Here is a 72,089-nt window from a genome sequence, read left to right as displayed (position 1 = left end):
TATGCAAAAGAATGTTGTGGTCAATTGTGTCAAACGCAGCACTAAGATCCAATAAAACTAATAGAGAGATACACCCACAATCAGATGATAGGAGCAGATCATTTGTAACTCTAAGGAGAGCAGTCTCAGTACTATGATACGGTCTAAATCCTGACTGGAAATCCTCACATATACCATTTTTCTCTAAGAAGGAATATAATTGAGAGGATACCACCTTTTCTAGTATCTTGGACAGAAAAGGGAGATTCGAGATTGGTCTATAATTAACTAGTTCTTTGGGGTTGATGATGATATTAGATGATCATAGCTCAATTGGCGACAATGGCTCTATGGTCAATTTAGGTTTACAACACTTTTGGGAAATGCAGCCCTGATCATTTTGGCCCTGTTTACACTTGGTATGAAGATGCATTTTGGTTGATCAGATCACAAGTGGACAACACTAAATACAAGTGTAAATGAGGTTTGAAATTATTTGAGCTCATCCACTGTCTAACACTTTTCAGGTGGTAAAAACCCATTCAACCAGATTGTGCTGGTAGTGTAGATGCTGATGTGGTCGAATGCATTCAAAAAGCCTCAAAAGACCGCCTACTGACCTAATACATAATTGCACAATGTACAAGGGCATGCTTATCAGACAAGATTTAAACTTTGACGGGATGAATCAGAAGTATTATTTTCTGATAACACGAAAAACAACAACAGTAAGTACAAGCAGATGTAATATTAGTGTGCAATAACTTTAGCCCTTCTGCATTGTGTTTTGATGCCCACAGAGGTATCAGCCTATTTATTCTCCTCTTGAAATAATCAACACCACATAACCTCAGTACGACCACACTTCTGACCAGATTATGACATGGTCTTCACTGCAGAACACAAGATCCAGGGGGTGCGGGTGGATCTTGTATTCTGCAGTGAAGACCATGTCAGAATCTGGTCAGAAGTGGCCAGAAGTGGGCAGAAGAGACGGATTAACCCTATGAGGTCCCCCTTTGCGGGCCTGGAGAAGTTTTGATATGCCCTGACTTTTTGCTTTTTTCAGTAGCTTATAAACATATACTTGGCTAAAGTCTGAAAACACTGTATTCAGTACAAACTGGGCTATAATAATATGTAAATAGCATGTATGTACATGATTGTGTTTTTGAGAAAACAACGTCTATGCGCGGTTAGTGAAAAAGTACAAGTTTTTCACTGAAATAAGTCACTGAAATAAGGTCATAAAACACATTTTTTCACAAGACTGTCAAACCTGAATCTAGCAGCCTAGAATTTTTGCTTCAGAATGACGTGAAAATCATGTAGATCAATAGATCGACAATAGATCGATTAAAATTTTAGAAGACACATTTTGTTTGGAAAGGGCATATGCGAATTGACATGATTGACCATGAATATTAATGTGATTTACACCTGAGAAGACAAAGACCCGCATAATGAGCTACATAAGGAGTCAGGTGTCTGACGGAGAGCGAAGAGTTACAAGAAAGAATGCGAGGATAAAATAAATGTATATATTTTTATGTTTGAGGTTTATTTAGAATATATTTATATTCCCACAAAATAACTTGAGATTCACTTGCCAGTGCAGTTAAACAGTTTATTAGGAACAATCAAAGCTGACTTTCAAAGCTGAATTTTTAGCATATTTACTCCAGTCACACGATTCTTCAGAAATCATTCTAATATTCTGATTTGCTACCGAAAAAAACATTTATTATTATTATTATTATTATTAATGTTGAAAAGAGCTGAGGATAATTTATTCAGCTTTTTTAGATGAATTGAAAGAACAGCATCGTTTGTAACATGATTATTGTATTTATCATCACGTGTGTGCTAAACAAAAGTTTTAATTTTAGACATACTGACTTTTTGAATGGTATAGTGCATATTGTTACACATGGAGTAAGACTGGAGTAATGATGCAGAAAAATTTGCTTTGATCACAGCAATAAATAAAATGTTAAAATATATTAAAAAAGAAAGCAGTTATTTTAAACAGTAAAAATTGTTCACAATATTACTGCTTTAGCAAACACAACTATGTATTTTGGATCAAATAAATGCAGGTTTGATAAGCAGAAGTTCAATTTTTTTTCAAAAATGAAAAATCTTACTGTTCAAAAGCTTTTGACTGGTATTGTGTCATGTTGAAATACATACATGAACAACACATACCTAGAATTTCCAAAGTGTATATTGTTTATGTGCTCTGAAGGACATAAATAAAAAGAGACTCATGGGAGTGTGTGCCTTGCTTGGTCTTAGCTGTGTTTCAGGTTCCTTAGTGGGCTTCTCATTTGTACTGGCTCGCTTTGCATAAGGTTCTTTTGCAATGTTATCGTCATATCTGAAATAAAAAAGCATGCTGTTTACACAAATAAACTACATTATTAACATTATTGTGATGGTCACTGATACTAGTAGTAATTTATAGGAAAAAAAAAGAACACAATTACCACATAGCACATTTATTATCAGTGATATTTGTACCTAAGACAATTGCAAACACCAAAGAATACATCAGAGCAGATATTCATGAACAGAAGCTTAGTTACATTCATAATCACAAGCATGCTTTGTATGTAGGCCTATACAATATATATAGTTATAAGCATTTATGACTATATTCATGAACAGAGAATTGCCTATAACAGTAAAGTTTTGTCTAATCATTCTTATTATATTATTATATTATTCTAAGACATTAAGCTAGCAACATTATAACTCATATTCATTTTATATCATATTGCTGTCTATGTTATAGAACATAAAAAAATAATAATAACAATAAAAATTCCTTGCATCGTGAAACATGAGATGATGTGAATGAAACTTCATAATGTTTCTACGGTGGCCAAGATAGCTCAACGCGCTGCAATTTAAGTAAACACATGCAAATTGAAAAAACACCAGCAAATAAAAAACCCCATCTTCATCAGTTTGACAACACAAGTGCTGCAAATCCTCACAACACATGCATATAACGAAACGTGCTGCAAATTCTTCACAACACATGCATATAACGAAACGTGTTGCAAATCATCACAACACATGCACATAACATAACGCGCTGCAAATCCTTCAAAACACATGCATATTAGAAACGCGGCAAATCCTCACACATCTTCTTTAATTAAAAATGGCAGAACTGATCACAGAAAAAGGAGCCAGGTTAATTCGATAAAATCTTGTAATTGTGCAAGGTGATGCCCATGTAACTGCCGCACATATTTATGAAAAAGGTAAACGATGTAATGCTGAATATGAAGTGGCCACTGCCCGAGTGGAATGACATTTAACAGTTGCAGGCAATACATGACCTATCACATAATATGCTTCAACAATAGAATCCCCACTTAGTGAGTGAGCCTCTGTTTTGACAAAGATGCACCTTTCTTGCTGGGTTAGCTTGTGCCCCGTTTTCACCGCAGGAACTTTACCCAGGAACTAGGGACTTTGGCCTTGTACTCGGTGTGTTTTTCTGCGCAAAGTCTGAACTACCGAGGATGCACGACCAAAATCAGCATACTATAGTATTGAGAAACGCGCACAGACCTACGTCACTACTCTATTTGCCTAATCTTCCCGGTACTTTACACTGCGGTGGAAACGCAGAAAGCAACAGGTCTGGGGGGAAAAAAGTTCCTGGTACAAATGTTCCGGGTAATTTCGGTGGAAAAGTGGCATTAGACAAAAAGCTGGTCTGTGACACTCCATGAGGCAGTCCTCAATACAGCAGGAGACTGAACCAAGGCATTGCTGGGCAACAAGGAGCTACTAGAAGAAGTGTGACGACTGGGTGAAGAAGGAGCTGGAAACAAGTGCGAGTTAAACAGTTTAATGAATATGAAACAGACAAACAAGGGTACAACACGATGCTGGGAAGACGACAATCCAAGACGGTGGTGAGGCGGTGAGGAATCCGGATGGTGACGGTGAAAAGGCAGCAGGAGAGGATGGCACAGGAACTGCGGGGAATCGAGCCGAAGGTAAGACGTGATTCTTTGTGGAAGTGCGGAGAGTGGATGAGGTTCCGGGGGAAGACACGGACATCCAACGCAAACAACACAGAAGCAAGAGACAGAGATCAGACATGAAACAACGTTCTCACAAACACAAGACGTGAGACAAGCCAATATATAGGGAGTGTGTAATGATTGACAGCTGCTGCTGATGACAATTAACGGAGACGCCCACAAACTAATCAGTGCAGACGCGAAACACACAGACTTCACCACAAAGTGCAAAACCCAGAGATCACGGTTTACCAACCATGACAGTACCCCCCCCTCTAAGAACTACTCTTGGAGTTCCCAGAAGGCCCTACCTGCTGATTGCAATCATCAATAAGGGAGTGATCCAATATGTCCCTAGCAGGTACCCAACTCCTCTCCTCCGGACCGTAACCTTCCCAGTCCACCAGGTACTGGAATCCTCCTCCCCTCCGTCTCGAGTCCAGAATATGATTAACCGAATAAGTCGGTTCCCCATCTACGAGACGCGGCGGCGGGGGAACCGGAGTAGGCGGATTAATACGTGCATAAAACACGGGTTTAATTTTGGACACATGAAAGGCGGGGTGTATCCTCCTGTACGCTGGAGGTAGTTTGAGGCGGACTGTCACTGGACTAATGATCTTGGTGATAGTAAACGGGCCAATAAATTTGGGAGCTAATTTATTAGATACGGAACGCAGAGGAATGTTACTGGATGAAAGCCACACCTTTTGACCCACGACGTATATGGGAGGCTTTGACCGGTGGCGATCGGCCTTGGCCTTAGTGCGCTCCCTCATCCGGAGCAGAGTCTCACGGGCTCTGGTCCAGGTGCTGTGGCACCTCTGGACAAACGCGTGAGCGGAGGGGACTGCGACTTCAGATTCCAGACTGGGAAAAACTGGTGGCTGGTAACCTAAACTGCACTGGAACGGAGAAAGGCCCGTAGCTGACACTGGTAACGAATTGTGAGCGTACTCCAGCATAGAGAGTTGTTGACTCCAGGAAGAAGGATTCTTGGAGACCAAACATCGCAACATCCTCTCTAAATCTTGGTTGGCTCGCTCAGACTGTCCGTTACTTTGGGGATGATAACCCGAAGACAAGCTAACAAGCTAGATATAAATTGAGATCCCCTGTCAGAAACCACGTCTACCGGGAGGCCATGAAGCCGAAAGACGTGATCTAGGACAGTGACTGCTGTTTCCTTGGCTAGGTAAAATACACCCGGGAGTCACTGGGCGGGCGGAGGGATCAAAAAGACGTGATAAAGAATCGGGTTTGACATTTTTGGAATCCGGGAGGTACGATAAAGTAAAATCAAAGTGATCGAAAAAAAGTGCCCACCGAGCCTGCCTGGAATTGAGTCTTTTGGCAGTTCTAATGTATTCTAAATTGTTATGATCGGTCCAAACAATGAAAGGTACCCCTGAGCCTTCCAGCCAGTGACGCCACTCCTCTAAAGCTAATTTGACTGCCAACAACTCTCTGTTACCAATGTCATAATTGCGTTCAGCAGGAGATAATCGATGGGAAAAAACGCACAAGGATGTACCTTATCATCCGAGACAGCACGTTGGGACAACACTGCTCCTACCCCCACCTCTGACGCGTCGACCTCCAGCACGAACTGCCATGTGGGATCAGGGGGCCACAAGGATGGGAGCCAAAATGAAGCATTTTTTGAGGTTAGTGAACGCAGTCTCAGATGCGTCCGACCACCTGAACGGAGTACTGGGAGAGGTCAAGGCTGTCAGAGGTGAGGCTAGTTGGCTGAAATTGCGAATGAAACGCCGATAGAAATTGGCGAACCCCAGAAACCGCTGTAGGGCCTTACGGGAATCTGGAGATGGCCAATCTATCACAGCCTTAACTTTGTCAGGGTCCACACGTATTCCCTCGGACGAGACGATATACCCTAGGAAGGGAACAGACTGTGCATGGAATACGCATTGCTCTGCCTTGACAAAAAGCCCATTCTCAAGTAACCTCTGGAGCACTCGTCTGACATGTTGAACGTGTTCCTGGAGAGATGAAGAAAAAATCAGTATGTCATCCAGGTAAACATATATAAACTGATCTACCATATCTCTCAACACGTCATTACCGAGTGCTTGGAAAACCCCTGGCAAGTTGGAGAGCCCGAACGGCATCACCAAGTATTCAAAGTGCCCTCTGGGGGTATTAAAGGCGGTTTTCCATTCATCCCCCTTCCTGATGCGGACCAAATGATAAGCATCCAGAATACGGATGCTCCCTGTAACCTCTCGAAAGCTGAAGACATGAGTGGTAACGGATAAGTGTTCTTTATCGTAATGTTGTTCAGCTCTCGGTAATCAATACAAGGTCGCAGAGAATCATCCTTCTTACCCACAAAAAAGAATCCCGCCCCCCTGGAGAAGAGGAAGGATGGATGAACCCAGATGCTAAGGAATCAGAAATGTATTTCTCCATGGCCTTCCTCTCAGGAATAGAAAGAGAGTATAACTTGCCTTTAGGCGGAGACTTACCTGGCACTAAATCTAAGGCACAGTCGTAGGGACGATGCGGAGGAAGAGAAGCAGCACAGGACTTACTGAACACCTCCTTCAGTTCCAGATACTCAACTTTCACTCCACAATGTGGCTGTGTTGGAACCCCACTCCACTCGTGGATTATGTTTTATTAACCAGGGGTGACCTTACACAATGGGAGCTACAGGGGAGTCCATGAGGAAAAAGGGTATGGTTTCACAATAATTGCCAGAGGTGACCAGAGTGATGGGTTCTGTGTAGTGGGTGACGTGAGGCAGTTCCTGGCTGTTGAGTGCGGTGACATTGATGGGAAGAGACACAGGCAGGACAGGAATGTTCAGGTGATGTGCAAGGAGTGAGTCGATGAAATTACCTTCGGCTCCGGAGTCCAGAAGGGCGTAAGTGTGATTCTCCCAGCACAGTTTCACCGGAAGGAGAGTCGATGATGTTGTTGAGGACTTCCCAGCGGATATCCCACCCGATAGTAGCCTCAAGTTTACTACCGGGCTGGCTCTTTTACCGGGCAGGTGAAGATGGTATGTCCTGAGCCTTCACAGTACAGGCATAGTCCTTGGGACATCCGCTGTTCTCTCTCCCTCCAGGACAGCCGAGCTCTACCCACCTGCATGGGTTCGTGGTCGTCGACGGGACCGACCGCGTTCTCTCGACTCCTGTCCGGAGAGATGGTATGGCGCTTAGGACTGGTCTGACGACCCAGGCGATTAATCCGGGCATCAACTTGTAAGGCTAAGTCAATAAGACCGTTGAGAGTGGGGGGCAGCTTGAGGAGGTAGATCTCCTTTTGAACACGGTAGGCCAGCCCATGCAGGAATCGATCCCACTGCGCCGCCTCGTTCCACTGGCACGCGGCTGCCAGGGTGCGGAACTGAATGGAGTAATCCGTGACCGAAGAGGTTCCCTGATGTAAGTCTGAGAGCTGGTGAGCGGCTTCCCTGCCGGCCGCGGCTCGATCAAATACCCTCCTCATTTCCTCAGAGAGGGAGTGGAACGAGGCGCAACACGGATGTTGATTTTTCCCACACCCAGCAGATCCATCAGCTCACTTCTCCCCGCACCTTCTCCCCACAGAAAACTACTCCGGTGAGCCAGCTTTCTGCAGAACTTTTCTAAATAAATGTTCCATGCAATTTGCCTTGCAGCCCCGCAGCTTCGCCACCGAGGAATCTAAAGTGGAGTTCACACTCACTCTACTGTCGGGCAAGGCCGCCCTAAGTAGCTAAAAAGTGCAAAAGTGCAAAACCCAGATATCACGGTTTACCAACCGTGACAAGAAGTCTGTGATGCCTCTCCTGTGCCCACCTCAGGAGGGACCAAAGAAGAGGAATTGGAGGAAAGGCATAGAGGAACATCCTGTCCCAATGAGCCCTCTTCCTCCTGCACTGAAAACCATAGCAGACAATGTGTCGTTGACCTCCTGGCAAAAAGGTCTATGGCTGCTGTCTTGTAATTCTTCCAAACTGTCTGAACAACCTTCATGTATAGGCACCATTCCCCCGGTCTCGGTCCCGAATGGGAAAGTGAGTCTGCCACACCGTTTGCAGCAACCAGAGATGTGATTTGCTCTGACTGAAGGGAAGTGTTTGTACGCCCAACACAGGAGCCTTCTCGTTAACTGAAGAGAGGGTTGGGACCGGGTGGCCCATGTGGTTGATTAGAAATACCACTGTGTTATTGTCCATCCTTAATAGAATGTGTCTCCCTGACAGTTCTTGCTTGAAATGTCTCAAAGTCAGAAAACACTGCCCATAGTTCCAGAAGATTGATGTGAGAGACACTTAGTTGTGGGTTCCAATTGCCCCGTACACTTCTGTGTTGCCACCCATCCCAGTCCTCCCCACCCATTGAGGGAGGCATCCATGGTTACCATCTCCCTGCGTGCTGGGGGTGGCCCAATTGGGACTCCCTTCCGAAGAAACCTGTCCCTTCTCCAAGGTCTCAGGGAGGCAACACAACTGGCTTGGGGTTAGACAACTCTTCTGAAAGTTCACCCTTAGACCCAAGGTGGCTACATGGGTTAGTCAAACCCCTGTTGGTATGATCTGGCGCACAACAGCCAATCATCCAGGTATGGAAGAATCAGCATGCCTTCTCAATGAAGTGGCTCCAATGCCACCTGAATGATGCGTGTGTACACCCGGGGAGAAAGTGACATGGAAGGACCCTGAACTGTTAAGTTCTGCCTTGAAAAATGAACCGAAGGAAACTTCTGTTATGTGGGTTGACCACATTCCAGGTTCAACTGCATGTTGAACATCTATAATCCACAACATGCCGAAGGGAAGATGCTTGATGCTCTTGTTTAAGCGCCTGAGATCCAGGATGGGCCTGAAACTTCCATCCTTCTTCCTAACAAGAAAATATTTGGAGTGGAACCACTGGTCCATTGGTTCTATTGCACTATTTTGCAACAAGATCTGGATCTCTTTTGAAAGGGCCAGTACCTGATACAGATCCTTGACAACTGTTGGATGAACCTGGGTGCTCACTGGGGGTGTGTGATGGAACTGAAGACAATATCCTCTCTTGAGTGTATCGAGTAGCCACTTGTTGTCTGTAATGCCTCTCCAATGACGCTGGGGAGCATTTCCATTATCCATGGGGGTGGGGGGGCTCTTCACCGTGAAGATAATCCAAGTTGAGAATCCTGGTACGGTGGCCTGCCATTGTCTATGCTGCTGCAAGTTTGAATGACGAGCATCTAGCCATTGTGCAGCTAGTGCAGGGTAGTTCACACTACATCCAATATGCTGGGAACGAGACTCAGCTGCTCTTACCCTGTGCTCAAAGGCCTCCTGAGCAGCTGGGCCGAAGATCTGACCAGGCACCAATGGCAATTGGGGGAGGTTATTGAGACATACATCAGGGAGCCTGGACTGAGCCAGCCAATAACTAATTCAACTACCTGGGTAGTGCTGCAGTCGGAGTTCACTTCTTCTTTGGAGGCCGCTCAGTTTTGCTAACAGAGTGTTTGCTACCTGTCTGAGTCTTAGTCTTGACTGGTGGTAAGAACACCTCACTTTCCAGTTCACACTTTGCCAGTCTGTGTTGCCTAATTCCCAATGGCATTAGACTACATTCTGGGCAGTTGTCAGTTAAAGCCTCCTTAAAATGGTCGATGCCCAAACAGTCAGGGCAGTGAATGTGTGCATTTATAAGGTCCATAGGACCTGAACATGTAGCACAGGAAGCAGCCATAGTGCCTATGCCTCTAGAAAAATAACCCTGGATAACCAATGTGTTAATAATAATACATATTATTATATGTAATAATAATGTGTTACGTGGTTGCCACAGTAATCTCACAGAATAACCGATGCCCTTGTTTACCAGTGAGCACAAAAATAGTCTTAATAGAGAGATATGTGTTGAACACAGAACCTTGTTAAACCAATACGTTTCAACAGTACTCACCACAGCAGCTGGGACACTGCTTGTTTAAGGACCTTGGATAACCAGCGGGTCCAATAAATCCAAAAATCCAACAATGAATCCAATATAATGCAATGCAATTGAGCTGTCTTTGCTCTTTTGAGTCACAGCTGTCGTGGGGAGCGAACGGCAACACAAAAGCTGTGCACACTCAAAGGAGATCTCTCAGCGAGAATGACAAAGAGACTGACCGTGACATAGTCGTGAGCTGATATAGCTTTCGACAGGTCAGCGGTCATATTCACGTGTGACTGAATTAATACGACATTCTCGATGTGATGCGCGAGACGCGACTCCTTCCACCATGTGTTGACTGTCACAGGCAGTCTTATAAAGTGAAATAGAATTGCCTGTACATGATTATTTTTGTGTTACACTGTAAGAAAAAATCTGTAGGCACTTGAAATTTTAAGTCAGGATATTATCCATTAAGTTTACAGAAATGTAATTGAAGTCTAAAACACAATACAGTGCAATACATAATTTTAAATATGGGTAACCAGTAAAAAATATAAAATAATACCAGTATAATATTAATATTTGCACAGCAGACTTTTCTTATCTGATCCAAGTCATTAAATTAAATCTTGTGATCTCATACTGTATGTAAATGTAAACCCCCTCCTCTCATGATGTGATCGATATCTTTGTTCATATTGAGAAAGTTGTTTTACAAATAAATCAGAATATGCATTCTTCTAACGGTTGAATATCTCCCTTATAAGGCAAGAAAGATTCAGAGCTATTTAGTAGCAGACCTCTTATTTGTTTGGTTAAACCATTATATGCCTTTTGGGAGGCCTGCAACATTTATGTGAGAAACTTGTAGTTCATTGGTCAACTGCAAACATGGAAAGTACTTCTCATGAAAGATGTAATTCTTTCTTAGTAGCTAATATTGTTTTCAAACACAATGTTCAATAATGTAAAAAAAAATAATCCCAGACATTTTCCCATATGCCATAAATGTGGTAAATATGACTTTAATTGGTCTGTCTATACAAGACTCATTGTCTAATTTTACAAGACCACTGCCATCATGGTTATAGTCTTTTATAGTTTTATAGGTTATAGTTTTTTTTTTATAGTTATAGTCCGGTGAAGATTTTCCTCATTCCAATAAAAATTGGATGGAGTACCAACAAATATAGTTGTTAGCTATACATCACTTCTAGTCCTTATATTTCTCTATAGTTATTAAAAATGATATACTTAAGTTTATTCCTGGGCCCATATGTTATCTAGTAGGCTATGATAATCTGTTTGTGAACTGATAAATCTGCATCATAACAGCATTACCCATAACAGCTTCCCTAATCTGTGTGCCAAATGGAAAATGTTACAGTGTGGTTCTGCAATCTGAACCATGCCGCTTGACGTTAGGAGGTCAGCACAGACTTTTCCCTGGACAGTTTTTGGCCTTCTGTAACTTGCATACTGCATGATCTCAGTTTTTGGAGCCCCCTTATATAGCTGCTCCCAAGAAGTACAATTTACTGAATGACAATCTCAGTGGAAGTGTGTTTTATTCCCTTGGCATAATCCAAATTAGGGCATTTATTTCATTTTAACAATATGTAATGAGTATAATGGTTTGGTTTATGAAATTGCTTATACTCCATGGCAGTGGTTTCATTTGCACATTGTTCTCCAATAGTGATGATGGATCTGTTAATGGGCCAAAGTTGGAGCTTCAACATAATAAAGGCATTGACAATTTACTTCCTATGAAAGTGTGCCCAAAGCAGTGCTGATTTTTTATTTTATCCTTATGAATTATGGGAGCATGGACATAATTTACATCATGTCTTGTAGCAGATGACACAAATGGATTTTCATGCCTTTAACATGTTGCCATCAGCCAATCAGTGCTGTCAGCAGCCAAGGAAATAATCTGTCACATGTCATTTTTAGCTTATTTGATTGGCTCAAATCAACCTGGCTGCACAACTGAGCACCAAATTAGCTGCAGTTTTCAGTAAATAACAACATATGACCAACATAAGCTTTGGAAGGCATGGACACTATTAACTGTTTAAATAAGGCTTTAATAGGTAAGGTTTAATAGATATTTCATAAGGTTTCATTCAATAAACAAAAATCACCACACTGCCAATGGTGCTCTCAAAATTGCATAAAATCACAACGTTTCAACCCTAAGGTCTTTGTCAGGCGAAAAAGGTTTTATTAACACATTTGAATTAGTAAGTTGTAAGTATGCAGAAATGGCTTGTAGCATACAGTAAGCCAACAGGTCGTGACCTCAAACACAAATACTTTCATTGTTTCACGCAGTATAATCAAATCAGCTGGGATTCCTCCATCTGAACATTAGCCATCTTGGCCCCCAATCATGTTGTTTGATCCACTGGGCCAAGTTTACAACTCAACCAATTTAGTTCTGCACCCTGAGAGCTGTATTGATCTCTGTGTGTTGGCTGCAATACTCAGCTGAGTGTTGACCGATTTCAAAGGTCTTTGAACAGTGGAACAACCTTTCTGAAGCCTTTTCAAAACCCACTCCAAAGGAATAGAAACCAGAGGTGTCAAGTAACAAAGTACAAATACTTCGTTACATTACTTTAGTAGAAATTTGGGGTATCTACGTAGCTTTACTTGAGTTTAATTAAGACTTAAAAAAGACTTTAATTATTTTTCAGCTGACTTTTTACTTATACTCCTTACATTTTCACGCAAATATCTGTACTTTCTACTCCTTACATTTTAAAAATAGCTTCGTTACTGCTAGTTCATTCCGGCTTGTCATCATTCAAAAAAAAAACAAAAAAAAAACACCTATCCAGATAAATCGCACCATCCGGATGGAGTGAATTTGATTGTGGTTGGATGAGAAGTATAAACATATACCATTCCGACACCCAATTGATTTGTACGCGATACATCGCACCTGCACATGACACAAATCACATCACAGTCCAGCAAGGACATAGACAGTTTTGGGTTCGTTTATCAAAAAATATACTTCTTAAAAGTAGAGTTGGGTATGGAACCGGTTTGCCCGAACCGAATAAGAGGAAGCAGATTTCGGTGCCTTTTAAATGCCTGAGCGATCGATTGATATTTGTCCTGGTTCTCCAAAATGTACACAAGAAGCACGGGCGTCGCTAGGCTTTTTTAGCGGGGCTGTAGAATTTAGCTCCATAAATTGTACACAAATTTGCGATCGCCTGAGAGTCAGTCCCCTTAAATTTCATATGAAACTGGCGTCAGACCGGTCTCCTCTCCGTCTTTCAGCGTGCTCTTCAATCCGCAGACCGCGAGCGGAGCAGCGCATGCGCACTCAAACACAAACAGAGGACACAAGGTATGTGTTTATCGACAGATTGTTAGAATATCTGTATCTGTGCAGTTCTTTGTCATAAATACGGTTTACAAAAGGTCACGAGGGAGCAGTCGGTTTCTCATCTACTGTAGAGTTTTCGCTTGTCACCGCTCATCGCACCACAGCTGTTTCCTCCAGTGAAAATCTTGCCCTTAACACATATGAACGAACACATACTTTAATTACGCTTATTTAAATATACTTAATTTAATCATACGTACTTTATACATACACTAGTTACTGTGCAAAAGTCTTAGGCACGTTAGTATTTTCACTTAAAACAATGGTATTCGGCCAGTTATTTATATATTTTGCTGTAGTGTGTCAGTATAAAATATCAGTTTACATTTCCAAACATTCATTTTGCCGTTGACAGACTGGTTGTGCATTCAAAATCGCACTAGATTATTGTTAAAATGAATGGCAAACTGATATTTCCTACTGACACACTACAGCAAAAGAAATAAATAACTGGCTTAAAACCCTTTTTTGGGGTGAAAATACTAATATGCCTTAGACTTCTGCACAGTACTGTACTTTACAAACAACATTGTTGCTACTTTATAAAGAATGACCATACAGTAATTCACAGAACTGATTAATGACAGTGACATACAGCACTCATTTCAACTAAATATCAGAGAGATTGACAGGGTTACAGTAGAAACATTATGTGTGGTTTTGTATTAAATAATGACCCAGATTGTGAAATACATTTATTAGCCTTAGATTAAGGGAAGCAAAACTTGGGAGATGAGAGCATCCAAGGCGAAAGCTATGAATTTATTTTAAATATTTGTAATGTTCTTTAATGTTATCCATAGTTTTTTGCGGCTCTTTTTTTTAAGTATCGGTTAAGGCACCGTTACCATTTTAAAAGTATCGAAATGGCACCGGACCCTACTTAAAAGTTATTATTTCTCACTACTGGCTCATTTACCAAATGGGTGCTTTCTCTTCGTCCTCCACAAATTAAGCTACTGTAGGTAGTCCGGTAGCGAGACGTTTGAATACATTAGCGTTTGCGATTGACAAAGCGATTGACAATGTTGTGATATCTAGGCTATACCAACTTTGTAACTCGTTACCCCCCGAACACTGAACATAGCAGACGTATGTAGCGAATACAGGAAGGTATCAATCAAGAAGGTATCAGGATTATGAGTTATTTTTCATTTTTAGCTTTTGATTACTCACTTGGATTAACCATTCGTTTTGACAGCACTATAATGTTTATTGTAAATAGACAACCATACAAGGGTAATTGTTACTAAGCCTGCCCTGGGTACACCAATGTTCTTGTCCATTACCCTCACAGATTCCTGCAGCTAAGCTTGGATGTACATTTACATTCCATTAAAGGTTATTGATGACATGGTTCTGAAGTTTGACTTTTTGCCCCATAACAATACTTATAGGCAACTAGTCATCATATCTCTAGTTCTTTAATGTATTTGCATTGTACTAAAGTGTGTTCATTTTCAATGGGCATATATGCGGCTGAAACAGGTAGCCTAGTGCATCCCAAATTTTTAAACATGAACATTTTAATATAACATCATAGTCATTATGGCCTATGGCCTTTAGAAAAATGTTTTTTTGAGGAGGTGGGGTAGTGCACAATAGGCCCCTGTGTCGCGGCCTTTTGTTCTTAATGGCATTTTCCCCCCCTTACATTACTTTTACTTTTATACTTTAAGTAGTATTTTAAACCAGTACTTTTACACTTTTACTTGAGTAAAAATCTTGAGTTGATACTTCAACTTCTAAAAAAGTATTTTTAAACCCTAGTATCTATACTTCTACTTGAGTAATGAATGCCAATACTTTTGACACCACTGATAGAAACTAACCTATTCGTCTTCAGTGTCCAATCCCATTTTTACAGCAGCAAATTTCCCAGAACAAGGCCTTAAAAGGATCATTGGATATGAGATGCACATGTTCGAACATAAATGTGTTAGCAGTGTATGTACACAACCACCCTTTAAAGATAAAAATCCATGTTTTTTTATTTTATATTTTTTATTTACTGAAATCATTACCTCTTTCTAAAATCAAGCCATTCTCACCTTCTTGTCTGTGTGACTTCATACAGACCCAGGGCCTCCTATGATAGCTGTTTGACAGTCAGCACAGACTGGACTAATGTCTTTACCGAAGACTTTCCGCGAGTGGGCTGTCATCAGCAGTGTTGCCAACTTAGTGACATTATCACTAGATAATGACAACTTTTCATACCCCTAGCGACTTTTTTGCAAAAAAGCGACTAACGACAAATCTAGCGACATTTGGACAAACCTTAACGAGTCTCTTTGACTCACTGGTACTTTCTCACGAGGGTGAGATCTTGCTTTCACAGTGCGCACACCTCTCTCTCTCTCTCTCTCTCTCTCTCCCCCCCGTTTGCTCTTTTTAGCGTGCAGCAGAGAGGAGCAGCGCTTTCAGTTCAAATAAATATGATGTTGCTTCTCTAATTTTACATACAAATATAGCTGAAAACACGGCACAGGAATTGTCTTTGTCTTTGATTACAGAATATCCAAAAAATTTGAATATCATGGAAAAGGTCTTTATTTTTTGTAATTTTGTAAATTTTCGTTAAAAAAGCTAACTTTCTTATATTCGAGATTCATTGCACACAAACTGAGCCGCTGAAGACGCAGTGGATTACATTTGTTTGTGAAGGTAATGAGCCCCCGATCTACCTAAATGCGTCTATGTTCGCGTGAATCATTTGTGATCCAGCTTCACCTACAAAATATGTGAGTAGTCTAAACATCTTTTTTTAAGAAACTTTGCAAATCACGTTTCCTAATAAAGTGCTAGCTATCAATATTATTGATGAATGCGGCCAAAGTTTACTGTCTCCCAAAGAGCGGCTATGAAGAGAGGGGCAGGGTGAGCAGAGCTAATTTGCATTTAAAGCGGCATGCAAGAAAACAGCTTGCTCTGAAAATAGCTGTTTTGACAGGGTAAAAGGGTTGTTTTGTTTTACACTATCATTGAGAAATTTTCCCAAATAATGTTATAGACTTTTCATTAAGACGATAAAGAATCATATCAACTTGTTTTCTCATGAACCTGGTCTACGAACTTCCATTGTTCACCACCAGAGGTCATAATCTACCACATAGACTTTCACACTACACAGAGGCCTGGTTTCATAGACAGGGCTTAGCCTAAACCAGGATTAGGCCATAGTTCAATTAGGACATTTAAGTAATTTTTATAAACATGCCTTAGAAAAAAACATTACTGGTATGCATCTTGAGACAAAATGAAGGCACTGATATATTTTAAGATCAATCAGTACAAGTTTCTTTCATTTGAAACAACTCAGACTTGCATTTTAGTCTAGGACTAGGCTTAAGCCTTGTCTGTGAAACCGGGGGAGAATGTTTCACATCACCCTGGACCATGATCCTTTCCACTGATTGCACACAGCTGTAACCAATCACACGCTCACTTGAGATCAGTTAAACACTATATAACACACACTCAGTTCCTGTTCAAGTCGCCAAGTATTGTTCTGCGTTTTTCACTCTCCTAGTGTTTTTATCTTAAGACAATCTTAAAAGGCTAACACTTGTTATGTGATAATTTTGTTGTGTTGTGGCTTGTTTCCATTGTGTTTTGGAAATTTTGTTGTGTTGTTCACTACTGGGCCACCCTAGAAAACTCACAGTTGCTGTAAAAGAGCAATCGGAAGATATGTAAGAATGTGCTGGTGGTGTTAGAGGAAGACAACAAAGTGTGTAAAAATCAATAAGCAATGGTGAATTTTCAGTTTACATGCAACACATTACTACAAAAATAAACGTACTGTATAAAAAAAAAAAAAAAAAAAAAAAATTATGTACTGCAGTACTGACCAGTGTGCCTTACATGATGAGAAAAACTTTTTATTTTGGTCACTTACATTGCACTTACAGTATAGTGAATGTCCCAAAGCAATTGAGAATAACTGTAATCAATAAAGACCATTCCAATAAGAACAGATACGTAACATGGGTAATGTACAATAAGTGTAATAAATTAACAAATAAACTGTCAAATAAATAAACCATTTAATTTAAAAGCAATTTAAAATTGTTATATTAACCTGACTTCTGTCTCTCATTGACTTGCTCTTTCAGTAGTCTTTTGAATGGTAGGTATTCATTTCCAAGATCAATTTTCATTTTTATTAATATTTAATTTTTCCTAACCATGTGATATTCTGATGATAGAGTGAAAGTCATCATAGTAATGTTTTAATCATTAAAGCTGGAATCATTCACAGCATGACATTCTCATGTTTACAGCTCCTGTTTAAAGAAAAACCATTTAGAAAAAGTTAAAATAGCCAATAAGTGACCAGTCAGACAGACACACAGCTGGTTTCATCATCATGAGTATGAGATAATGTCACGTGGATGGCATAGAGACCCGGTGCCTGCTGTCAGTTCCCAGTGGAGAAAATCTCCTCACTTTCTCATGGAAAGAATGACCATATATGAGTCTGCTTTATCAGACTGATTCATCTAATAGCAATGACAAGTCAAACTGTCCTGCCAAAAATAGATGTTTTATTATAAAAGTAAAAAAAAAAGAAAGCTCAACACAAACTTTAATGTTGGCTTGACAAATCCTTAATAAGCCATTAAGACATTAGATAGCCAGCTAGATAGATAGAGGCGCGCGTGCACACACACACACACACACATTTGCATTGATGGTTTATGGGGACTCTCCATAGGCATAATGGATTTTATACTGTGCAAACTGTATTTTCTATTGCCCTACATCTAAACCTACCCCTCAAAGGTAACATAATTTTTTAGATGGTCAAAAAAAAAAAAAAAAAAAAAAACTATTTAGCTTTGTTTTTTTTGTTTTTTAAGCTTTTGGAAAATTGGGGACACCAAAAGTGTCCTTACAAATCATCTTCATCTCTGTCACACCCATGTCATTATACAAATTTGTGTTCTCATAAACCATATAAACAAGCACACACACATACAACAGCTAGAGGTCTGTGTGGCAGTATTTGTGACTTTAGCTTGAAAAGTGGAGGAGGATATTTTCACCATGTTGTGGTCATCGGCCACCTCTTACGGGCACATACCGCAATCAGCTGGACACTTTCTTCTATTTCTTCCCAAAAGACAGCGAATCACTCTTCCTTGGAAAATTCAGCATGCAGACCTGAGACTTCAACATGTTTAGGCTACTTCACCATCTCCTGTCTCACGAACCCCAGTTACTCACTGGTGTGAAATGAACTCAGCTTCATGTTTACAGGAAACTGCCTCCGACCCCCTTCAATAACAATCTCTGGTAAACCTCTCCACATTTCCATTCAGTTTTTTTCCCGTTCCTCCCACTCATCCACAGTTACAGTCAGAAGAGGGATTTCCATCTCTTCTCACATTCTCCTTTCACTCCTCAGTTCTTACCTCACTTCTCAGGCTTTGTCCTATATAATATATCAGCCGACACAACTGATTCGAAAAAACACTCTTGTGCTCTTCTATACAGTCTAAAAGCCAATCTGCAAATGACAAACCAGCCACTCATTTTTTGGAAATACATCTTTAGTCACCCATTATGCAAAATGCTTCCTCTCACCACATTTCTCTTCTCCATCTCCGATCTCTTCACTGTCAACAATATATCCAGCAATGCCAACTGCAGCATTTTTGTTGATCCTTGGTCCATGGTTTAAGTTTTGGTCCTGTTTGTCTCTTATTTTGTAATTCTTTGCATGCTTTTTGGACTTTGAAGTTATTGTTTCATGTTTCCTAATCCTGTCACTGGTTATTGTTTCTAAGTTGTGTTTTTTTTGGTTCTTTTTTTTGTACACATTTGTTCTTGTGTGTATTTGCTCTTTTGTTTGCTCGAATCTTAGTCAAGTCTTGTGTTTTTTCTAAAGCTGTAATTGCAGTTAGTCATAGTTATTGGTTTAATTTTAGTTCACTTTTTTTTCTCTTGGACTCATGATTTTTGTTTGGTTAAATGAAAAGCTGCACTTAGATCCAAAATTTTGGTTTCAGAGACTCAGAGCACTACCAGTGCCTCAACGATCTAAGGAAAGATAAGGCAAACAGCATACAGGAATACACCAGTATCTGTTTTTACAACCTATAAAATTTATATGAAATGTATAGTGTGACATATGATGCTGTCACATTACACCAGGAGTCACAGAAGCAAGGAATGAGGAATTCACAAAACGAGTCTTTAATAATCCAAATGGGGACCATAGAGCACATACAATAGAAGACATCAAGAACCAACAAATGTAAACTGAAATGACTAGGGCGTATAAAAACAGGATAATTGGGGAAACACAGGTGCATGGAATAACTAATTAACAGGGAGTCGGAAAACATGTGGAGGGAAACACAACACAACGAGTCCAGGGGTGTGACAGATTCACACACTACCAGTCAAAAGCTTTGTGTCTGTAAATATTTCAAATGTACGGAGCCCTGCATATGGCATTCAAGAAAAAATGTAGGCTAAATAATTCACACGATTTACTATTTCGTTCCCTTGATTTATAAATTGTCTGCACAATTTACTAATTTGTTCCCTCAACTTGCTAAATTGTGTACACGATTTATAAATTGAGAGAACATATTACTAAATTGTGTGGACAATTTAGCAAATTGAGGAAATGAAATAGTAATCGTGTGCACATTTTAGTACATCAAGGGAACAATTTTGTAAATCGTGCACACAATTTATTATATATATTTTTTCTTGCATATCATGTGCGGGGCTCCGTACAAATGTTTTTCACTCAAAAAAGTAAAATAAAATTGTGAAATATTAGAAAATTATAAATAAGTTATTTATAATACTTTAAACTTTTGGTTTCTATTGTAATATATTTTAAAATGTCATTTATTGCTGTAATCGAAGCTGAATTTTCAGCATCATTACCCCAGTCTTCAGTGTCACATGATCCTTCAGAAATCATTCTAATATGCTGATTTGATGCTTAAGAAGCATTTCTGAATATTATCAATGTTTAAAACATTTGTGCTGCATCATATTGTTATTATTATTTATTTATTGTGGAAACCTAATCCATTGTTTTGATTCATAGAAAGTTCAAAATGACCTAATTTAGATAGATTGGTAGATAGATAGATTGAGTGACTAAATTTAATGTTTGTATTTGGGGGAAAAAGAATATATAAAATGTATAATTCAACTCCAGTGCAGAGAAACATTAAATCATGCATATTACACTTTGGAAAAAGAGAAACATTCATGATTAATATGAAAAGCTGTTATGTGATGCTTGTATAGAATGTTTCAGCACATTCTTAGACTTTCTACTAAGCCTTTATTGCTCAATTCTCTAAACAGTCTGGTTTATGACTTGGTGAGTTTATTTGGGATCAAATGAATGTCCCACAGTTACAGATGAAACCAAAAATGGCAAAGAGCATTATCTCACTAAAAATGAATCTGTGGTGTTTCCTGATTAACTCAACTAACTGAACTTTCTAAATTAAAATAATAATAAACTTGCATCAAAAATGTATGAAAATCTTTATGACAATATAGATTTTTTCCCGTAGCCTTCAGCACTGCGCAGCAGTGATCCAGCTTCGCTGCTGCCATCCAGCGAATGGCGTTGTTTCAAATGCCGCACCGTTATTGCTGCGAGTGCAGGGCTCCCCTGCATGTTGATGACGGCCACGGTGAGTGCATTTCCTGCCTGGGGAAATCCCATGCGGAATCTACGCTCACTGAGACGGAATGCTCCCATTGTAAGGGCATGAGTCTTGCCTCTCTGCGCTCATGGACAGTTTTTTTTTTTTCAGAAAGCGACTCCGCTCCTTGTGCCCTTCTGTTTCCTTCCTCCAAGGATCCTGTGAGGAAAAAACAGCTGTGCAGAGGATTACAGCGCGAGTGAGCTTATGTCGGCCCAGGTCCTGTGTACCTCACTCTCTCCACATAGAAACGTTTCTCCTGTCCTCTTCTCCCAGCCTGACAAGAGTCCCCCTGCCATCGCGAGTTATCTGGTCTCGTTTGGGGTTGAGTGATGACAAGCTGCTGGATGACAGCATGTCATTGGCAGCCTCGGACACCAAGGAGCTGTCAGGCTCAACTCCTGTCCCCACCACCTGTGAGCCATAATTGCCTGGAGATCGGGCCTGGTAACTCTAAGTTCCTCCTGAAACCAAGGCATGGCTAAATAACTAAGGTGTTCCCCACTCCATTCAGAGCACAGGCGATTACACTCTCTGTACTTCCTCCTTCAGAGGAGGACTAGGAGTTGAATCTACTCTGTCTTGTTAGGGCACTGAAGGTTTACATTGAGTGTTCTAGCCTGTTTAGGCAGTCAGAAAAGCTCTTTGTTTGCTTCAGGGGCCAAGCCAAGGGTCATGCGGTCACAGAGCAGAAACTCTCTAAATTGGTAATCAACGCTTTTAAGCTAGCCTACTGTTCCTTGGGCTTACAATGTCCCATTGGAATAAGAGCGCATTCAACTAGAGGTGTCGCCTCTTCTTGGGCCTGGTCTAGTGGCGTGACCATTGCAGAAAAATTTGCGGCAGCAGGCTTGGGCTCGCCATCCACATTTGCTAGGTTTACAATCTGCATTAAAGGCAACAGTTATTTCTGTATAATGGGCCCTTCACGTTGGTAAACCGTGATCACAGGGTTTTTCACTATGTGGGTGAAGTCTGTGGGTTACGTGTCAGCACTGATTGTTCTTGTGGGCGTTTCCGCTAATTGTCATCAGCAACAGCTGTCACTCATTACTTATCCCTTTATGTTGGCCTGTCTAGCATTTTGTGTTTGTCAGAGCGTTGTTTCCTGTATCTTGTCTGATGTTTTGCTCTCTTGTGTGTTTCTGCATTTTTGGATGTCCGTGTCTCCCCGGAACCCCGTCCACTCCTCGCATATCACCATCAGCATCATCACTTACCTTTCGGCTCGCTTCCCCACAGTTCCTGAGTCACCTTCTCCTGCTGCCAACTCATCTCCACCATTCGGATCCTTCACTCACCTGCATTTTCCTGGACTATGTATCCCCGGCCAAATATCATCTGTGTTTCCATCTATATGTACTGTGTCATCCTTATTATTAAATATTCATTACTCGCACTTGCTTCCTGCCACTCCTTTCACCCAGTCGTTACAGAACGCTCTGACCCAACATGGAAGCAGCGAGCACCACTTCACTCTCTGAATTCATCCACCACAGCGTCAACCACATGGATCAGCAGCAGGAGAGCATTGTGAACACTGGACGCGCGATCCAAGTGCTGGTGACACAGGTTTCTGAGCTCAGCCAGCAGATCCATCAGCTCACCTCTCCCGCTGCACCAACCGCACCGCCTGCGCCGCCCGTCCCCCGGGAGGTCTCCCATGACCACTTCCGGCCAGAACCGCGACTTCCGGTGCCAGAGAGTTACTCCGTTGAGCCTAACTTTTGCAAGACTTACCTTAACAAATGTTCCATGCATTTTGCATTACAGCCCTGCACCTTTGCGACGGAAGAGTCCAGGGTTGCGTTTACTCTCACTCTACTCTCTGGCAGGGCCGCCTTATGGGGGACGGCGGTGTGGGAGAATCATCATCCGTGTTGTACCTCGTTCCACGCCCTCTCCGAAGAAATGAAGAGGGTGTTCAATCAGGCCACGGCCGGCAGGGAGGCTGCTCACCAACTATCGGACCTCCGACAAGGGGAATTGTCAGTGGCGGATTATTCCATCCAGTTCCGCACCCTTGCGGCCACGTGCAAGTGGAACGAGGAGGCGCAGTGGGATCGATTCCTGCATGGACTGGCCGACCGTGTTCATAAGGAGATCTACCTCCTTGAGTTGCCTCCAACACTCAATGGTCTCATCGACCTGGCGCTCCGGGTGGGCGCCTTGATTAATCACCTTGGTAAACAAACCAGCCCATCACGCCTTCACATCTCTCCGGAACGGGGTCACTCGAATCGAGAGAACATGGTCGGTCCCATCTACGATCACGAACCCATGCAGGTGGGTAAAGCTCAGCTATTCCGGAAGGAGAGAGAGAGGCAAAGGTCCCAAGGACTATGTCAGTATTGCGGTGGCTCGGATCATTCCCTCCATTCATGCCTGGTAAAAGAACCAGCCCGGTAGTAAGTTTGAGGCTACTATCAGGTGGGATATCCGCCGGGAAGTCCTCAACCACATCTTCGACTCTCCTTCTGGTAAAACTGCGGTGGGAGAACCATACTCTGTCACTGTCATGCCCTTCTGGACACTGGAGCCAAAGGTAATTTCATTGACTCTCTCCTTGCACGTCACCTGAACCTTCCTGTTCTTCCCGTGTCTCGTCCTATCCATGTCACTGCACTCAATGGCCAGGAACTGCCACACGTCACTCACAACACTGAACCCATAACTCTGCTCACCTCAGGAAACCACATCGAAACCATATCCTTTTACCTCATGGACTCCCCTGTCGCTCCCATTGTTTTAGGTCACCCCTGGTTAGTCAAACACAATCCATGAGTGGATTGGGGTTCTAACACAGTCACTTTGTGGAGTGAAAGTTGTCATGAGTCTTGTCTGGTTTCTGCGTGTCCTGTTGTGCCTGTTTCTGTCTTTCAGGAGGAGACCATGGTGTTATCAAACGTGCCCGCACGGAGTACTTGGACTTGAAGGATGTGTTCAGTAAGTCCCGTGCTGCTTCTCTTCCTCCGCATCGTCCCTATGACTGTGCTATAGACTTAGTTCCAGGTAAGTCTCCGCCTAAGGGCAAGTTTTACTCTCTTTCTATTCTGGAGAGGGAGGCCATGGAGAAATACATTTCTGATTGCTTGGCATCGAGGTTCATCCGCCCTTCCTCTTCTCCAGCGGGGGCGGGATTCCTTTTTGTGGGTAAGAAGGATGGTTCTCTGCGGCCTTGTATTGATTACCGAGAGCTGAACAACATCACGATCAAGAATACCTATCCTTTGCCGTTGATGTCCTCAGCTTTCGAGAGGTTACAGGGAGCATCCATAATCAGGAAGGGGGATGAGTGGAAAACCACCTTTAACACCCCTAGAGGGCACTTTGAATATTTGGTGATGCCGTTCAGGCTCTCCAACTCGCCAGGGGTAGACATGGTAGATCAGTTTATATATGTTTACCTGGATGACATACTGATTTTTTCTTCATCTCTCCAGGAACATGTGCAACACGTCAGACGAGTGCTCCAGAGATTACTTGAGAATAGTCTTTTTGTCAAGGCGGAGAAATGCGTATTCCATGCACAGTCTGTTCCCTTCCTAGGGTATATCGTCTCATCCGAGGGAATACGTATGGATCCTGACAAGGTTAAGGCTGTGATAGATTGGCCATCTCCAAATTCCCGTAAGGCCCTACAGCGGTTTCTGGGGTTCGCCAATTTTTATCGACATTTTATTCTTAATTTCAGCCAACTAGTCTCACCTCTGACCGCCTTGACCTCCCCCAGTACTCCGTTCAGGTGGTCTAATGCAGCCGAAACTGCATTTACCAATCTCAAGAGCCTCTTCGTTTCGGCTCCAATCCTAGTAGCCCCTGATCCCACACGACAGTTCGTGGTGGAGGTCGACGCATCAGAGGTGGGAGTAGGTGCAGTTCTTTCCTAACATGCTGCCTTGGACGATAAGATGCATCCCTGCGCGTTTTTTCACATCGTTTATCTCCTGCTGAACACAATTATGACATTGGTAGCAGAGAATTGTTGGATGTCAAATTAGCTTTAGAGGAGTGGCGTCACTGGTTGGAAGGGTCAGGGGAACCTTTCATTGTTTGGACCGATCATAAGAATTTAGAATACATTAGAACTGCCAAAAGACTCAATCCCAGGCAGGCTCGGTGGGCACTTTTTTTCGGCCACTTTGATTTTGCTCTGTTGTACCGCCCGGGTTCCAAAAATGGTAAACCCGATTCTTTGTCACGTCTTTTTGATCCTTCCGAACGCCCGGTGACTCCCGAGTGTATTTTACCTGAAAAGATAGTTGTCTCAGCACTCGTATGGGAGGTCGAATCGAAGGTCAGGACGGCCTTAGAAGGGGTAACGCCTCCGCCCGGATGCCCACCGAATAGTTTATATGTGCCGGAGGAGTTACGGTCCGAGGTTATCTGGGGTCACTGCTCTAATGTAATCTACACCACCGGTCGAAGCCTCCCGTATACTTCGTAGGTCAAAAAGTGTGGCTTTCTACTAACAACATTCCACTCTGTTCCGTTTCTAATAAATTAGCTCCCAATTTTATTGTCCCGTTTCCTGTCACCAAGATCATTAGTCCGGTGACAGTCTGCCTCAAACTACCTCCAGTGTACAGGAGGATTCATCCCGCCTTCCATGTGTCCAAAATTAAGCCCGTGTTTTATTCACGTATTAATCCGCCTACCCTGGTTCCCCCACCGCCGCGTCTCGTAGACGGGGAGCCAACCTATTCGGGCTCAAGACGGAGGGGACGAGGATTCCAGTACTTGGTGGACTTGGAAGGTTACGGTCCGGAGGAGAGGAGTTGGGTACCTGCTAGGGACATACTGGATCACTCCCTTATTGATGATTACAATCAGCAGGTAGGCCCTTCTGGGAACTCCAGGAGGCGTTCCTGGGGGGGGTTGTACTGTCACAGTTGGTAAACCGTGATCTCAGGGTTTTTCACTGTGTGGGTGAAGTCTGTGTGTTACACGTCAGCACTGATTGTTCTTGTGGGCGTCTCCGCTAATTGTCATCAGCAACAGCTGTCACTCATTACTCATCCCTTTATATTGGCCTGTCAAGCGTCTTGTGTTTGTCAGAGCGTTGTTTCCTGTATCTTGTCTGATGTTTTGCTCTCTTTTGTATTTCTGCATTTTTGGATGTCCATGTCTCCCCGGAACCCGGAAATTTACTTGACCATCATGCGCTCTTGGCCCCATGGGAGTCTTCTGGACAATCACCCAGGGCCAGGTAAAACCTCTGAGTTTAACCCATTTACCTTATGGTGTTGCTGTTTTTTGTTCCTTGGACCCAGCGCTTTTTAGGACAACATTAAGTTAAGTCAGGTCAAATCACCTTTATTTATATAGTGCTTTTAACAATACAGATTGTGACAAAGCAACTGGACAGCATTAAATAAGAAAATAGTATGTCAATAATGCAAAAAGGCAGTTCATCATTGAATTCATTGATGTCACCATCCAGCTCAGTTCAGTCGACGACATAGCTGAAAATTAAGTGTCCCCAACTAAGGAAGCCAGAGGTGACAACGTCAAAGAACCAAAACTCCATCAGTGACAGAATGGAGAAAAAAAACTTGGTAGAACCCAGGCTCAGTCTGAGGGCTAGTTCTCCTCTGGCCAGATGAAACCAGCAGTTAAATTCCATGCTGCAGCAAAGTCAGATTTTGCAGAAGAATCATTTGTTTCCTGTGGTCTTGTCCCGGTGGCCGTCTAGGAGACAAGGTCTTCCCTCTTGATCTTTCTCTGGGGCTCATCACATTACACATGTGGTCATTCCTCTACCCTGACATGGTGTGATTGTACTGTTTTCCCATAACATCTTTAACAAGATGCAGTACAAGCAGAGATGTATAGAAACGAAGTAGAACTACATCACTACTGTACTTAAGTACTAAAAGGCGGTATCTGTACTTCACTAGAGTATTATTTTTTTCTCCTACTTCCACTTTTACTTCAGTACATATTTTCGATGAGTTTAATACTTTTACTCCGATATTTTTTTTATGTGCTGCATCGTTACTCGTTACAATTATAAAAATGTTACGAATCATTCCATTACAAACAGAACTGTAGAACTGTTGACTGCAAGCCTTCGGTTTACCTGGGCTCATAACATTAGCACAGAATCAGTTCAGAATCAATCACCAAGAGAATCAGTTCGGATCAGACCCTCTGTGTGTCGGTTTGCTTTCATTCTGAATCACACATGCGCAGTATCATCAGCTCCTCGGTTCTCGAATCGGACACGTCTGACAGAAACGGTTCTTGACCACTGATCTATAATATAAGTTATATATCAGTGTTCTTGACTTGTGAACGAGTCAGTCTGTTGTTCGTTATCTGGCTCGGCTCGGTGTTCATCTTCAGTTCTCTCTTTACATCAGTTCAGTCAGTGTACTGTTTGAGTAAATGAATTACTCTGGGATATTGGTTTGTTTTAACTCAGAGGGAGTGCCAGCCACATTAAACAAGTTAACAGCTTAAGTCATTCGTGGATTAATGCGTATTGGAGACGCGAACCGTTTAAAACGATTCAGTTCGATTTGGTGAACTGGTTCAAAAAGATCCGGTTACATCACAAACTGCTTTGTTTTGAACTGTCTTACAACAGACACGGAAGAGAAGACAATGCTGAATAAAGTCGTAGTTTTTGCTATTTTTGGACCAAAATGTATTTTCGATGCTTCAAAAAATTCTAACTGACCCTCTGATGTCACATGGACTACTTTGATAATGTTTTTCTTACCTTTCTGGACATGGACAGTATACCGTACACACAGCTTCAATGGAGGGACTGAGAGCTCTCGGACTAAATCTAAAATATCTTAAACTGTGTTCCAAAAATAAACGGAGGTCTTACGGGTTTGAAACAACATGAGGGTAAGTTATTAATGACATAATTTTGCAAATTGGGCGAGCTAACCCTTTAATCTGTTTTTTGTTTACAAAAAGTTACAGTCAAAGGAATTGTGATTGTCCTTTAGGTTAATCATTTGAAATAGTAAAAACAGTATGTTCAAATGTTTGACTACTTTTGATTTGGGAAGTCGTGGCCTAATGGTTAGAGAGTCGGACTCCCAATCGAAAGGTTTCCCATTGCCCATAGCGTCTTTAGCAAGATGCAGTACTCGTTCCTGTATCTCAGGGAACTGAGGTTATGTTTGTAATCAAGTATGTTATGGAAATAGAGTGTATAGAGGCCCTGTCGAAACAGTTGAAACACAAATGTGTAAAGCAACAAGAAATATTGTACACATCAGTACAGTGCTTCCCTCAGGGTGAAGTGTTTGCATGCCAAAGCAACATCACTCAAACTTCTGATAGCATAGCTGAGTGAGGTACTGCAATGTTAGGAAAGAAATAGTTAAGAAACCACAATTTGTGGGATGTGAAATAACATGAAAAACCATGAACTAATACCAAAAACAGGACTTAAAGGCAGGGTAGGTAAAAAATGTATAAAAAACTTTTTTACCAAATTTGTTTAAACTTTATTTATATATCAATACATAATTAAAATGTAAGTACTCTGAAAAAGAAAGTATAAAAATAATAAATAACAGTATAAAACTGTTTTAAAGACAGCTCATTATTTCCATTCACTCCACCCCCTCCCTTCTGGGCTCCTATAGATTATTTATCATCTCTACTACGGCTCGCTAAGTAATGATATGTTAGCTATATTACGCAGCTACGTGTGCTAATGACACATGCTTCATGAAAAAATAAACAAAAAAATATGTATGATCAAAATACAAAAAGAAAGATTTACCTGTCCAGCAGAAATAAAGCCATCAAGGAGTCACTTTTCAGCCCCTTGAGTTCCCTCAGTTCTCGCCATCGCTGGAAAGCCACGCCGATATTAACTCGCGTTTTATTTCTTTGTTTATCCAAAGACTTTTTGTTCATTGCCTTTTGTTGTACTGTTACTGTCTTCCTTTTTTTGCCTGGTTTGCCTTCACTAACTGCATAGGCCGGTACTGTGAATTTAGCTTGCTGTTTCTCTGCCATTGTTTTGGTATTCCTAGGATCCATGCCTCTTGAATTCCTCAAATCAAACGTGCGCGCGCAAGTGGGCAGGTCATGTGTGGCAAAAGGGTGGTTGAGAGTGACAGTCGCCGAAGCCAATCCTATGTTTCGTCCCGAATGGAAATAATGAGCTGTGTTTAATACAGATTAAACAGTCTAGAGTCACTCGATTTTTATACTCTTTTTATCAGAGTTCTTACATTTTAATTATGCATTGATATATATAGAAAGTTTAAACAAATTTGGAAGAAAGTGGTTTATACATTTTTTACCTACCCTGCCTTTAACATCAATTGACATCACTATAAACTTGAATTCAGTGTAATCTTGAAATTAAAAACAATGGGTCTCATTCATTAAACATGCATAAATGCATACCTTAAATCTGTGCACCAACATTTTCACAAACCAATCATGATTCACCAATAACTTCACCAATAACTTTCTTAAATGTAGGAACAACTAAAACCGCATATATGTAAAAAATAAAATAAAAATAAAATAACATACCCAATTTGGTCATATAATTGTGTTCAGGTGATTTTTTACATAGATTGTAAATAAAGAATAATTCACGATGGGCCATTTAATTAATGTAAAATAATGCAATCAATATTATTTGCGTTTGAGTGGGGGAGAGAGCAGGAAAAAGAGAGTATGTGCTTTCCGTACATAACAAAACATAATTTTGTGGTTAAAACATGTAAATAATTTGTCATTTTTATCCTATTGTTTATTTATTCACTTGGTCAGTGTCATTGTGGGTTTTGGTTCTTTTGAAATACCATGAATATCATGAAGTCATATGAAAATGTAATGTGGTCAAGACCTGTCTGGAACTACTTAAGCCGTGCATTTCCCTGAAAATAATTGCACACTTTAGAATGTTCATCAACTTATCAGATTTAAGCATTCAACAGCCCCATAGTATAATGTTAAATATATTTAATCATATACAGTGAAAGAGTCAGAAAAGCTATGGCTTTGCTCAAGCTTTGAGGTTTCTTGTATAACAATGCACACATGCATGTTACCCCAAATGTCTAATTTATTTTTTTTCACTAAAATATATATTAAAAAAGCTATAATTTTTACTCCACGAATCTAAAAACACTGATGTTTCCACAATACCTCATTAATTATTAAACACACACAAATTATATTCAACATAATACAATGTCATAATATAATTTTGTCTCACCTATTTGATATTCAGATCAAATGACAAAATGAAAAATAAAATAAAAAATAGCATAGCCATTTATCAAATGTGTTGAAAGGAGATTTTGTGCTGTCTATGATCAGGAGAAAAAATAACCCTGACCTTAACTCTAATGGCCCTAAAGGAGCCTCTAATGGTTCACTAAAATGACAGTATCCATAGTGTCCTACCATTGCCAAAAATTCTTTAGACACTGTCAGACAGTCAGACACACTGATGATTAATAATGCATTTAGAGGTTGTGGAATACAGATACAATAAAACCCTGTGAACTTCTAAACCAGTAATTATGTTGCAACTAGTTCTTGTTTCATGCATCAGGCTTGAAAGGTAGGTTTTCATTTTGTGGAAAAATAAAGTGCTCAATCTCAAAGGAGCAAAAGCTGTGGGGATGAGAGACTGACTGCGTGAAACATAAGGGCTATTTGTTTACAAACCACAGGGCTCCACTCTTTTCCTCGGATCATGCTGTGTGACTCTTGACATTCCTCCGCCAAACTCAGACTTCCACACTTAGAAGTTCTGTCTTTGAACTTTTACGTTAAAGGAGCTCTCTCAACATTCGCCTTTAAGTGCTTAATTCTGTTCTGTACACACACACAGTTCAGAAGTTTATGGGAGTGACAACAATATTCTACTCCCCAAAATATAAGTAATGTGTACAGAAGCAAAATGAACTGAGTTTTGATGCCGCGTTTGAATGTATCAGAGCTTTGGTGCAAGGAGTTACATCTTGGTTAGCAGATTTTGCTTTAAAAAAAGACAACGAAACCAAGCCAATAGACCTTATGTAGCCCAGCTTCTTTTCAGCGCTGCATTGATTGTCTTCTGTTGCACTTTGTATTGAAGGTAAGATTGTAGGAATTTATGAATGATCCACTTGTTTTAAAATCTTCTCGGTCTACTGACATCTGTTATGACATCAACTTCAAACATTACAATGCACATGATAATTTTACAATAAGTAAATCTGCTCCACCAGCTAATTTCTCTTTATCAGTGAAGCTATAGAGCTACCGCAACTGTGCACTTGTTTCTCTGACACACTAGGTCTATAATAAACTTGAATCCAAAAGTGTTATATTTGAAGAAGGTGAGGCCACTTTTACTAAAATGGCAATAACTCTTAAAAGAAAGGATATATTTTCACCAAACTTGGTACATGTATGAATAAGCTCAATCTGTTGACACATCAAAAATATCACGGCAATTGGCCACTTGGTGGTAAAAAACAGGAAAAACATATTGCTATACCTACTCAACATTAGTCTGGTTCTTTTGGAAATTGGCATGTGTCTTTGTCCAAAATGTCATGATTGTAGTTTACATATCTTGAAATGCATGGCCGCCATCCTCAAATATTTCCTAACCCATACACTACCCCTGAACCAAACCATCACACAAACCATAACTAGATTTGAAATAAATAAATAAATAAATAAATAAATAAATAAAAACTTCATCTGCCCCCCTTTGAGCCCTTTTTACAAGTGTGGTCTGGCTCACAAATCTGTGCTTGACTGCTTGACTGCTTTGACTATATTAGTGAGAACATTTTTGAAGAGTGAGAACATTTTGACCTTCACAACACAAACCACATACACACACATACATTTGTGGTTTGAGTCCTGTCACAAAACTTTGCACATTAGTAGAGGTCCTAGTGTTAATAAAGCAGATTCTTGTCGTTTGGACAAAGTGTTATAAAACTTTAGATCCTTTGTTTTGTTGACTTTGTCAACTTTGCTGGGAACAATTCAGTGATGGTTGAGAAATTCAAAAATTCACTGATCTAACTTTGTGTTGGTTGCTCTAAATATTATCCTTATCAAATTTAGTGATATTTATTGGCAATTATTGATTATTTCAACCCCTTACAGTAACTGTCACTCACGTTTTTGAAGATAGACTTGAATGTGCATGATAAAAACCTAAATTTGTATAATTTATGACTGAAAATATTTTGTAACATGATATTGATGTACCATTTACATGGTAATGCAATGTTTGAAAATGGGTTTTAAAGGATGAATTTTGAAATTTTAAGTTTTCAGTTGATATATAACTTCTGATGATTTCTAAAATGTGATAGAGAAAAAGGCAACAAAGAAGTCTTTTTTTTTAAACAAAGGTCAAAACTCCTGTTATAATTTAGATTTTTGAGGGTGCACTCTTGTCATAAATTGATCTGTTTGTTAAAATTGGTATTGGTATCGGTGCATCGCTACAATACAAATTTTATTTTGTGATATCTTACAAGTAACTTATGTACAAGTGGCTCAATTAACTCAAGAAGAGAAAATAAGATAATTTTCCAATGTGTTCAAACACAATGTCAAATCTCAAACTCGTGCCATTAGTGGAACCAGAAGTTTAAAGTAACACTGAAAGAACAAACAAAATGAAATGTTTCTAAAAAGGCCACAGAGCCACAGAGTTTACTTTTTTTGGGAGTCTAAATACAAATAGCTTTATTGTTGACTTAAATTGGAGAGAGTATTTTAAAATTGAAAAAAATTACATACTATATTTTTTAAATATCTTCAAATACATTCAATCTATATGTTCTCTGAGGTCATTGTTTATACATAGAACTTTAATTGAGTAAAATCTGCATGTGAGTATGCAATTATCACTCCCAAACTCGAAATGTTCCAACTTTAAACACCATTTTGAAGTATGTGGTAGTCTTTTATCAACTACTGACAGTTTGGTTCTTGCAGCCAACAGCCATTTTTAGATGTGGTCTGCGACATGTGAGCTTGCAAAGATATAAAGCCTGAGCTGGAATAAGGAAAATGTTTGACAGAAGTGAATACAGATGGAAAAAGGGAGTTACAAAAGCATGTAACCGCTGCCATATGTTGTTGTAAAAGGGGTTTGGGTTACTCTATCAGATTGTCTGATCACAGTACCTTGTCTTGCATGTGATTGCATTAATATTTTAATATGGTCATGGGAAAACTGGCTGTTTTGCATTCTTTCATGTTAGCATTACCTCAAAGGTCATGTTTTATAGCAGATAAATAGTTATTCTGGTCCCTGGAGTTTCTGCCATATGGAGATTGGTACTCATAACTGAGATTATTCTCATTTCTTTCATGATAATTTAGTTCTGAATGTACACACACGGACAACATAATTTTTGCAGAAACTTTTGAAGGTCCCGTTTTTCGGGATTTTTTGAAGCTTTGATTGTGTTTGCAGTGTGCAATATAACATGTATTCATGTTTCGCGTGTAAAAAAAAAAAAAAAGTATTTTTCACACAATTCACCTATCTGTATACCGCTGTTTTCACTGTCATAAAAACACGCTGATGACTTCCTTGTTCTATAAAGTCCCTCCTCCAGAAATATGTAAAGAGTTCTGATTGTGCCAGCGGTTCCTGTGTTGTGATTCGACAGTAGCTGAGCGCGCGCTGCCCTCCTGGAAACACGATTGGACTAGTTTTGAGAAGCAAGTGGGCAGGATTTGTTTTGAAAACTGCTGGAGATGTACTTATAATCACTGACGAGATGCGCATGAAAATCGCGTTTGATTTTTTTGCACAGCCCTAACATCTAGTTAACAAAGCTAAACAGCGTTGTCCTTTGTGTAATAAGTTACAGAAACTGTTAAACGCACCAACTTAAATAATAAAATACACTTGCCGGTTGTGATCCATAAACAACGCCTTCTCCAGACAAAGATGGAACTGCTCCATCTTTCAAGAATAATCTTTGTGCGAATCCGGCATTAAACTGATTGACATTAAAGAAGATCGCTGTCCTCAGCAAAATGTGCTGCACATTGGATTAATAAAGGCTATAATGCATTATAATTATTTATAATATGTGTTGTAATACATTATATCCTGTTGTAAATAATCATAACTGAATTTAAAATGCATAATAAATTGATAAGTTTTATAATATATTAACTGTGGTTACAATTATTTACAAGATTGTACAATGCATTATAAGGTGTATTACAAGGCATAACTAATGCATCAAAACTACTTTTTAATGCATTATACATAAACACTATAAGTAAAGTGTTACCAAATTTTCTCATTGTACCATACAAATAGTATGGAATAGAGTCCTGCACGGGTCCATTTTTGGAGACCCGAGCCTGCCTGTACCCGCAAAGTTCAGCACCAGAAATTAAATCCGCACCCGCCCAGACCCGTTAATATTTTGCCCTTACCAGATCCGCTCCCGCGATAAAACACACACTATAAAATAATTCCAATTAAAGTGCTTTATTTTTTATCTCGGACCTCTCTCAACATCACGACAGTGTCATTAATGTGCTAATGAAACAAAAGTGCACTTTGTTTTGCGCCATACAAGTAGCCTACCATCGGCACTTAAATAGGCTATGGAACCTGATAACTATATGCAAATAGACCTATTAATGAAATAAAAAAGAAAAAGAAAAAATACAACCTGAACCTGTTGCTCACAAACTATGCATTTACTTTCCCTTAAGGTTACTGTGCAGGGAAAGGATATAATCCACAGCCCAGGTTTAAGTTGCGTTCTCCATTCTTGAATTACAAATCCAGCTGTGGAAAAGTCTCTCTCACTCACAGTGCTCGAGAAGCATAAACAAGTCGCACTGTCGCAGTGGTGGTGACGTGATGGGTCAAATGTCATATCATTGTTGCGTATGTGTAATGGTAATTTAGACATACAAATATTGCACACATTTTTCATCCTCGCTACTACACATAATTAAGGAGTTAATTATCCGCTGGCATCCCCACCCATGAATTTTAGGAATGTCAAAATCAGCCTGTTTCAGCCACTTTTATGCGGGTATCTGCGGGTGCCCACTGGTACCCGACCCATTGCAGGACTCTAGTATGCAATACTACTACGATGCATTTTGAAATTTTTTGGAACTTGGAAGTTTCTGCCTGTTTTACTTGCACTAAATGAAAAAGAGCTGTGTGAATCTTCTTTTGTTTCCCATGGAAGAAAGAAAGTCACAGCAGAAAAAATCATATGACATGATTCAGTTTGTCTGAACTTTTCATTTAAGAAGAATGGTAACTGTGTTATTTAACTTCTACACAGATTACAAGGCTGAGCCTTTCAGCTGGGTGTCTTGAATAACTGAATGCATTCTGTTCACCAACCACATGTGGTACTCTATAAGCTACAGTCATTCATATATTTGAAGCACACAAGCCATCTGCATGCGATGTAGCTTTGTTTAAAACAAATACTCAGTTCTTTTTCTACATTTCTTAAGCATTTCTTAGCTGATGTTGTAGTATAGATTACTTTCGTTAAAATAGAACCAATGTCTTAGAAATATTTTTCTACTATAAAGAACTTGTTGTGCTTTGAAAGGTTTCTATGCAAATTTACAGGTTCTTCATGGAACCAATAAAGTGTTCCAGGTCTTTTGGTGTGAAGAACTTGACTAAAAGTTAGAAATTAAATAATTGTTTATTAACAATCTCTAAACTGTTCTGAATGCTCAATTTTAACAACTCACAGGCAGGGTGGACTTGCAGTGAAAAACAATATACATTTTCAGAAGGCTTGGAAAATAGCAGAAGATCATAGTTTTATGAATCATGTTTATGATACTTTCATTATACTGTCACACCTGTCAGACTGGCTGTGTGTAGCCCTAGCCCCCAGAGATCTCCCATTTGTGGAGTATGCGCGGGAGTTCTGAAGGCTCGCCATGTATATGGATAAAACGGTGCTGAATTTGTCTGATCCGCCATTGCCCCCTAAACTGTTTGCTCCGCCATGGCCCCCTGAACTGTTTGCTCCGCCATTGCCCCCTGAACTGTTTGCTCCGCCATGGCCCCCTGAACTGTCTTCACCAGCATGGCCTCCTAGCTTGCCTGCTCCACCATGGCCTCCTAGTCTGCCTGTTCTGCCATGGTAAAGGTAAAGGTAAAGGTAAAAGTAAAGGATTTTATTGTCATTCCAAAGCATGTACATGAGCTGGAACGAAATTAGGTACTGATGTCTGGTTAAAACCATTCACAATAAATAACTAACTACTCATCAATAAATACAATAGATAAAAATAACAGATAATACAAGCCCATATTAATATATGGGTACAGTCTCTCCACACACTAAAAACCCTTAAAAATTAGCAGCATAGTAATAAAGTTAGTGCAATCTAATTTAGGACAGCAAGTTAATTTATTAATTCTGCAGTTGGCAGTGTTAAAAAGTCTCATGGCTTCTGGATAGAAGCTGTTTTTTAACCTTGATGTTCTAGCTCTGATGCTGCACAGCCTCCTGCCTGAAGGAAGAGGGTCAAATAGTCTATTGGCATGGTGAGAGAAGTCTTTCATGATACTTGCAGTCCTAGTCTTGCATCTGTTGATGTATATATCTCCAATTGCAGGGAGACTACAGCCGATGACTTTCTCTGCCATCTTAACCACACACTGTAGGGCCTTCCTCTCTGTTACAGAGCAGTTTCCATACCACACTATTATACAAGATGTTAGGATGCTCTCCACCACACACCTATAAAAAGATGTGAGAACTGTAGTTCCCAAGCCAGCCTTTTTAAGCCTCCTTAGAAAATACAGCCTTTGATGAGCCTTTTTTACCAGACTATTACAGTTGGATTTCCATTTTAAGTCATCGTTGATATGTACTCCTAGATATTTGTAGCTGGAGACAACTTTCACCTCAGCCCCCCCAATACAAATGGGAGGGGGTGCCTCCTATTGGTTTTTCTAAAGTCCACAATAATTTCTTTAGTCTTTTCTATGTTAATGCAAAGGTTGTTATTCTTGCACCAAGCCACCATTTGTTCCACCTCTGATCTATAGGCTGACTCGTCATTCTGAGAAATGAGTCTCATCACCACAGTATCTTCTGCGAACTTGACAACATGATTACTCGGATGTCTGGCTGAACAATCATATGTCAGCAGTGTGTACAACATTGGGCTCAGGACATAGCCCTGAGGTGAGCCGGTGTTAAGAACAATGGTGGAAGAAAATTTATTATGGATTTTTACAGACTGTTTTCTGTTTGTTAAAAAGTCCAGTACCCAGTTGCACAATGAGTAACCCAGTCCTAGAATTTCCAGTTTGTGTATCAATGTCTGTGGAATGATTGTATTAAAAGCCGAACTAAAATCCATAAAAAGCAATCTCACATAGGTGTCTTTGCTGTCCAGGGGTGCGTTCCCCAAAAGCATAGTTGCTAACCTGTTAGCAACTTAGTTGGTTGGCAATGGGAAATTGTATTGCAACCAACAAAGTTGCTAACTTAGTTTCTTACTTTTTTGAGTCATGACCAGCTGCGCAAAGCACTTCATCACTATTGGGGTGAGTGCTACTGGGCGATAGTCATTCAAACACGACACTGTATTAGTCTTAGGCACAGGAATGTTAGTAGCAGATTTAAAGCATGAAGGTACAACTGCTTTTGACAGTGAGATATTAAAAATGTCAGTCAGTACCTCTGAGAGCTGAAATGCACAGTCTTTCAGAACCCTGTCTGGGATGTTATCTGGGCCTGCAGCTTTCCGTGGCTTGACTCTCTGAAGGACCCTCCTGATATCTTCTGTGGTTACACTGGGTGGCTGCTCACCAGGTGGTACAGTGAGTCTAGTGCTAGGAGTGTTATTAGAGGGCTCAATACGAGCGTAGAAAGTGTTGAGAGCATCAGGAAGAGATGGATCTCTGGAGCATTTAACATCTCCTCTTTTATAATCAGTGATGCTCTTAATGCCAGCCCACATTCTCTGGGGGTCGTTGGTAGAAAAATGACCCTGTATCTTGAGAGCATGATCAGCCTTAGTTCTTTTTATGCCGTTATTCAAATTCCTCCTTGCCACTCGAAGCGCCTCCGTGTCACCCTTCCTAAATGCTGAATCTCGTGCTCTCAGAAGTGATCTGACCTCAGCAGTTACCCAGGGCTTCTGGTTAGGGTGGATAGTCATTGTCCTAGTGGTAGTAACATCATCCACACACTTACTTAAGGTGCCCCGAACGGGTATCGCTCTGGAGGCCCGCCGTCCCTTCTCTGTCCTGAGGGGACTCCAGAGCACCCTGCCCCTCCTCCCCAGTGGAATTGTTACAGTGCGGGATGCACTTCCGGGAGGGAGAGTAATGTCACACCCTTCAGACTGTTTGTGTGTACCCATGTTATGTTTCTTTATGCCTATATTTGGTCCTCCCCCCTGTCCTTATCATTTAAACCCGGTGTTCCCCATATTATTCTATTTGCTCCTAGGTGTGTCCTATTAGTTCTACATTTCTTTACCGGTTTTGAATGTCTGAATGTCTTCATCCCCTGTGCTACGTGTGGTCCTTCCTTCCTGTTATTAAAGATTGTTCCATGTTAAAACTCCTACGTCTCCTTGCTCCTTCGCTCCTTCGCTTCTTCGCTTCTTCGCTCCTCGCTCCAGCACAGCAGCAGACTGTGACAACATCCTTGCAGCTTGAACATTGCAGTTCCCTCAGGAACTAACTGAATGGAAAAAAAGTGATGTTTACATCCTAGAAATGAACAAAAGAATATCTCACACATTTAAAATTATAATTTAAAATGATCCAGTTTTGGGTGAAATGTTTTTTAAAATGTTACACAATATAGGTCTTATTTTCACTTGACAAATGAGGGTGGAAGATAATGAATTATGACAACATATACAGGTAGCTACAGGAATATAAAATGAGTGGATGAAAATAAGAAAACAGAATACTCCTTTAAGTACACAGCCAGACAACTTTTTCACTTTGCAAAAAAAAGAACAATGGTAAAGCATATCAAGGATGAGTGTCAACTTCCCAGCATTGTAATAATATCAAAATGTTTACATTTTTGTAGCATCAGTAGTACTGCAATGCTGTTTGTTCATATGTGGTTTTGAGCCGACTGAGTGTGAGTATTTTCACAGCATAAATGGACAGAGATTTTCCACTAAGATCTGTCGGTGGGGAATGAGTGAAAGTCTGCCTGGACCGCGTCCACCAAAGGAAGATTCCAGATTAACGCTCTTGCCAATAATTTAATACAGACCACATGTGCTGGACAGCAGAGAAAGAAAGCTTATGAGCGAGACGGACAACATAAGAAAGACAGCCACTGCATCTCATGTAAGTATAAAAAAAGACATAACTTTGAAACACTCATTGCCTTCTTATGCATTTAATTGCTTTATGGTGACATTTTCCCTGTGGAAGCCATCTATAGTCACAGCAAACAAGGGTTGAATGCTTGACAATGGACACCTCGCTGATATTGTCTGGATTAGAGTGTTTCCTGTGTGTTTGGAAAATGAATCAGTGATGACATCAATTGAGGAATAATCATGGAATGTTCTTGTGGCTCTGGACAGATGAGTCATTGATAATCTAACACCATTAACAAAACACGCTTTGTCCGTTGTTGGTGTGGACTGAAGCACATTTGGGTTTAAGCATCAGTAGATCTTATTGTAGTCGTGGGAATCTCTTGTTCAGGCTCTCAAATACAGTAGTTCAATATTTTACCTTCTGAAGAGGTGGCATTTACCAATATGATTGATAATTTAAAACCCTTGTGCAGTCTTCGGTCACTTTTGACCAAACGATTTTACATTTCGAATATTAAAAAATCGAATGGTCCGAAACTTGGTGACTTTTATGGCAATTGGTATGTGAACACACACAAAAATTGAGGGCATGATTCGAAAAAGCTAAGTGCCCATAAAAAAATAGTCACACTCACAGTCTTCTGTCAAAAATGACTGACCATAGGAAATTAAAATTGAAAACACAGAAAATTTTTGATGTGTACAATCTACATTATTGTTTCACAGCAATGAAGAGGTGAAACTCTTAAACATCTAGAGTGCAAAATCAACTTTGTCTCAAGTCTTTGAGAATGCCTTAATATACTACATTTAAATTGTTCAGGCTAATCAAAAATAGATCTAAAAAAATAGATCTTGTGCCTGGCTGTTCTGGTGGTCAGTGCTCTGTAGTGCCAGACAGAAGGCAACAGTTTGAAGAGAGAGTGGACTAGGTGTGAAGGGTCCAAGGTGATTTTCTTAGCACTTTTCCTCACTGTGGAGATGTAAAGATCTTGGAGGCTGGGCAGAGGTGCACTTATAATCCTCTAAGCAGACTCAATGATAGCAGAGTGTAACTGTTTCAGCATCTCCTGTGGCAGGCTGAATTTCCTCAACTGGAGAAGGAAGTATAGCCTCTGCTTTATTTATATAGCGCTTTAAACAAAATACATTGCGTCAAAGCAACTGAACAACATTCATTAGGAAAACAGTGTCAATAATGCAAAAATGATAGTTAAAGGCAGTTCATCATTGAATTCAGTGATGTCATCTCTGTTCAGTTAAATAGTGTCTGTGCATTTATTTGCAATCAAGTCAACAATATCGCTGTAGATGAAGTGTCCCCAACTAAGCAAGCCAGAGGCGACAGCGGCAAGGAACCGAAACTTCATCGGTGACAGAATGGAGAAAAAAACCTTGGGAGAAACCAGGCTCAGTTGGGGGGGCCAGTTCTCCTCTGACCAGACGAAACCAGTAGTTCAATTCCAGGCTGCAGCAAAGTCAGATTGTGCAGAAGAATCATCTGTTTCCTGTGGTCTTGTCCTGGTGGTCGTCTGAGACAAGGTCTTTACAGGGGATCTGGATCTGGTGGCCACGGTGACCTCGGAACAAGAGAGAAACAGACAAATATTAGCGTAGATGCCATTCTTCTAATGATGTAGCAAGTACATAGGGTGTTATGGGAAGTGTTTCCAGTTCCGGTTTACCTAATTAATGCAGCCTAAAAATCCTTCAACGGATTTGGATATTAAAAGCATATTAGTATGTTATGTGTAAGCCAGGTTAAAGAGATGGGTCTTTAATCTAGATTTAAACTGCAAGAGTGTGTCTGCCTCCCGAACAATGTTAGGTAGGTTATTCCAGAGTTTAGGCGCCAAATATGAAAAGGATCTGCCGCCCGCAGTTGATTTTGATATTCTAGGTATTATCAAATTGCCTGAGTTTTGAGAACGTAGCGGACGTAGAGGATTATAATGTAAAAGGAGCTCATTCAAATACTGAGGTGCTAAACCATTCAGGGCTTTATAAGTAATAAGCAATATTTTAAAATCTATACAATGCTTGATAGGGAGCCAGTGCAGTGTTGACAGGACCGGGCTAATATGGTCATACTTCCTGGTTCTAGTAAGAACTCTTGCTGTTGCATTTTGGACTAGCTGTAGTTTGTTTACTAAGCGTGCAGAACAACCACCCAATAAAGCATTACAATAATCTAACCTTGAGGTCATAAATGCATGGATTAACATTTCTGCATTTGACATTGAGAGCATAGGCCGTAATTTAGATATATTTTTGAGATGGAAAAATGCTGTTTTACAAATGCTAGAAACGTGGCTTTCTAAGGAAAGATTGCGATCAAATAGCACACCTAGGTTCCTAACTGATGACGAAGAATTGACAGAGCAACCATCAAGTCTTAGACAGTGTTCTAGGTTATTACAAGCGGAGTTTTTAGGTCCTATAATTAACACCTCTGTTTTTTTCAGAATTTAGCAGTAAGAAATTACTCGTCATCCAGTTTTTTATATCAACTATGCAATCCATTAGTTTTTCAAATTGGTGTGTTTCACCGGGCTGCGAAGAAATATAGAGCTGAGTATCATCAGCATAACAGTGAAAGCTAACACCATGTTTCCTGAAGTGAGTGTCCCACTTCAAGCCCTGAAAGATGGTGGTGCCCAGGAATCTGAATGACTCTACTGCAGCCACATTGCTGTTCATGATGGTGAGTAGGGGGAGTAAAGGGGGGTTCCTTCTGAAGTCCATTATCATCTGCTCTGTTTTGAGCATGTTGAGCTCCAGGTTGTTGTGATTGCACCAAACAGCAAGCTCTTTAACCTCCTGTCAGTAAGCAGACTCTCCGTCCTGAATAAGGAAGATGACTGTAGTGTTGTCCGCAAACTTCAGGAGCTTGAATGAGGGGTCCTTTGAAGTGCAGTCATTCTTGTACAGGGAGAAGACTAATGGGGAGGGAACACATCCCTGAAGGGCGCCAGTGCTGATGGTGTTAGTCCTGGATTTGAGTTTGCCCAGCCACACTAGCTGCTGACTGTCTGTCCGTAAGCTGGTGATCCACTGACAGAAGGAGGTGGGCACTGAGAGCTGTGTGAGTTCGTCTGAGAGAAGTTCAGGCATGTTGGTTTTGAAGTCCACAAATAGGATCCTTGCGTAATTCCCAGGTCTGTAGAGGTGTTGTGTATGCAGTCTCATGTTGATTGCATCATCCACAGACCTGTTTGCTCTGTATGCAAAGTGAAGAGGATCCAGCAAGGGCCCAGTGATGTCCTTCAGGTAAGCCAGGTAAGCCAATGACTCATGAAGTCGTTTCAGTCTCTGAAATGACTTCATGACCACAGACGTGTGAGTGACAGATTGTTGGCAGCAGCTTCAAAAACACTCCAATCAGTGAGGTTGAAACAGGCTTGTAAATATAAGATGAACCAAACAGTGATCAGAGAGCCCCAAAGCTGATATGCAATCTTTATTGTGATGTAACAGTGATCTGGTATATTACTGTCTCTGGTTGGACATGTAATATGCTGCTTGTATTTTGGCAGTTCACAGGAGAGATTTGATTTGTTAAATCTCCAAGAATGATTCAAATAGAGTCTGGGTACCTTTGCTCCAATTCAGTTATTTGTTTGACCAGCTGTTGCATCGCAGCACTCACTCATGCATCCGGAGGAATGTACAAATTCACAAGATTGAAAGAGAAAAAAATTTGGCAAATAGAAATGTTTACAGTTTATGAAGAGTGCCTCTAAGTTAAGACAGCTTACCTTTTTCAGTTTTGTTACATATGAACACCAACATTCGTTGATGTAGAATCACAATCCACCACCTCTTGTTATCCCCATTAACTCTGTGTAGAACAGCTGGTAGCCTGGTAGATGAAGCGCGTTATCTGGAATGTCACCGTTCACAGTGCAGCAGAGTTTGAAAAGTCCTTGTTGGTGCAGGTGTGGAGAAGTTGTTCATTGTTTTGTTAGGAAGGGAAAGGGCTAGGGCTGTAGTACTCGAGTCCAGACTTGAGACATTTTTTTATCATCTAGATGATAGAAAGTTTGATAGGATGATAGAAAGTTTAGATATGAGTTTGCACTCGGACTTGGCCATTGGACCCCCAAATGTTCTCGTTGGTCTCGCCCGAGTCCAATAAAATAAAAAAATAAAAAACTCTACACTTGAGCTCCAGTGGTGTCTGCTGTTGCTAGGCAACCATGACCTGCTCTCCATGAAGACGCAGAAGTTTCAGCAAAGGATAAATGGATTTCAAGCACTAAACATCCCTTGTAGTAGCTCTGCTAATAAATTCATTTTAAAAATGGCTATCCTTGTACAGCTATGATCAGCTGTTTCTCCATCTTGGCTTAGCTTTCAATTTTGTTCTGGGAAAGGATGTGCATGACCAGCGGTGCACTTGCTGCTTTCTGAAAAGTTTAGTTGTTTTTAATTTAATTTTCAACCTGTTAGATTGTGTTTTATTTATGTCTACACCTAGATAGCCTTAAACTTACCATTTACAATAATTAAATAGTAATTAATGTTGTACAGTATTTTGGTTGCAAGACTACTGATTTCTACTAGTCGATAAAAAAAAAAAAAACACCTCGAGTTACTCGACTACTCGTGGTTCATGCTATTGTAAATGAAATCGTTTTTTTTTTTTTTTTTTATCAATAAATGCTTATTAATTTATAGCCTTATGCAACAATTAGATATGTACATTTTAAAAACTTTATAATTATGACATTATATATTAAAATTTTAATGTAACAGCCAGTATTTGTATCTGTAATAATCACAACATTTTTCGTATCAGCATTCAGATACACCATCGTATAGTTATACTTGATAAGACCGTTATGACTTTTTATCTTTTTTTTTCATAGTTATCACTGAACAAGAATGTTGTGTTAAACTAAAATAATTATTAATTTCTAAAATAATATTTATCATGCAAGCAGAGAGATGTCATGACAAACGTTTAGTGATCATTTGAACACGGGTTAGAGTTATTATAATCTAGCCAAGCTCTGATTTCTGAGAGATTTGCGCTCTTTTCACTCATAAAGTTAAAAATTCATTCACTTCACACTCGTAACTTTAGCTGTCTCTGTATAATATTGCGCTGATCCCCTGACTCAACTGTTATCTAGCAAACACCAGACTGTGACAGCTTCAGCCGAGTACTAAGGCAGAATTATTCCTTGACCGTTATTCGTTTTTTACTTATTATTACATTACATATTTTTTATTGTAATGTCTATGTTACATGCAACATAAATAAGGTCATAAAAAGTAACAGCTCCACGCAGAGGCATCATGCCCATTCAAAGAGAGGTAAATTCTAATCTACGTTCGCTGGCAGGCACTGAGCCAGAGACAGACGCTTCGTGCAACGCTTCTTGATAACCAATCAGAAACGATTCTGTTGCGCTTATGAATGCAATGGCCAATTAGAGACGTGCCGAAGAGTCATCACTGAAACGCTGTGTTTTGTTCACTTGCTTGCTGACTGAATTATTTAGCGAATTCTCTCATCAGAAGCAACAAATAATGCAGATGTGCATACGAATGTTCGTTTCATAATGTAAAGTGCTTCAGTGATTTTAATGGGAGTTTTTGAGAGTGCCTGAACTGTGATAATGCAAATGTTCTTTACTCTCTGTAAAATGAAAGTGTTAAAATAAGTAACTTACAATATTGTTATAAAAATTTACATTAAATGCAAATTCAGTCATATTAAAAATATTTTATGTCATGATATATGATATATTTTAAGTAAAAAGTCTGGTTTTTATGTGTAGTTAATAGATTACACTACTTTGCCCATCACCATATATTGATCAAATAATAATCTATAAAGGTGCAAAACGCATTTACTTACACATATTTGAGAATCGAGATATGTTTGGAAGGCAGGTTGGAACAAAAACTCTGCAGGACAATGGCCCTCCAGGATCTAGTTTGGAGACCCCGTCCTACAGAGTTGTTACTTTGCAAATGCTTTTTGATCATTACAATTAATAATGTAAAATTATTTTCTTAGAATAGGAGATATGCTGTCTATCGCATCACATACATTATCAGTAGTTAAGTATGTGGTCTTAAAAAGGATCATTTTTCTCTCATTTGGACTCTGTTTTGACTTGGACTCGAAACTTTGGGACTTGGACTTGACTTGGACTCGAACCTCTTTGGACTCGATCTTGACTCGATCTCGACTAGTCCTGGACTTGGACTCAACAAAGCTGGACTTGACTACAGCTCTAGAAAGGACATTCACAAGATGATTGCTTGGGAGCGCAGTATGCATAGAGCTTAACCAGGTTGCCAGCGCAATTCCCTCTTCTGCGTCTATATGCATATTATAACAGCACAACTGTACCTCTGACTAGAATGTCCAACAAATTGTCCTAATTATTTTTTTTAATCTGAAAAATATTATCTGGGATGTGTTGCTTAATGTTTAGGAGTTTGTCTCTGGTACACAGAAAAAAAAAAAAAAAAGAATTGCAGAGCTCAGCATCATGGCAACTATTTGCGGCGCCATCTTGATCATCCTTTTTGATTTATTATTTAATGTAGACCTTTAATATAGACCTAGTATTTAATGTAGACTTTTTAGTAGCAGCCAGATTAAATTAATAAAATATGAATACTGATGATTGAGAAATCCCTATCACTGAATTAATGGTTGACAGAATATTACAGACATCCTATAATTTAGAGGAACCAAAACTTTTTGAAAGCTTTATTTTTAACAGTATATGAATCATAGATCTTGACTGCCAATCATCTATCAGTGTTATTGATGTACCTCATTTCCACTCTAATGTAGACCTTCAGGTATCAGCCAGACTAAATTAATACAGTGTGAATACTGATGACTGAGAAATCACTATCAGTGAATTAATGGCTGACAGAACATTTCAGACACCGTATAATTTAGATGAATCATTGGACACGTCTCATTATTCATAGACTAGAAGTAACATATCAACACAGGCATCCAGAAACTATTCTCTTTGCTTTTGAAATATTTGCAAGAGGAGCCCATTTGTGAATTGCACTGAAGAGATGAGAATATTTTTTTTAAGGTCGTTTCTAAATATATTTATTTTAAAAGACTGAGATAGCCTTCAAATGTATGGGCCACAACTCCACATGGGTCACAATTTCACAACCAATTAGTTTCACTGATATGAGTCTCATGAGCCTTCAGTGCATTAAATTTACTTAGTTTCAAGACAGACATTTTTTATGTAAAGATAACATGCACTTCAGAGTCATAACTGCAATGAAAGATTAAGTGAGTTGTTTAAGTGAAAGAATTGTCAGACTTGAGTGTAGAGGTCTTCACAGTGCACCCGAGACCCGTCGACTCAGGACCTGTATGGGTTAGGGTCTATATTTTAAATGATTTGCCCGGTCCGGGTCAGGTAATTCATTACTTCAGGTCCCAGGTCTGTTTAACACTGCTTGTGTTTTTTGTAACTTGCAACTTGTGAAATTAGGAAAAGAAAAGTGTGAGCCAAAAAAACTCTCTGCCGGTAGAAGCAGAATGCGCAGACTCAGAATTAATGCAAGTGCACGCCAATAATAATAATGGATACATTGGAATAACGAGAGGAATAACATGGATAACTTTCTTGTCGCAGGATTGTAATGCATCACAGGCAGTCATGTACAAGGAAGAAAGACTATGGCTCCTTAAATTAGGTAAGACATAAAGTTGTATTTTCAACAACAGGTTTATTGACTTGTAATAGCAATTTAAGGTGGAATATGTGACAATTTGGTCCAGTCGGGTCTGTGTCTTCCCGGCGGGTTCGGGTCCAGCTTTCAAATAATAGACGGGTCCAGGTCGAGTCCAGGTAGGCATTTCTCTGATCTACACGGGTCCGGGTACAGCTTTTGAAATAATAGACGGGTCCGGGTCGGTTCGGTGTAGTACATTTCGGGTCTCTTTCAGGTTTGGGCATGAATTTTAGGACCAGTGAAGACCTCTACTTGAGTTTAATTGAATCATTAAAAGAACCATTTCAAAGAGAAGACATGCACTTTTTTATCAACTATTTGGCTCTTGGCAGCAGCCATTTCACATTCAATTCAGTCTTTTAACTTAAAGAGATCCCTGGGTATCAAGACTTGTATAGTGTCACACTATGCTGCCCGGAAGGAACACAGAGCTGAGTATATGCAAAATAAGACTCTTTATTAATCCAACACAGGGTCTATCCAACATGGAACACCGAGGAAGACACACAAATGTAACTGGTAGACCCGAACTAAAACTGAACTAAAAGGACAAGGCTTATAAAGACAGGATAATTGGGGAAACATAGGTGCATGGAATAACTAAATTAACAGCGACATGGAACACATTTGACACATGGGACCTAATCAAACCATACATGGGAGACAGAAACTGAGTCACAGGGCCAAAACACACATAAAGGGTCCAGGGGTGTGACATATAGCTTAATATAACATAAAGTATGTCCCTTACTGAAAAAAGTAGTAGAATCCCTTTAAATATTTATGTTATTTAAAAAAATCACATAATATTATACATATTTTGGACTATGGGGGGGGGGGGTGCCATTATTCCGATGACGTAAAATGGTTGCACTCGGCGAGCGACCACCACTACCTGTTGCTTTTTTTACCACGAAACAACTCAGAATAACCAACTCTGAAAATAAAATACTCATATGATGACTACTGCTACTGAAAGAACTTACGTGTGGTGATGGGCATAAGTATAGGCTTAAACCAAATGTCATATCATCGATTTACAGGATGGCATAGTGTTTCTTGTCTCAGCCATGTGTAAGCTGTTTCAGTAGCTGAGATCTAGTAAAAGACTCAAAGGCATTATGCCTAAAGCGGAGAGAAAAAAGCACCAGTAGCTCACAGAGAGCAACCATTTGACAAGATCAACGCAGAATATATTGTGCACATATAACAATGGCACCTCCCGTAGTTTAAAAACAATGCCGATTTTTTTTTTTAATGGGTTTTCTACTACATATTTCAGCAAGATACTGTAATAAATGTCATAGCGATGATACTCTAAAGTTTCTATCAACTGAAACACAAAGAGCACTTTTTATTTAGGCCCAGATTTAATCATATTTTTCTTTGTAATCATTTAACAGAAGAAATAAATTCATACATGCTTGGAATGACATGAGGGTGAATAAATAATGACATAACTTTTGGGTTAATGATGTCCTTAAAAGGGTTGGTTCCAAAAATTTAAATATGAAAAGAAAGTTCTAAAACACTTTTTTTCTTTCTTCTGCTGACTCTCATACGTTAAAGCCATTCTAGGCAGATGACATAGGACGTACACGTTGCGCGTGGTACAGTGATTCATGACAAATACTGAAGCACGGAAGAGAAAGCAAAACAAAACGCTGGTCATGAATTAAAAGCACAAAACGAGGATTTGTAAAGTAAATTTGTAGTAGGATTTCGATATAAGCCAGAAAGAGACTGGTTTTCCTTTGCTAAAGTAAGGAAACTTTGCTCCCTTTGCTCCTGTAAACAAACTCGCAAAACTAGCATATCTCAGATTCGCACAGGAGGCCTTTATTCATTTCCCCGGAGCAATGTGAGGCCATTTTATTATGGATGCGTGCACATTATTTGACTATTTTTGGACTGTTCAACAAAAACTCACCTACTCCCATTCTAATGTTAAACTAGAAAAATTATGATTGAAAGAAAGAGATGAATAGCCATTGGAAATCATGAATAGGTTATACAGCAAATTTGCTATGAACATTTTTTTATTGTAATATCAACAAAATATAGCATTGTTTCAAATGGAAAATTGTTACCAGTGAGTTTAAACTAAAGCTCACATTGAAATAAACATTAGCCTTACAGAATACGCTCAGATATTAACAGCAACTCATAAGCTGTTGTAAAATACTACACTGATCTTAAATAAACAATCTCAAGATATAAGATTTGTAATATATTACTAGGGGCAATTTAATCCATTATAATTTAAGTGGAAATAAAACCATGTGTTATAAATGATAATGTTCTTAAAAGTTATAACCACAGAAAGGTAAGTTTAATGTATTATAATGTATATAATATATTATCAAGAGATGATATAACATTTCTATGTTTTTGCAAGTCAAGTCACCTTTATTTATATAGCGCTTTCAACAAAATACGTTGCGTCAAAGCAACTGAACAACATTCATTAGGAAAACAGCACACATTGTAATGCTTTAAGTATAGTGTTATAATGCACTATAAATGCAGGCTTAATAGAAAAGCATTAAAAACGTTAAGTATGAACTAATTGTTAAATGATCATTCTGTAAAAATATTCACAAATGGGTTGTACAAACAAAATCATGCTTATGCATGATAAGTGTAAAATATGTCAAGTTTGTGTTTGTTTTGTTTGGACTGTTACTGTACATGTTTTGTACCATGGCTTCAGTCCTGGACATGCAGATTTTGTTTCTTCTATCAGGCAGGAGAAAAATAATAATAAACCATGGCTGGCTTCAGTTTACAGTTTAGATCAGAATAGAAATATCTAACTGATCACAGAGCATGCAAGCAAATGTGAGCTAAACAACCATTTTATGGTGTCTAGATTTACCATGCTGTTGCAATACTCAAAGCTGGAAATAGCAGTGTTGACTGTATCATGTGTTTCCATTTCTCTCCTCTGTTCTGATGTTTCTCCTCCAGCTGTATGGAATGCATGGCAAAATCCCTCCCATAGTATGAGCCAAAAGATAAAAATTCCTTATCCTGTCGTTATGGAGTTACACATCTGCTTCAACATTGACAGCTTTACTGTTGGTTTCTCAGTTTGGAAGATTAAAGAAAGAGTGGCAAAAGGATGAAACATATTACAGAATGCAGTTTTAGTTCAGTTAGGTTTTAGTTATAGTTTTCAGTTTGCTTGAAAATGGCTGGGTTTCCATCGAAACATGAAGCAAATCTTTTCAAAGAAAAAAAAGAAACAAAAGTGAATTGGGTACGTTTGCATCAAGATGTTCGAGCAGATGGTGCAAAAAATTGAAAGACATTATCAATGAAAACAGCCGTTTAGTCACATGGGTTTAATGTTCACTACATCATAATTTATTCAATAAATGCATTTCCATCATAATTTCCATGAACTCTTTTTCTCAAATGTCAAAAACCACCTCAAGTGTGTGTAAAACCTTTTTAAAACCTAACCCCCCCCCCCCCCCCCCTTAATAAGGCATTTCCATCACTTGTTTCTGATGCAATTTTTCAAAATGTTCATAAACAGGGTGAAGGAAACATATCTAATAAGTTAAGTCAAATTTATTTGTATAGCATTTTCACAGTACACATTAGCTATGTTTCCATCCAAAGTTCCAAAATAAACTGCAAAACTGGAATATTGCATGAAAAATTTGTGAATAACTCACCATTTCCATCCAGTGAGTCAAAGAGAACAAACACATCATTTCCTCATAAGCTGGCGCTAAATATCAAAAAGAAAAATTTAATTTGCTGCAATAGGAGAAGCCACTGTGGACCTTTTTGTTTATAATGAATTACTTGAATCTCAGAGCATACAGACAATATGCCATCAACATAAACAGTCTTGTCATCTTGCGCTCAGATACAGAAACCTGATCTTTGGGAACATAGTCATGTAAGACAGTTCTGGAAGGTAATAATACCAAGCCATTTTGATGACACACTTTGGATAAGGCATTTCAGAATTTCAGATGCTGTGCAATGAGATTGGTCCATTGGTTGAAGCAAAATCACATTACTTTTTTAATGCACATTAATGAGTTCTTTCAGAAAATGTTTCTATCGTTGTTTATGTCCATTTCTTCTTATTGGATAAACATTTATCTGACTAGGTTGAGCGCATAATTTTATCAGATTAAAACTGGACAGTTTCCATTTTGTGAAGATACAATCAGGCAGAATCATAAAAATATGATTGACTCTCATTGAACTTTAAGAAGTCTAGAGACATCCAGGCCTTTACATCTGACAAGCAGGCCATGAGAGTGTCCAGACTGTCTGAATTAAATTTTACTGGCAGATAAACTTGGGTGTCATCAGCATAACAATGCAATGAGAGCCCACATTTCCTAGAGATAGAACCAAGTAGGGACATTTATAAAAAAAAAATTTAATAATAATAAAAAATAAAATAAATAAAAAGAATGGGAGTCCATATGGATCCATTAGGAAACCAAAAAGGATAAACGAGCATCACTACAAAAGTGCTCTATAGTGTTAACTAAGAAAATTCTGTTGGTAAAATATGATTTAAACCAATCCAGGGCACTACATTTAATGTCTGCACAGTGTATCAAATGGGCAATAAGAGCAGCATGATCTACTGTATTGAATGCAGCAGTCAAATCTAAGAGCAGAAGTTGCCAGAATCTCAAACTAAGATAAAGCTGGATATAACATATATTCTTTATATTTATATATAGAGAGCTGTGCAATAATACAGTTTATATTTTGCACGATATAAACAATAAGCACAGCTGAGATTTGCTATATAGTACTGTATATACTGCTTACATGTGTGTACTGTACAATACGTATGCAGGTAAAGTAGTATATTCTGTTCAACTCAATGAAATCCTATATAGAGAGAGAGAGTGAGAGAGAGAGACTGTTTAAACAACACAGAGAATGTACATAAAGTATACAAGCACTCAAAAAATCCTATAAAGAAACCACAGCTCAGTGTGCTCAAGTTCAGGGAATTGTCTGCAGAGGAAACGCTGTTGAATGTAGGTAATTTCACAAGATTTGGATGTAATTGTTTTTCCATAATTCAGTGCTGTGAAATGGCCTGTGGGCTGAGTCGAAGTGGACATGCTCCAAGAAAAGCTGGAGCTGTTGTCAGACAAAAGATCTGGTCATTAATCACATACTCCACAGTGAAGTCTTTAAATCTACCTTGGCCAATGCAACACCCAATAATGATGCTGTTTGAATGGCATTGAAGTATTAAGTCCATAGTCAGCTAAAATCAATTACACCAAGCAACCTCCAGCTCACGAAAAGCTCTTGCTTTATATTATCTTGATATTTTATCATAGATTTCCTCCAGTGTTCAATGTCCCCTCTTGTCCATGTGCCAAAGTGGTAGGAAAGTTCCTTGAAAAAGTCTCCAAAAACAACAAGAGCAGATGAGCTTTCCAGGTGATTTTGTGTTTAGCGGAAACAGCGGCGCTCATGATCGTGGCAACTTGAGCAAATACAGCGCTTGAGAGCCAAAGAGTTTGGGGTCGCCCATCACTCACAGAACACTTTCCAAGAGACAACTGATATATATTTGTGTGAAAACAGAACAGAGAAAGTTTGCCTGGGCTGAAGTTGTTTGTGCAAAAGCTGTCATTTTAGATTTATCCATACATGATTATGTCTGTAGTCTCACTACATATATCATCATATGATGTTGTAACTGTTTTTTTGAATGTCAGTCATTTTAATATTAGAAATATAAATTGCTGTCTAATGACTTACGATCCGCTACAGATGTTATTTCGGAATGGCTAAGGTAATATCTTAATCCTGTGTTTTTATACGGGTTGGTATTGTGTTTTTGTAGGTATTTTTTCCAGGTTGACAGTAAATCTCAAACATTATATGACTAACAGATGTATTCATGTTATTGTTGTAATAGCTAACTTAAAAGTTCCAAAACTACAAACTTAATCTCAGCTTTTTTAGTAGTGAAACAGAAGTTCAGGTGCATTCAGTAGCTTTTCTAACTGAAGATTATACTGTTTATTTAACTTATTTTATAACTTATTTTATTGCATGTAAATCATTTTAAAGAAGTAATTTGTTCAATATAATACATTTTTTGTATTGTGTAATTTTTATTTTTTTTTTGTAATGTGTTATTTTTTTAAGAGCACTTAGATCAAGTAAAACTATAAATGAGATGCAGCCTTGGTCTGGTGCAAGAAACAAGTCATTTGTAATTTTAACAAGTTCAGTTTCTGTGCTATGGTGGGGCCTGAAACCTCACTGAAATTCTTCATTGAGATTTTTTTTTTGCAGGAAGGAGCACAATTGAGCAGACACAACTTTTTTTTTTTAAATGGGTCTGTAATTTGCCATTCACTGGGATCTATTTGCGGGTTCTTAATAAAAGGCTTAATATCCGCAAGCTTTAATATTTTTGAGACGTGACCTAAAGTTAACAAGATAATAATATTGAGAAGTAGTTCTTCTGCTACAGGTAACAACTCTGTCAATACAATCTGTCAATTTGTCTGGCAAAGAGCTTTACCAAAATTATCAGTTTGTGTTGATGAAGGTGTTGACTTCATGTACTTAATTCATATTTCAGTCATATATTTTCTTAGAACAGAGTTCTTTGATCTTAGGAGCTGAACCAACTGATTGTGAAGTGGTCATAAATTGCTCTGGCATAAAGACAAAATCACTCTGCTTTAATCAAATGATAATTAATTTGTTTATGTATTCATCCAGGATGTCTTGCAAATACTTTTAAATCCTGTTCAGGACAGTGTGATGTTTAGGATTTTTTTTCTTTAACCTGTTATTCAGTAACCCCCCATTATGGGACTCACAGCTGAAAATGACATACCTAACTTAAAATTGTAATAGTTCCTGACTTCAGTGTGTTACACACACAATTTTGGTGTCTTTGGAAAGAAGACGCTTTGGGCTTTACTGTCCATTAGAGTTGACAATGCTCAAAAAGATAAAAAGTTATAGACAGTGAAGTGCCTTGAGTTTATTTATTTATATATTTTTACCACACTGATTTTTTTTTTTTTTTACATTTCATATAAAAATACATGAAATCAGTCCTGGTGCAATCTAGAAAAGTAATGGGTTGAAAGTCACATGTCTCATGAGTTCCTATTTCATATTTGAAGAACATACCATGAAAAATTAAATTCCTGCAATCATTTTTTCTGAGATTATGTCTGTTACCTCCTTCCTCCCCAATTTATATATTTACCAAAAAGATATACCAAATGTGTTGAAGGGTTCCACAAATTATTTTAATCCTTAAACATATCACTGCATAGTTTTTCAATTATAAAACAATAGACAGAATCTTCAACATTGTATAAGTGATTTATTTGAGCATTAGAAAAATACAATAACAATAATTTGAGTAATAAATAGAATTAACTATGTATGCCAATTACAGTACATCCTGAGCTAGAAATACGGCATTCACAATGATAGCTGCTCGAACAGTCAGTAATAATGCTGATGGCCGGAATATTACCAATATAACCAAGTATGAGCTCTGGACGTGTTGATGTAGGAAGTATGCTGTGGGCCAATAATAAATGTGATGACACAATTACTTCACTCTATGGAAGGGCTGTGACACCGAAGTAAAATATTTTTTCAAATTGGACAGATAGTGCAACTAAAGTGCTTCACTTCAGCATTTAAAGGTCATTCACAATTATTAAAATATTGTGATTGTATTTTGGTGCTGATTTATGAATGATATATTAATGGTAAAAAGATAGCAGATTTGGTAAATTGATCAGAAAAAGCAATTCAGCGGGTTTAATGTGTTAAAGCTGTTTTTGTCTTTACCTGAATACATTGTAAATTTTTTATCAATAAATACTAACCAATCAAGGATAGAAAACAAGCAGTCACATGAGGACACAGACAGTTGGAATAGGGTTTACTATAGCAACAGAGGAGCGGAGGTTGAGGGAGGAGATTCAGACACAAAAATCAGACCCAAGAACATGGGGCGTTGAGACACTTAGGTGATATGTCCTGGAGAGACAGATACAGAAACTGGGCTAGGCAAGACAGACAGGAGCACAGCCAAGACAAGACAGACATACATGTATGCAGACTCACACAAAAGAGCTGGAACAGCTGCATTAGACTCAGGGGGACTGCAAGTGAGATCAGCTTTAAGTAAAACAGAGCCTAGACGGCTTCTGGAACAGAGCATGGAATGGCCTCTGCTGTGGGAACCTACAAGACAGGTTTATGCGCTGAATCTGGCTTCGTCCTCCATCTTCGACTTTTACTTGAGGGATAAATAGACACTTTTGGTAGAGTGGGAGTGTCCAATCCTGGTCCTGGAGGGCCACTATACTGCAGAGTTTAGTTCAAGCCCCAGTTAAATAAAACTGATCCAAGTTAATCAAGGCAAGCATGTTGGTACAAGTTAGAGGACATTAGCCCTCCAGGACCAGGATTGGAAACCCCTGTGGTAGAGGAATACAGGATTATTCAGATGAAAAGCTCAACTCTCTAAAAAGAGACCAACAGGGTCCACTAGGCAAAGCAGACCAGGAAGATGATGTTATCTACCATGAAGAGCTTTCCTGATTATGGGAGACGGTGCTGGGTGTTATTGTTTGAATTATAGCAGGGATATCCAAACCTTTCACTCCAACCAGCTCCAACACTCCTGCCTGGAAGCTTCTAGTGAGTCTGCATACCTTGATTAGCTGGTTCAGGTTAATTAGGGATGGAGCTAAAAGGCTTTTTCGAGATGCATCGGTGCTTCGAAAACCAGTCGGCATTTGACATCTAAGTACCGTGAGAATGACTGGAGAGCAGACAACTCTTTGTGCTTTTAAATAGCTCTCACGGTACTTTGATGTCATACAGCAATCTTCTATGCAGTGCTGATGCATCTTGAACAAGCCTAAACTCTGTAGGAGAGTGGGTGTCACGGTTCGCAGGTTTGTTTGCTCATTTTGTGTGTACTGCACTGATCTGATTGCCTATCAGCGCCAGCTGCGCTGACGAGCAATCAGATCAGTCGCAGGTGTGTCTCGTTTATTAGCCCTATATGTAGGGCTGTGTCAGTCAGGTTCAGTGTCAGATCGTTTGGTTTGCTGTCTCTGTTTTGATCTCTGTTCTGTGCAGTTCTGGTAAGTTCTGGTTCGAACAGAGTCACGGTAAAGAATACTTATCCTTTGCCGCTGATGTCTTCAGCTTTCGAGAGGCTGCAGGGTGCTTCTTGGTTCACCAAGTTAGATCTACGTTACGCCTATCATTTGGTCCGCATCAGGAAGGGGGATGAGTGGAAAACCGCATTTAATACCCCCAGGGGGCACTTTGAATACTTGGTTATGCCTTTCGGTCTTTCTAACTCCCCCGCGGTTTTCCAGGCACTTGTTAAGTGCTGAGAGACTCATGGTTGATCAATTCATATATGTTTACCTGGATGACATATTGATTTTTTCTTCATCTCTCCAGGAACACGTTCAGCATGTCAGACGAGTGCTTCAGAGGCTGTTGGAGAATGGGCTTTTTGTCAAGGTGGAGAAATGCACTTTTCATGCACAGTCTGTTCCTTTTTTAGGATATATCGTGTCGTCTGAGGGGGTGCGCATGGATCCCAAAAAGATTCAGGCAGTGGTTAATTGGCCAACTCCAGATTCCCACAAGGCCCTGCAGAGGTTTCTGGGCTTTGCCAATTTTTACCAGCGTTTTATTCGCAACTATAGCCAACTAGCCGTGCCTCTGATAGCCTTGACCTCCACCATGACGACTTTCAGGTGGTCTAGTGCAGCTGATGTTGCATTCTCTAAACTCAAGAACTGCTTTGTTTCAGCCCCCATTCTTATTGCTCCTGATTCCTCTCGTCAGTTTGTGGTGGAGGTCGACTCGTCAGAGGTGGGGGTAGGTGCGGTTCTCTCCCAGCGCTCCTCTGTGGACGGCAAGGTTCATCCGTGCGCTTATTATTCTCATCGTTTGTCTTCCGCTGAACGTAATTACGACATTGGTAATAGAGAGTTGTTGGCAGTCAAGTTAGCCTTGAAGGAGTGGCGTCATTGGTTGGAGGGTTCGGGGGTACCTTTCATTGTTTGGACCGACCACAAGAACCTTGAATACATCAGATCCGCCAAACGATTTAACTCTAGGCAGGCTCGGTGGGCACTTTTTTCGGTCGGTTCGATTTTTCCATTTCCTATCATCCAGGTTCCAAGAACATCAAACCTGATGCATTGTTCCGCATTTTTGACCAATCTGAACGCCGGTTTCTCCCAAGTCCATCGTTCCACATAATTGTGTGGTTTCAATGTTGATCTGGGAGATCGAGTCGAAGGTCTGCATGGCCTTAGATGGGGTAGTGCCTCCGCCCAGATGTCCACCGGGTCGTTTATTTGTGCTTGAGAAATTGAGGTCCAACGTCATTCGGTGGGGTCATTGTTCCAAGCTGGCGTGTCATCCAGGAGTCAATCGTACCATTTTTTTCATTAAGCAACGGTTCTGGTGGCAAACTATGGCTCGTGACACTCGTTGTTTTGTATTGGCCTGCTCGGTCTGTGCCAGTTGTAAGTCTTCCACTCGCCTTCCTGCTGGTCTCCTTCAACCGTTGTCAGTTCATTCGAGACCCTGGTCACATATTGCGCTAGATTTTGTTACAGGTCTCCCTGCCTCACAGGGTAACACAGTGGTTTTAACTGTGGTGGACAGGTTCTCGAAGGCTGCGCATTTTATCCCTCTGCCCAAATTACCATCAGCCAGAGAGACAGCAGTTGCTGTCATAGACCACGTGTTTCGTATCCATGGCCTCCCGACAGACGTGGTCTCTGACAGGGGTCCCCAGTTTATATCCAAATTTTGGAGAGAGTTTTGTTGGTTGCTGGGGGCGAATGTCAGTCTTTCTTCTGGGTTTCATCCCCAGAGCAACGGTCAGACAGAGCGGGCCAACCAATATTTGGAACGAGGGTTGCGATGTTTAGCATCACAGAATCCGTCCTCTTGGAGTCAGCATATCTCAAGGGTTGAGTATGCGCATAACTCATTACCAGTGTCGTCCACGGGCCTTTCTCCGTTTGAGTGTAGTTTAGGATACCAGCCACCAATTTTTCCTAGTCTGGCATCTGAAGTCGCGGTCCCCTCTGCTCACGAATTCGTCCAGGGATGCAGAGACATCTGGAGAACGGCCAGGGAGAACCTTCTCCAGGTGGGTTTGCGCACTAAGGTCCAGGCCGATCGCCACCGGTTGAAACCTCCCGTCTACATCGCTGGTCAAAAAGTGTGGCTTTCATCTGCTGATATTCCTCTCCGCTCCGTTTGTAGAAAATTAGCTCCTAAATTCATCGGCCCGTTTACCATCACCAAGATCCTTAGTCCGGTGACGGTCCGCCTCAAACTCCCTCCGGCATACCGGAGGATTCACCCCACCTTCCACGTATCTAAAATCAAGCCAGTTTTTCGTTCGACTATTAATCCGCCTGTCCCGGTTCCCCCACCACCGCAAATAGTAGATGAGGAACCAGCCTATTCGGTTAATCGTATCCTGGACTCAAGGCGGAGGGGACGTGGATTCCAGTACTTGGTGGACTGGGAGGGTTACGGTCCGGAGGAGAGGAGTTGGGTTCCTGCCCGGGACATATTGGATCATTCCCTTATCGATGCTTACAATCGCCAGGTAGGACCCTCTGAGAGCGTCAGGTGACGCTCCTAGGGGGTGGGGTAATGGTTCACAGGTTTGCTTGCTCATTTTGTGTGTACTTCACTGATCTGATTTCCTATCAGCGCCAGCTGCGCTGACGAGCAATCAGATCAGTCGCAGTTGTGTCTCGTTTATTAGCATTATATATAGGGCTGTTTCAGTCAGGTTCAGTGTCAGATCGTTTGGTTTGCTGTCTCTGTTCTGATCTCTGTTCTGTGTAGTTCTGGTCAGTTCTGGTTCCGCTCTTGGTTTGCTCGGAGATCCAGCTTATATGTCTGCTTGAACTATGGTCAAGATGGCATCAGCGATAATGGCATTCTCGAACTGGAGGTACCAGAAATTAAAGGCGATAATGTTTCTGTAACATGCATGGTATGCCCAGGAAAAAAGACTTTATCCACGTATGCCTCAAGCAACTCAAATCTTATGAACCACCTCACATCAACACATGCTAACATGTTACTGTACTGAATATTTCATGCTGTGTTTAAACCAGACATGACTTGCGCGAATAAATCAAGCTATTCGCACGTAGTTGGACACCTGAACATTTTGAGTTCATACGCTTCATTCGCGCGTTAAATTAACTTCACAACAGACACAAATTCACGTCATGGGGGGGGGGGGGGGGCTTCTGTCAGTTGAGTTCACGCAGCATTTTCAACCAGCATTTTTATTCAGATAATTTTCTAAATATTACTGTTATCGTGTCATGAAATGCAGCTTTAAAAGTATTTAATGCGAGAATGTAGTTGTTTTAAACTCAATTATGTGGTTTATTTAAAAATGTGTTTCCCCGTTTTTTGGAGGTTGTCTATTTGCGTCTTTGCATTGACTTAACATTGAAATCACTTGTGCCAGACGCTCTATTTGCATCTGGTGTGAACGCACCATAAGTTGGATAGTGTTCTGTTTATTGTGCAATAACTTTAGGCCTAATATACAGTTACAGAGATTTGCACTAACGGCCAGGTTTCCCTTTGTTTCTTTTTACCGGAGTTTAAATTTGTTTGTCTAAATTTTGTACTTGAATTTTATTTTCAATATTTATTTTTTATATGTTTTTATTTCTATGCATATCATATGGCAGGCTGCAATCTATTGAGTTCAAATAAATACAACATTTTCTAAAATACTTAGTGTTTTTATTCTTCAATCAGTTAATATAAACATATTATATATAAAAGATATTATAGGACGTAATAGCGTTATAGAACATAGAAATAACGTCACAGTTACTTTGCTGAGTAACTAATTATTTTTACAATGTGGTAACTGAGATACTAACTAAATTGCATTTTGAGAGAAGTAATTTGTAACTGTAACTAATACTTTTTTCAAGTAAGATGACCAACACTGGTGTTGGGGTGCCTCCATTAAGAGGGCTGGGAAAGCCTGCTCCACCTTCCGAGTCATACGGCCTAATACTTTTCAGCAAGGTGTTAAAATTTCAACTGTATTCAGCCGAACCCACGCAGCTCTTTAATTCAACCACTGGGTTCAGATTTTGGTTAGGGGTTCTGTAAAGTAGGTGAGTCTCAGACAAGCAAAGGCTAAACATCTTTATTGAACAAATCAGTGCAACAATTATGGAATTCCATGAAACAATTCAAAAATAAGTGCAACTGACCATACATGACAGAATGAAACTGGAAACAAAGACTCACCAAGAAAACACATGAATCCACACAAAATGATGGTCTGACAGATATAACATTTAAAAAGGACCAAGAGCAACACAGGGATATTTATGGTCATGTTAATAATCAGACTAAGCCATAAACTTGGTAACCTTCCTAATAAGAGTCCCCAAAATCACAAAACATACTGAACATTAATGGTTATTGGTCCAAGAGGAGCTGGGGTAAATTCTGGTTTGTTCACTGAAGCAATAATTTTTCTGTAAATCAAGAGTTCTCAACTCTGACCCTCAAATTCCAAGAAAGCCCACGGCAACACAAGGGGTTAAACCAGGGATATTCTTGCATTGAGAAGACAGTACTACATGCCCATTCATTTTTGTAGAAATCCCCTCTCATTACTCTCCATTCATGAATTAATTTGACCAATCAGCCCACAGGGAATTCTTCTGCACCAAAAAAACAAAAAGAGAGAAAAAATCATAATGAAACTAGAACTGCCGAATAAGCCCATGATTACTTTCAACTGTATTTAAAAGACACTCATGTGCCTCTGTTAATCTATTGTGATCAAGCATTTGGTTTTCATTAGAACTGTATTATGCACAAGAAAGAGCAAAAAGAAATATGGTAGTCATTATGATCTATCATTGCAGATTTCAGACATTGACAGTCATACTGTGAATTCAATTAGTGTTTCAACTAGTCTGGTTTGATTCAGCACACATAAACTGTCTTGGAGAATAAGATTATAAACTTAAGAAAGAATATTAAGAGAAAACTGAGACTCAAGCTTTGATAATGCACTGCTGTGTTTGCGTGGGGCAAAGCTATTTATAAAGTTTTTTAGGGGTCAAACAACAAAGCAGTCTGACTGGAGGTCTCGGACCTAACCCTCTAGTGCCACCATCAGCTCAAATTTGACTTTTCTTCTGCTTAAAACATTTTAGCCCTTAAACAGAACTAGCCTTTTCCCCCTTCTGTTTTCTCTTCTCATCCTGAATTGATTCAATCAAGTGTTTTCAATTTACCATAAAAAAATTGAATAATATATTTTAATCAGGTATGCTTAACTGAAAATTGCAACATTCAAAAACAGCATTCGTTCATTTAAGCTTTTATATAGTTCCAGTGAACTCATCCTTGTTTAAGCAGCACATTATCCACACATGCTTACTTCATTTGATAGGAAGGTATGATGCGATTCACTGTGGGTTTGCTGTAAAAACTCAAATTGGGTGAGAATGCTTTTTAAAGCTTGTGCTTAATGATTGTCTTAACACATACACATTGCAAAAATACACATCTGCTCCATTCTTTGTTTTATCCATCTCATGACTGAAACTAATTGTGTTTGTCTTTGTACGGATTAACCCCTATCCTTTAGTTATTTTTCAGGTCTTATAATGGAAATTACATGACAGAGGCTTGTTATTTGATGTTTCTCTCTTTCATAAGAGTAGTGTAACTATTTACACTGATGCATGTAGAAGAATGGGATTGAATATGGAAATAAAAAGGATTGTGACAGTTTTGACATTTGCATTTAAACTTGTTTCGTTACATGTTAAAGTGAGGTGTGTAATTTCTGGCATCACCAAATAAGACTGCAAAAAATAATTACTGTTTTGTGAAAGTTTTCCTAAACATTTGTCTGGTCAGTTTTGATCAAACAAACAGAGTGCGTTTGGAAATATGCTACAAAGCCACAACATTTACTGATTTCGGGAAATCGGCTTACTTATAGGTTTGTTTTTTTCTTTTTCTTTATTCTTTCTTTCTTTCTTTCTTTCTTTCTTTCTTTCTTTCTTTTTTTCTTTCTTTCTTTCTTTTAACATGGTGGACAATTCATTAACTTACTGTTAGTCTCATCTGGCAAAATTCAATGTTGTTGATATTTTTTAAGAATCTATTAGTGCACCCAATCTTACCTCTGATTCATGATGTCTACAGTAGACAGATGTTTAAAAGTCATTTTTAACCATTTAGGGAGTTACAAGCAATCCTTACCCATAATTCTATTCTATTTCATTGTTTCATTGTTATGGCAACAAAAATTCAGAATAGCAGAAATTGTAAATTTGTAAAATTGTAAATACAACATTTTAACGGAAAGAAAAAACATTTTAAATTCTACAGTAAAACTTGAAAGAAGAAAAAAAAACATTGACTCCTTAGTTAACTTATCGTTAATGCTATTATATTTTAGAAAAATTTAGTTTTATTGTGAAATGAATTTGCAGTTTTAGGTTATTTAATTTTAATTTATTTGTAAAGTATTTAAATAATATATATTTATAATAACTTAATAAAGTAAGTTTATTTTTATTTTTTAAATATCTTATTAAATGTTCTTAAATCTTATTTTGTTATAAGTTATGTATACTGCACTCAAAATAATAGCTTGTTGTTCTAACTCAATAAAATTATGACACACATTTCCACGCATTTAAATTGATTTATTTAAACTAAAATTAAGTTAAATATGCTGATGTGTAATATTCATGCTAATTTAAATGAGATCACTGCAATTTAATTTGACAAATTCTGTGAATGTTCCCTGCATTTTTTGTGAAAATGGAAAGACCTTATAGAGTTTAAGTTTTTAATGTTTAGTTATTTTGAACATTTAAAAGAGTTCAAACAACATAAAATTATGTTTTTTTATTTTTGGTTACCATTGTGGTGAAGAGCAGAGCTTGTGCTTAGGTTGTCAATAGCTGTCATACACGCACATAAATGTTCTGTGATCGTTTGATTGTTAAGAGTAGAAATATAGACCTCGTAAATCACGTGCTGGCCCTCAAATTGATCTAATTTTTTTCTTTTAATTCTCATATTTATTCTTATGAGAATGTAACAGTCAACACAACACTTATTCACATGCTAAGTAAGGTTATTGTAGCACGCAAGTAATGAAACGTTCTCATGACATTAGCACAATTGCAGCTCATGTAGCCTATAGCCTAACCACAAAGTCTATACTTCACCATAATGGTAACCTCAAAAATCAACATAAACATAAACTCCTTTAACTGTCAAAAATAACTAAACAACAAACTTTAATATGTCTTTCCCTTTACCAAAAACACATTAAACAGCACTTCATTTCAGCATTTATTCTCCTGTTCTATCCCTATGCAAAGCATGCTGGGAACTAGAAATCCACTGCCCAGTTTCAGTCAATGCAAAGTAAGTGATTCATGTTGGCCCAACTTACAGTAACTTCAGTGGTTTAAGTTAACATTTTACAATTGTAATTTCATTTAATATAATAAAATTGAGTGCAAATGACAACTGAATAAAAACCTAAAGATTTATGTTGTTTTAGTTATGAGTGTTTTTATGTTGGATTTTATTTATGGATGTTAATTACATATTAATTTAGTATTGTGTTTTAGTGTTTTGTGTTTGTGAGCAACACTGCTATATTGTCAGTACTATGGACTTGTCTGTTTGTGTTTTCTCCCCTGTGATCCAGTTTCTGTCTTTCCTTGATTGTTGATTAGTTCCCAGGTCTGTCTCCGTAGCTCCTTCGTTAGCCAGGACTTTATAAACAATGTCCTTTCAGTTCAGTGTTGTTATCTATATTTGATGTTATTACCGTTTTCAAACTTGTAAAACGGTTTGCAAATGATCATTATATAAAGTATACCTTCACCAGAATCCATGTTTTAACTTTTAAGTCTGCAACCAAAGCAGTTCTGACCGTAATTTATCAACAGAATTACTTTTTTTTTGCAATTACCTCCTATATATCTTCCATTTTAGTGGACAGATGTGTAACTCTGTCAAAATCTCTTAACTGGAGAAAATATTTATATATATTTCCTTGTTTTAAAACATTAATATGAGGGCAGCAATTTTAAAGTCTGATTTTAATGCCAAACACAGAACAGCAAGGACTTCAGGTGTGATCTTTAGGATTTTGTTACATCTTGAACCAATTTTGGAGCAACTTGGGGTTAATTTGCCTTGTTCAGGGGATACAATGGCAGATAAAGTGCAGGAAATCTGAGCATCGTGGCTATTTCTTTTTTGGATGACCCAACTAAAACTTCTGCCAACAGCACCATAGTTCTAGCCCTGCACCACTGGATTCATTAATATAATTAATAACGTGGAGTTTAACACGAACTAGGCACACATAATCAAACATCTGTTACAGAGATGCCATAAAGACACCACCCCTGCTTCCTTTGATGGTTACTGTGGATAAGATGAACTGAAAGCTATTTATAACAGTGTTATCCTTTCGGAGATAAATTATCACCTGCGCATTTTAAGCCTGAAACTTGCCTGTTCATCAGGCACTCAACATTTTGTCATACCCTCTTTCTTCATAAGGCTATCATTTATTTAACATTGCATGACTGCTTTGACAGCAGTAAACGTAATTATTGCACAAACATCATAATGAGCGTATTTTTTTCAGTTTCAAAACAGACATTTCCATTTAGAACAATTAAACCTTTGTTCGAAATGAACAGTTAATGATCTCAGTGTTTTCTCATTTGCACTGCTGAATGCCAAGGATAACACAAGGGGAGAACACAGTGCTCCAAAAAACAACAGCGCTGATCAGCAGAGGCAGGGGAGGGCAGAGATAAATGTGCTGCTTAATGTATAGAATAAATTAAACATTAATGACGAAATGCACAATAAATGCAGAAAATGGTGAAACGACCAACATTTTTTGGTAACATAATATGTAAAATAGTAAAAACACAGGGACCAATTCTCACTTTTAACTAGTTGCTTATAGCATGCACATTATTAACATATTGACTGTTTATTGGTACTTATAAAGCAGATATTCAGCATGACCACCAACTATCTTAACAATTTAACCTTAAATTTACTAACTATTACCTAACATTGTTCGGGAGGCAGACACACTATTGCAGTTTAAATCCAGATTAACCTGGCATACACATAACATACTAATATGCTTTTAATATCCAAATCCGTTAAAGGATTTTTAGGCTGCATTAATTAGGTAAACCGGAACCGGAAACACTTCCCATAACAACCTATGTACTTGCTACATCATTAGAAGAATGGCATCTACGCTAATATTTGTCTGTTTCTCTCTTATTCCGAGGTCACCTTGGCCACTAGATCCAGTCTGTGTCCAGATCAGAGGGTCACTGCAGTCACCCGGATCCAGTACGTATCCAGACCAGATGCTGGATCAGCACCTAGAAAGGACCTCTACTGCCCTGAAAAACAGCGGAGACCAGGACAACTAGAGCCCCAGATACAGATCCCCTGTAAAGACCTTGTCTCAGAGGAGCACCAGGACAAGACAACAGGAAACAGATGATTCTTCTGCACAATCTGACTTTGCTGCAGCCTGGAATTGAACTACTGGTTTCGTCTGGTCATTGGAGAACTGACCCCCAACTGAGCCTGGTTTCTCCCAAGGTTTTTTCTCCATTCTGTCACCGATGGAGTTTCGGTTCCTTGCCGCTGTCGCCTCTGGCTTGCTTAGTTGGGGACACTATTTAAACTGAATTGAGATGAATGATGACATCACTGAATTCAGTGATGACCTGCCTGTCTTTTCGCATTATTGACACTGTTTTCATAATTAATGTTGTTCAGTTGCTTTCACACAATCTTTTTTGTTTAAAGCACTATATAAATAAAAGTGACTTGACGTGACTATTAAAAAGCAACAAATTAGGAGTTTATTGAGGCAAAAGTCATAGTTAATGGTTTGTTAATATTGAGAACTGTACCTTAAAATAAGGGCTTTTGTCTGTATATATGTATCTGTTACACTGTAAAAAAAAAAAAAAGTTGCTTCAACTAACTTAAAGCGTTAGTTCACCCAAAAATGAAAATTATGTCATTAATGACTCACCCTCATGTCGTTCCAAACCCGTAAGACCTCCATTTATCTTCGGAACACAGTTTAAGATATTTTAGATTTAGTCCGAGAGCTCTCAGTCCCTCCATTGAAACTGTGTGTACGGTATACTGTCCATGTCCAGAAAGGTAAGAAAAACATCATCAAAGTAGTCCATGTGACATCAGAGGGTCAGTTAGAATATTTTGAAGCATCGAAAATACATTTTGGTCTAAAAATGGCAAAAACTACGACTTTATTCAGCATTGTCTTCTCTTCTGTGTCTGTTGTGAGAGAGAGTTCAAAACAAAGCAGTTTGTTTTGTGGCAAGAAAGACAAAATTTAAAAGAGTTCAGGTGTTATCAGCTCTTTGTCAGTGATGAGAAAGTAATCACATAATAAGTATTTGAGATCAAAAAAGAAGTTTTGTTTGATATTTTTAACAGGCACCAAGAGCAAAATACTTATTTTGAACATAGACAAAATGAATGCGTTTGAAATAATTTGAGTAGAAGGATCAAGTACTCACACACACAGACTTCTAGATTTAGCATATGCATTACAACAACGGTGACACACAAAAGAGCTCCATAGCACAAACTCATCCTTATTTTCCAGCCTTTTTTGTTCTGATTGTCACCATTGATGTGATGCATATTCAAATTCTTGATGTCTGTTTGTGACGACATGATCGGTTTTCTAAAAGTAAGCCCGTTATTTTTTCTAGAAGGTTTCTATCCATAAAAACAAATCCATAGTCGCAACAATACATTAACATTTTATTTTGCTGTAATTTGTCACCATTACAAGCAAGATGTGAAGTGTACGCTTGATCTCAGCTCTCTCTGCCACAATAACAGTGTTTTATAACACACAGTTTCAACAGCAAGAGACAAGCTAACACAAGAAGTAACTGGACCAAGATCCCAACTAAACCAAACACTTTCCACCACAATGGTGACTTCAAATTAATCAAACACCAACATTTAAACCTCTGTTAATTCTCAATAAGAGCTTCTCTAGATGTCTGACAGAAATAAAGTCACAGAACCTTGAGACCGTCTCTATTGGACGTAACTTTGCCCAGTGGGTTAGGTTGATGTTAAAATACGCAATATAGTAATTTTTCACGTAATAGTTCCTTTAAAAACAAACAAAAATGTTAAATACATGTGACTTCATGCCACAAGACTGCTAACGTATTAAGGTATAATTAACACTGGATTTATTTAACATGCATTATGTACCATGTGTTGAGTTCAGTCTTAAATGCATTGAGTAAAAAAGTTAATATACAAGACTTGGTATGTCCTTGTGCTTTGGACACAAACTTTCAATAATAAAAAAAGTTATTTGACCTGTGTTATGGTCTTTTATTTATTTAGACTATTTGAACAATATAAAGTTGTGGCCTAGTGGTTAGAGAGTTTGACTCCTAACCCTAGGGTTGTGTGTTTGAAACTCGGGCTGGCAGTACCACGACTGAGGTGCCCTTGAGGAAGGCACTGAACCCCCAATGGGTTAAATGTAGAGCATGAATTCTGAGTATAAGTCACCATACTTGGCTGAATGTCACTTTAAAATTGTGTATGCCTATAGATAATAGGCCTTGTGTTCAGTAAACAAAAAATATATTGTTCTGATATTTTTTAGGTTAATATGACTATTTATGTTGTGACAACTTGTGATTTTAAGTTGGGTGGACTTTAAGTTTACTCAAAAAAGCGCTTGCAATAAGTTGCCTTATTTTTTTAAGTTGACGCAACTTTTTTTTTTACAGTGTACATTTACCACCATGGGCATAGATCACCTGGGGGATGTGTCCCCCTACTTTTGATACCACATAAATTCGTCAGCAACAATACTCAGGTAGGCTGTGGCATTTAAACAATACTCAATTAGTACTAAGGGGCTCAAAGTGTGACAAGAAAATATCCCCCACACCATTACACCACCAGTAGCCTGAACCATTGAGAAAAGGCATGATGGATCCATGCTTTCATGTACTTTACATCAAATTCTGACCCTACCATCTGAATGTCGCAGCAGAAATCGAGATTCATCAGATCAGGCAACGTTTTTCCAGTCTCCTATTGTCCAATTTTTGGTGCGCTAGAGTGTGAAATGAAAGTGATGTGACATGACATGATGTGGCATGTGGCCAAATATGTGATGTGGCATTATCCAATCCAAAGTGCACCCACACAGCAGTGAACACACACTGTCAGCAAACACCCGGAGCAGTGGGAAACCATTTTAGCCTAATTGTAGCCTCTGTTTCCTTTTCTTAGCTGACAGGAGTGGCACCCGATGTGGTCTTCTGCTGCTGTAGCCCATCTGCTTCAGGGTTCGATGTGTTGTGCATTCAGAGATGGTATTCTGCATACCTTGGTTGTAACGAGTGATTATTTGATTTCCACACAACTGCCGTTCACTGGATATTTTCTATTTTTCGGACCAATCTCTGTAAACTATAGAGATATTTCTGGGTGAAAATCCAGGAAGATCAGCAGTTTTTGAAACACTCAGACCAACCCCTCTGGCACCAACAACCATTCCATGTTCAAAGTCACTGAAATCCCCTTTCTTCCCCATTCTGATGTTCGGTTTGTATATATATATATTACATGATGGCTACACCCATACACCCATGAGAACATTTACAGATATTTGTAGCTAACACAGGAAGAACATCCCTGTGAAGATAATTCTGCAAAATTATATTATGTTGCTTCTTGCAAGTTTTCCTACACATTCGAAGTGAAATGTCCATTGAGTGTTGCTGAAAGCATTTGGTTTTCTCCCAAACAGATGAACATGAATGTGGCGATGTGTTATTACAGTGGTTGTTTGTTCTATCGTGACTATTAGTAAAAAGTTTTATCACTTTTGTAAACTACGTTTATTATAATGTTTATCAAAGAAGTTTCTTCTGCTCATAAAAGCTGCATTTATTTGATAAAAAATCTAATATTATGAAATATTATTGCAATTTAAAATAATGGCTTTCTATCTTAATAATTTATCATAGAATTTATTCCTGTGATGCAAAGCTGAATTTTCAGCATCATTAAATTTCATTTCAGAAATCACTCATATGCTGGTTTAATATCATTGCTGGTAACCGTTGTGCTGCTTAAACTTTTGAACATCTAAACTTTTGAACAGAATGGTGTAAATTTTTTTCTTATTTTGCCTAAATATCATATATTTTTTTTCATTTAGTACTGCCCTTCAGAAGCTACAGAAGATACTTGCATGTTTCTCAGAAGACAAAATAAGTTACATATACTGTGATCATCATATTCAAAAAGTTTTCACCCCGGCTCTTAAATTGTGTTTCCTTCTGGAGCATCAGTGAGCCTTTTAACCTTCTGTAATAGTTGCATATAGTCCATCAGTTGTCCTCAGTGTGAAAACCATACAGCCATTGTTGGAAAGGGTTAAAATATACAAAAATGCTAAAAAAAACCAAAGAAACTGTGGAACCTGAAGGATTTTTCTGAAGAACAGCAGGCAGTTTAACAGTTCAGAACCAACAAGGGACTCATGAACAACTATCACTTTTATGTAAAGTATCTTATTAAGGTCTGTATTAAATCAGAAAATAATCTATTTTATAAGGATAACATGAATAGAAACTCACAAACAGGTGAACAAGGAGGAGAAACAAAAGGTAAGACAGGAGTCCATAGAAGTATGCAGATGATAACTGGAATGGAAACAGATAGAGATTGCTGGAGTGGAGGGCAGGTAATAGTAAAAGGCTAAGCACTCCTTCAGGTAACTGAAAATATTAGTCAGTATGCAGAAAAGTGAAAGTTTATTTTTAAATCTGCCCCTGGCTGACCATAGTCAACGCCATAGTCCCCTAGTGCTTCTGTTTGAGGCTTGTGCAACAATGAGATTTGAATAGGTTTAATTATCCCAGTAAAAAAAAATGAATACATTTGGTTGCATTTATTTTCCTTTAGAAACCTGCATTTTATTAATTACTAATCACTCTCTCTCTCTGTGTGACAAATGGTGTGAATTTTCGACTTAAAATGAAAATAAGGATTACAGAAGCAACAGAAAGTGCCTTATCCGTCATGTTTCACATTTTCATCAGAAACTATAAATGCTCCTGTATCCATTCATACTGTATTTGAGGACTGCTCCTACTGTTTTAGCTCATGTCAAAATGTGTGTTTAAGAGTAATAGTTTCAACAGTATATGAAATGGTCCAAACAAATTTTGATGCAGTGTTTGAATAGAAAGGTATGACCTTTTAAAATGTTATTAAGCATGGTTGAACACCAACTTAGTAGCAATAGAGTTTTGCATGTTTTCGCCAGGTGCTTTGCCAGGTGAACATCTAAAAGCAATGTGTCATAAGGTCTCTACATTTACATTTATTCACTTAGCTGACGCTTTTATCCAAAGCGACTTACAATTGCCACATATATCAGAGGTCGCACACCTCTGGAGCAACTAGGGGTTAAGTGTCTTGCTCAAGGACACATTGGTGTCTCACAGTGGATTCGAACCCGGGTCTCTCACACCAAAGACGTGTGTCTTATCCACTGCGCTAGCACCACCCCATAGGTCTCTATGCTAAGATTTGCAAAGCAGCCTCGCTGATTCAATGAGGGGGAAAAATGTATGCAATATTGATATCCATTCATTTCAGCTATTGACTTATATTTTCATTGAAAATATTTGCTGATTTCTTTCATTAAAACTGTTCAAACAAAATATAAATTCAAGCCTCTTTATGGATTTTGTTATATTTTCTGTTTGTTTTAATTAATCAAATGCAGAGTAATTACACATAATTTTCCAATGTGAAAGAACAGGGGTAACATCTTTTAACAACACTATAGTTATTTAATTAAAATGCACAAAAGAAGCATATCAATTATGTCTAAAAGACTGCTATTAAGAATTGAGCACACACAGATATATTACACTATTACACTATGTCATATCCATTTTAAGAAATCTAAAATGAAACAATCCTTAAACTTATTAGATTAGATTAGATCCTTAAATTTATTAGATTAGATTCTCAGTTTCCTTTCATTTGTCTTCTGAAGGTAAATTTAAACCACACCACCACTACTCATACTCCCAAAAAATTATAGTCCTTTTTTTGCATACAGACGACAACATTGTCAAAATGATCCCTGTTTACACAGATCTGTGAAAACAACAAAAAATGCATTATTTTGCATGCCAGGCCAGTAATTGACAGTAATTGACTGATCACAATTTTCATCAGTTTTTGTAATTTACACAGAGACAATAGTGGTATCATTTTTTAAAGCTTGTATTTTGAAACCAAGATGCTGTTCACAAGAAACGTTTTCCATTTTTAGTTGAAAATGGTGTCATGTAAATGTCCACTAAGCTTTGAAAAGCACATGATGTGTTTCAGATGGCCTTCGCTATACATCCTGAATAGTGGTGAAATGAAAACAGTAATTACAGTGATGGAGAGAATAGGTGGGACAACTTCACATATAAATATGTGTCTACTGATTATATCAGATATGCACATGAAATAAGCTACTACTAGAGGCAAATAACAAACCAGACTAGATGCTAAAATATGACAGATGATTCTGAAGGCCTTCCTCTTTTGCTGGTTCTCTGTAGCTCTGCCCCTGTTGGTTTTATTGTGTCTTGTCATTTCTATGTTATTTTGATCACCTGGACCTGGGCGCTCCAGGGCACAAAGGACAGAAACAGAGCAAAAAGAGGTCGTTATCACTGCAATGCAAAAAACTAAAAAGTATACATGGTCTCGAAAAAAGTCAATCCTGATGGAAACGAGCCTTGAGCTGTTGCCC

This window comes from Carassius carassius, chromosome 32 (genome assembly GCF_963082965.1).
Source record: "Carassius carassius chromosome 32, fCarCar2.1, whole genome shotgun sequence".
Taxonomy (NCBI): Eukaryota; Metazoa; Chordata; class Actinopteri; order Cypriniformes; family Cyprinidae; genus Carassius; species Carassius carassius.
Note: the sequence above shows the minus strand (reverse complement) of the source record.